Genomic DNA, 72089 nt, shown 5'->3' on the forward strand with positions numbered 1-72089 from the left:
AAGTTAATTAAATACCATTTGGAGGCATTTAATGTTCGAGCAAAAACGGCTGATTTTCGACAAAAGAGATAACACCCCCCCATTACGTCATGCTTCAGAAATGTGGAAAATGGTCCGTTTTCAAATGTTTTATTTTTGAACGTCAGTTCACATTTGTAGGTGGATCATCAGTGTTAGAGCTAAAATTAGCATGTTTAAAGTGATTTTCATGCTTCCAGGGGCCCAAAACACAAGATTTATGGAATGGTTAAAAGTGCATGAAAATGGCCAATTTACTCACTCTGAGTTCTCAAAAAGGGTTTCTTCACCCCGGGAAGTTAATTAAATACCATTTGGAGGCATTTAATGTTCGAGCAAAAACGGCTGATTTTCGACAAAAGAGATAACACCCCCCCATTACGTCATGCTTCAGAAATGTGGAAAATGGTCCGTTTTCAAATGTTTTATTTTTGAACGTCAGTTCACATTTGTAGGTGGATCATCAGTGTTACAGCTAAAATTAGCATGTTTAAAGTGATTTTCATGCTTCCAGGGGCCCAAAACACAAGATTTATGGAATGGTTAAAAGTGCATGAAAATGGCCAATTTACTCACTCTGAGTTCTCAAAAAGGGTTTCTTCACCCCGGGAAGTTAATTAAATACCATTTGGAGGCATTTAATGTTCGAGCAAAAACGGCTGATTTTTGACAAAAGAGATAACACCCCCTCATTACGTCATGCTTCAGAAATGTGGAAAATGGTCCGTTTTCAAATGTTTTATTTTTGAACGTCAGTTCACATTTGTAGGTGGATCATCAGTGTTAGAGCTAAAATTAGCATGTTTAAAGTGATTTTCATGCTTCCAGGGGCTCGGGAAGTGAAATAAATACCATTTGGAGGCATTTAATGTTCGAGCAAAAACGGCTGATTTTCGACAAAAGAGATAACACCCCCCCATTACGTCATGCTTCAGAAATGTGGAAAATGGTCCGTTTTCAAATGTTTTATTTTTGAACGTCAGTTCACATTTGTAGGTGGATCATCAGTGTTAGAGCTAAAATTAGCATGTTTAAAGTGATTTTCATGCTTCCAGGGGCTCGGGAAGTGAAATAAATACCATTTGGAGGCATTTAATGTTCAAGCAAAAACGGCTGATTTTTGACAAAAGAGATAACACCCCCCCATTACGTCATGCTTCAGAAATGTGGAAAATGGTCCGTTTTCAAATGTTTTATTTTTGAACGTCAGTTCACATTTGTAGGTGGATCATCAGTGTTAGAGCTAAAATTAGCATGTTTAAAGTGATTTTCATGCTTCCAGGGGCTCGGGAAGTTAATTAAATACCATTTGGAGGCATTTAATGTTCGAGCAAAAACGGCTGATTTTCGACAAAAGAGATAACACCCCCCCATTACGTCATGCTTCAGAAATGTGGAAAATGGTCCGTTTTCAAATGTTTTATTTTTGAACGTCAGTTCACATTTGTAGGTGGATCATCAGTGTTAGAGCTAAAATTAGCATGTTTAAAGTGATTTTCATGCTTCCAGGGGCTCGGGAAGTTAATTAAATACCATTTGGAGGCATTTAATGTTCGAGCAAAAACGGCTGATTTTCGACAAAAGAGATAACACCCCCCCATTACGTCATGCTTCAGAAATGTGGAAAATGGTCCGTTTTCAAATGTTTTATTTTTGAACGTCAGTTCACATTTGTAGGTGGATCATCAGTGTTAGAGCTAAAATTAGCATGTTTAAAGTGATTTTCATGCTTCCAGGGGCCCAAAACACAAGATTTATGGAATGGTTAAAAGTGCATGAAAATGGCCAATTTACTCACTCTGAGTTCTCAAAAAGGGTTTCTTCACCCCGGGAAGTTAATTAAATACCATTTGGAGGCATTTAATGTTCGAGCAAAAACGGCTGATTTTCGACAAAAGAGATAACACCCCCCCATTACGTCATGCTTCAGAAATGTGGAAAATGGTCCGTTTTCAAATGTTTTATTTTTGAACGTCAGTTCACATTTGTAGGTGGATCATCAGTGTTACAGCTAAAATTAGCATGTTTAAAGTGATTTTCATGCTTCCAGGGGCCCAAAACACAAGATTTATGGAATGGTTAAAAGTGCATGAAAATGGCCAATTTACTCACTCTGAGTTCTCAAAAAGGGTTTCTTCACCCCGGGAAGTTAATTAAATACCATTTGGAGGCATTTAATGTTCGAGCAAAAACGGCTGATTTTTGACAAAAGAGATAACACCCCCTCATTACGTCATGCTTCAGAAATGTGGAAAATGGTCCGTTTTCAAATGTTTTATTTTTGAACGTCAGTTCACATTTGTAGGTGGATCATCAGTGTTAGAGCTAAAATTAGCATGTTTAAAGTGATTTTCATGCTTCCAGGGGCTCGGGAAGTGAAATAAATACCATTTGGAGGCATTTAATGTTCGAGCAAAAACGGCTGATTTTCGACAAAAGAGATAACACCCCCCCATTACGTCATGCTTCAGAAATGTGGAAAATGGTCCGTTTTCAAATGTTTTATTTTTGAACGTCAGTTCACATTTGTAGGTGGATCATCAGTGTTAGAGCTAAAATTAGCATGTTTAAAGTGATTTTCATGCTTCCAGGGGCTCGGGAAGTGAAATAAATACCATTTGGAGGCATTTAATGTTCGAGCTAAAACGGCTGATTTTCGACAAAAGAGATAACACCCCCCCATTACGTCATGCTTCAGAAATGTGGAAAATGGTCCGTTTTCAAATGTTTTATTTTTGAACGTCAGTTCACATTTGTAGGTGGATCATCAGTGTTAGAGCTAAAATTAGCATGTTTAAAGTGATTTTCATGCTTCCAGGGGCCCAAAACACAGATTTATGGAATGGTTAAAAGTGCATGAAAATGGCCAATTTACTCACTCTGAGTTCTCAAAAAGGGTTTCTTCACCCCGGGAAGTTAATTAAATACCATTTGGAGGCATTTAATGTTCGAGCAAAAACGGCTGATTTTCGACAAAAGAGATAACACCCCCCCATTACGTCATGCTTCAGAAATGTGGAAAATGGTCCGTTTTCAAATGTTTCATTTTTGAACGTCAGTTCACATTTGTAGGTGGATCATCAGTGTTAGAGCTAAAATTAGCATGTTTAAAGTGATTTTCATGCTTCCAGGGGCCCAAAACACAAGATTTATGGAATGGTTAAAAGTGCATGAAAATGGCCAATTTACTCACTCATAGTTCTCAAAAAGGGTTTCTTCACCCCAGGAAGTGAATTAAATACCATTTGGAGGCATTTAATGTTCGAGCAAAAACGGCTGATTTTCGACAAAAGAGATAACACCCCCCCATTACGTCATGCTTCAGAAATGTGGAAAATGGTCCGTTTTCAAATGTTTTATTTTTGAACGTCAGTTCACATTTGTAGGTGGATCATCAGTGTTAGAGCTAAAATTAGCATGTTTAAAGTGATTTTCATGCTTCCAGGGGCTCGGGAAGTTAATTAAATACCATTTGGAGGCATTTAATGTTCGAGCAAAAACGGCTGATTTTCGACAAAAGAGATAACACCCCCCCATTACGTCATGCTTCAGAAATGTGGAAAATGGTCCGTTTTCAAATGTTTTATTTTTGAACGTCAGTTCACATTTGTAGGTGGATCATCAGTGTTAGAGCTAAAATTAGCATGTTTAAAGTGATTTTCATGCTTCCAGGTGCTCGGGAAGTTAATTAAATACCATTTGGAGGCATTTAATGTTCGAGCAAAAACGGCTGATTTTCGACAAAAGAGATAACACCCCCCCATTACGTCATGCTTCAGAAATGTGGAAAATGGTCCGTTTTCAAATGTTTTATTTTTGAACGTCAGTTCACATTTGTAGGTGGATCATCAGTGTTAGAGCTAAAATTAGCATGTTTAAAGTGATTTTCATGCTTCCAGGGGCTCGGGAAGTGAAATAAATACCATTTGGAGGCATTTAATGTTCGAGCAAAAACGGCTGATTTTCGACAAAAGAGATAACACCCCCCCATTACGTCATGCTTCAGAAATGTGGAAAATGGTCCGTTTTCAAATGTTTTATTTTTGAACGTCAGTTCACATTTGTAGGTGGATCATCAGTGTTAGAGCTAAAATTAGCATGTTTAAAGTGATTTTCATGCTTCCAGGGGCCCAAAACACAAGATTTATGGAATGGTTAAAAGTGCATGAAAATGGCCAATTTACTCACTCTGAGTTCTCAAAAAGGGTTTCTTCACCCCGGGAAGTTAATTAAATACCATTTGGAGGCATTTAATGTTAGAGCAAAAACGGCTGATTTTCGACAAAAGAGATAACACCCCCCCATTACGTCATGCTTCAGAAATGTGGAAAATGGTCCGTTTTCAAATGTTTTATTTTTGAACGTCAGTTCACATTTGTAGGTGGATCATCAGTGTTAGAGCTAAAATTAGCATGTTTAAAGTGATTTTCATGCTTCCAGGGGCTCGGGAAGTGAAATAAATACCATTTGGAGGCACTTAATGTTCGAGCAAAAACGGCTGATTTTCGACAAAAGAGATAACACCCCCCCATTACGTCATGCTTCAGAAATGTGGAAAATGGTCCGTTTTCAAATGTTTTATTTTTGAACGTCAGTTCACATTTGTAGGTGGATCATCAGTGTTAGAGCTAAAATTAGCATGTTTAAAGTGATTTTCATGCTTCCAGGGGCTCGGGAAGTAAAATAAATACCATTTGGAGGCATTTAATGTTCGAGCAAAAACGGCTGATTTTCGACAAAAGAGATAACACCCCCCATTACGTCATGCTTCAGAAATGTGGAAAATGGTCCGTTTTCAAATGTTTTATTTTTGAACGTCAGTTCACATTTGTAGGTGGATCATCAGTGTTAGAGCTAAAATTAGCATGTTTAAAGTGATTTTCATGCTTCCAGGGGCCCAAAACACAAGATTTATGGAATGGTTAAAAGTGCATGAAAATGGCCAATTTGCTCACTCTGAGTTCTCAAAAAGGGTTTCTTCACCCCGGGAAGTTAATTAAATACCATTTGGAGGCATTTAATGTTTGAGCAAAAACGGCTGATTTTCGACAAAAGAGATAACACCCCCCCATTACGTCATGCTTCAGAAATGTGGAAAATGGTCCGTTTTCAAATGTTTCATTTTTGAACGTCAGTTCACATTTGTAGGTGGATCATCAATGTTAGAGCTAAAATTAGCATGTTTAAAGTGATTTTCATGCTTCCAGGGGCCCAAAACACAAGATTTATGGAATGGTTAAAAGTGCATGAAAATGGCCAATTTACTCACTCTGAGTTCTCAAAAAGGGTTTCTTCACCCCGGGAAGTGAATTAAATACCATTTGGAGGCATTTAATGTTCGACCAAAAACGGCTGATTTTCGACAAAAGAGATAACACCCCCCCATTACGTCATGCTTCAGAAATGTGGAAAATGGTCCGTTTTCAAATGTTTTATTTTTGAACGTCAGTTCACATTTGTAGATGGATCATCAGTGTTAGAGCTAAAATGAGCATGTTTAAAGTGATTTTCATGCTTCCAGGGGCTCGGGAAGTGAAATAAATACCATTTGGAGGCATTTAATGTTCGAGCAAAAACGGCTGATTTTCGACAAAAGAGATAACACCCCCCCATTACGTCATGCTTCAGAAATGTGGAAAATGGTCCGTTTTCAAATGTTTTATTTTTGAACGTCAGTTCATATTTGTAGGTGGATCATCAGTGTTAGAGCTAAAATTAGCATGTTTAAAGTGATTTTCATGCTTCCAGGGGCTCGGGAAGTTAATTAAATACCATTTGGAGGCATTTAATGTTCGAGCAAAAACGGCTGATTTTCGACAAAAGAGATAACACCCCCCCATTACGTCATGCTTCAGAAATGTGGAAAATGGTCCGTTTTCAAATGTTTTATTTTTGAACGTCAGTTCACATTTGTAGGTGGATCATCAGTGTTAGAGCTAAAATTAGCATGTTTAAAGTGATTTTCATGCTTCCAGGGGCTCGGGAAGTTAATTAAATACCATTTGGAGGCATTTAATGTTCGAGCAAAAACGGCTGATTTTCGACAAAAGAGATAACACCCCCCCATTACGTCATGCTTCAGAAATGTGGAAAATGGTCCGTTTTCAAATGTTTTATTTTTGAACGTCAGTTCACATTTGTAGGTGGATCATCAGTGTTAGAGCTAAAATTAGCATGTTTAAAGTGATTTTCATGCTTCCAGGGGCCCAAAACACAAGATTTATGGAATGGTTAAAAGTGCATGAAAATGGCCAATTTACTCACTCTGAGTTCTCAAAAAGGGTTTCTTCACCCCGGGAAGTTAATTAAATACCATTTGGAGGCATTTAATGTTCGAGCAAAAACGGCTGATTTTCGACAAAAGAGATAACACCCCCCCATTACGTCATGCTTCAGAAATGTGGAAAATGGTCCGTTTTCAAATGTTTTATTTTTGAACGTCAGTTCACATTTGTAGGTGGATCATCAGTGTTACTGCTAAAATTAGCATGTTTAAAGTGATTTTCATGCTTCCAGGGGCCCAAAACACAAGATTTATAGAATGGTTAAAAGTGCATGAAAATGGCCAATTTACTCACTCTGAGTTCTCAAAAAGGGTTTCTTCACCCCGGGAAGTTAATTAAATACCATTTGGAGGCATTTAATGTTCGAGCAAAAACGGCTGATTTTCGACAAAAGAGATAACACCCCCTCATTACGTCATGCTTCAGAAATGTGGAAAATGGTCCGTTTTCAAATGTTTTATTTTTGAACGTCAGTTCACATTTGTAGGTGGATCATCAGTGTTAGAGCTAAAATTAGCATGTTTAAAGTGATTTTCATGCTTCCAGGGGCTCGGGAAGTGAAATAAATACCATTTGGAGGCATTTAATGTTCGAGCAAAAACGGCTGATTTTCGACAAAAGAGATAACACCCCCCCATTACGTCATGCTTCAGAAATGTGGAAAATGGTCCGTTTTCAAATGTTTTATTTTTGAACGTCAGTTCACATTTGTAGGTGGATCATCAGTGTTAGAGCTAAAATTAGCATGTTTAAAGTGATTTTCATGCTTCCAGGGGCCCAAAACACAGATTTATGGAATGGTTAAAAGTGCATGAAAATGGCCAATTTACTCACTCTGAGTTCTCAAAAAGGGTTTCTTCACCCCGGGAAGTTAATTAAATACCATTTGGAGGCATTTAATGTTCGAGCAAAAACGGCTGATTTTCGACAAAAGAGATAACACCCCCCCATTACGTCATGCTTCAGAAATGTGGAAAATGGTCCGTTTTCTAATGTTTCATTTTTGAACGTCAGTTCACATTTGTAGGTGGATCATCAGTGTTAGAGCTAAAATTAGCATGTTTAAAGTGATTTTCATGCTTCCAGGGGCCCAAAACACAAGATTTATGGAATGGTTAAAAGTGCATGAAAATGGCCAATTTACTCACTCTTAGTTCTCAAAAAGGGTTTCTTCACCCCAGGAAGTGAATTAAATACCATTTGGAGGCATTTAATGTTCGAGCAAAAACGGCTGATTTTCGACAAAAGAGATAACACCCCCCCATTACGTCATGCTTCAGAAATGTGGAAAATGGTCCGTTTTCAAATGTTTTATTTTTGAACGTCAGTTCACATTTGTAGGTGGATCATCAGTGTTAGAGCTAAAATTAGCATGTTTAAAGTGATTTTCATGCTTCCAGGGGCTCGGGAAGTTAATTAAATACCATTTGGAGGCATTTAATGTTCGAGCAAAAACGGCTGATTTTCGACAAAAGAGATAACACCCCCCATTACGTCATGCTTCAGAAATGTGGAAAATGGTCCGTTTTCAAATGTTTTATTTTTGAACGTCAGTTCACATTTGTAGGTGGATCATCAGTGTTAGAGCTAAAATTAGCATGTTTAAAGTGATTTTCATGCTTCCAGGGGCTCGGGAAGTTAATTAAATACCATTTGGAGGCATTTAATGTTCGAGCAAAAACGGCTGATTTTCGACAAAAGAGATAACACCCCCCCATTACGTCATGCTTCAGAAATGTGGAAAATGGTCCGTTTTCAAATGTTTTATTTTTGAACGTCAGTTCACATTTGTAGGTGGATCATCAGTGTTAGAGCTAAAATTAGCATGTTTAAAGTGATTTTCATGCTTCCAGGGGCTCGGGAAGTTAATTAAATACCATTTGGAGGCATTTAATGTTCGAGCAAAAACGGCTGATTTTCGACAAAAGAGATAACACCCCCCCATTACGTCATGCTTCAGAAATGTGGAAAATGGTCCGTTTTCAAATGTTTTATTTTTGAACGTCAGTTCACATTTGTAGGTGGATCATCAGTGTTAGAGCTAAAATTAGCATGTTTAAAGTGATTTTCATGCTTCCAGGGGCTCGGGAAGTGAAATAAATACCATTTGGAGGCATTTAATGTTCGAGCAAAAACGGCTGATTTTCGACAAAAGAGATAACACCCCCCCATTACGTCATGCTTCAGAAATGTGGAAAATGGTCCGTTTTCAAATGTTTTATTTTTGAACGTCAGTTCACATTTGTAGGTGGATCATCAGTGTTAGAGCTAAAATTAGCATGTTTAAAGTGATTTTCATGCTTCCAGGGGCCCAAAACACAAGATTTATGGAATGGTTAAAAGTGCATGAAAATGGCCAATTTACTCACTCTGAGTTCTCAAAAAGGGTTTCTTCACCCCGGGAAGTTAATTAAATACCATTTGGAGGCATTTAATGTTCGAGCAAAAACGGCTGATTTTCCACAAAAGAGATAACACCCCCTCATTACGTCATGCTTCAGAAATGTGGAAAATGGTCCGTTTTCAAATGTTTTATTTTTGAACGTCAGTTCACATTTGTAGGTGGATCATCAGTGTTAGAGCTAAAATTAGCATGTTTAAAGTGATTTTCATGCTTCCAGGGGCTCGGGAAGTGAAATAAATACCATTTGGAGGCATTTAATGTTCGAGCAAAAACGGCTGATTTTCGACAAAAGAGATAACACCCCCCCATTACGTCATGCTTCAGAAATGTGGAAAATGGTCCGTTTTCAAATGTTTTATTTTTGAACGTCAGTTCACATTTGTAGGTGGATCATCAGTGTTAGAGCTCAAATTAGCATGTTTAAAGTGATTTTCATGCTTCCAGGGGCTCGGGAAGTGAAATAAATACCATTTGGAGGCACTTAATGTTCGAGCAAAAACGGCTGATTTTCGACAAAAGAGATAACACCCCCCCATTACGTCATGCTTCAGAAATGTGGAAAATGGTCCGTTTTCAAATGTTTTATTTTTGAACGTCAGTTCACATTTGTAGGTGGATCATCAGTGTTAGAGCTAAAATTAGCATGTTTAAAGTGATTTTCATGCTTCCAGGGGCTCGGGAAGTAAAATAAATACCATTTGGAGGCATTTAATGTTCGAGCAAAAACGGCTGATTTTCGACAAAAGAGATAACACCCCCCATTACGTCATGCTTCAGAAATGTGGAAAATGGTCCGTTTTCAAATGTTTTATTTTTGAACGTCAGTTCACATTTGTAGGTGGATCATCAGTGTTAGAGCTAAAATTAGCATGTTTAAAGTGATTTTCATGCTTCCAGGGGCCCAAAACACAAGATTTATGGAATGGTTAAAAGTGCATGAAAATGGCCAATTTGCTCACTCTGAGTTCTCAAAAAGGGTTTCTTCACCCCGGGAAGTTAATTAAATACCATTTGGAGGCATTTAATGTTTGAGCAAAAACGGCTGATTTTCGACAAAAGAGATAACACCCCCCCATTACGTCATGCTTCAGAAATGTGGAAAATGGTCCGTTTTCAAATGTTTCATTTTTGAACGTCAGTTCACATTTGTAGGTGGATCATCAATGTTAGAGCTAAAATTAGCATGTTTAAAGTGATTTTCATGCTTCCAGGGGCCCAAAACACAAGATTTATGGAATGGTTAAAAGTGCATGAAAATGGCCAATTTACTCACTCTGAGTTCTCAAAAAGGGTTTCTTCACCCCGGGAAGTGAATTAAATACCATTTGGAGGCATTTAATGTTCGACCAAAAACGGCTGATTTTCGACAAAAGTGATAACACCCCCCCATTACGTCATGCTTCAGAAATGTGGAAAATGGTCCGTTTTCAAATGTTTTATTTTTGAACGTCAGTTCACATTTGTAGATGGATCATCAGTGTTAGAGCTAAAATGAGCATGTTTAAAGTGATTTTCATGCTTCCAGGGGCTCGGGAAGTGAAATAAATACCATTTGGAGGCATTTAATGTTCGAGCAAAAACGGCTGATTTTCGACAAAAGAGATAACACCCCCCCATTACGTCATGCTTCAGAAATGTGGAAAATGGTCCGTTTTCAAATGTTTTATTTTTGAACGTCAGTTCATATTTGTAGGTGGATCATCAGTGTTAGAGCTAAAATTAGCATGTTTAAAGTGATTTTCATGCTTCCAGGGGCTCGGGAAGTTAATTAAATACCATTTGGAGGCATTTAATGTTCGAGCAAAAACGGCTGATTTTCGACAAAAGAGATAACACCCCCCCATTACGTCATGCTTCAGAAATGTGGAAAATGGTCCGTTTTCAAATGTTTTATTTTTGAACGTCAGTTCACATTTGTAGGTGGATCATCAGTGTTAGAGCTAAAATTAGCATGTTTAAAGTGATTTTCATGCTTCCAGGGGCTCGGGAAGTTAATTAAATACCATTTGGAGGCATTTAATGTTCGAGCAAAAACGGCTGATTTTCGACAAAAGAGATAACACCCCCCCATTACGTCATGCTTCAGAAATGTGGAAAATGGTCCGTTTTCAAATGTTTTATTTTTGAACGTCAGTTCACATTTGTAGGTGGATCATCAGTGTTAGAGCTAAAATTAGCATGTTTAAAGTGATTTTCATGCTTCCAGGGGCCCAAAACACAAGATTTATGGAATGGTTAAAAGTGCATGAAAATGGCCAATTTACTCACTCTGAGTTCTCAAAAAGGGTTTCTTCACCCCGGGAAGTTAATTAAATACCATTTGGAGGCATTTAATGTTCGAGCAAAAACGGCTGATTTTCGACAAAAGAGATAACACCCCCCCATTACGTCATGCTTCAGAAATGTGGAAAATGGTCCGTTTTCAAATGTTTTATTTTTGAACGTCAGTTCACATTTGTAGGTGGATCATCAGTGTTACAGCTAAAATGAGCATGTTTAAAGTGATTTTCATGCTTCCAGGGGCCCAAAACACAAGATTTATGGAATGGTTAAAAGTGCATGAAAATGGCCAATTTACTCACTCTGAGTTCTCAAAAAGGGTTTCTTCACCCCGGGAAGTTAATTAAATACCATTTGGAGGCATTTAATGTTCGAGCAAAAACGGCTGATTTTCGACAAAAGAGATAACACCCCCTCATTACGTCATGCTTCAGAAATGTGGAAAATGGTCCGTTTTCAAATGTTTTATTTTTGAACGTCAGTTCACATTTGTAGGTGGATCATCAGTGTTAGAGCTAAAATTAGCATGTTTAAAGTGATTTTCATGCTTCCAGGGGCTCGGGAAGTGAAATAAATACCATTTGGAGGCATTTAATGTTCGAGCAAAAACGGCTGATTTTCGACAAAAGAGATAACACCCCCCCATTACGTCATGCTTCAGAAATGTGGAAAATGGTCCGTTTTCAAATGTTTTATTTTTGAACGTCAGTTCACATTTGTAGGTGGATCATCAGTGTTAGAGCTAAAATTAGCATGTTTAAAGTGATTTTCATGCTTCCAGGGGCCCAAAACACAGATTTATGGAATGGTTAAAAGTGCATGAAAATGGCCAATTTACTCACTCTGAGTTCTCAAAAAGGGTTTCTTCACCCCGGGAAGTTAATTAAATACCATTTGGAGGCATTTAATGTTCGAGCAAAAACGGCTGATTTTCGACAAAAGAGATAACACCCCCCCATTACGTCATGCTTCAGAAATGTGGAAAATGGTCCGTTTTCTAATGTTTCATTTTTGAACGTCAGTTCACATTTGTAGGTGGATCATCAGTGTTAGAGCTAAAATTAGCATGTTTAAAGTGATTTTCATGCTTCCAGGGGCCCAAAACACAAGATTTATGGAATGGTTAAAAGTGCATGAAAATGGCCAATTTACTCACTCTTAGTTCTCAAAAAGGGTTTCTTCACCCCAGGAAGTGAATTAAATACCATTTGGAGGCATTTAATGTTCGAGCAAAAACGGCTGATTTTCGACAAAAGAGATAACACCCCCCCATTACGTCATGCTTCAGAAATGTGGAAAATGGTCCGTTTTCAAATGTTTTATTTTTGAACGTCAGTTCACATTTGTAGGTGGATCATCAGTGTTAGAGCTAAAATTAGCATGTTTAAAGTGATTTTCATGCTTCCAGGGGCTCGGGAAGTTAATTAAATACCATTTGGAGGCATTTAATGTTCGAGCAAAAACGGCTGATTTTCGACAAAAGAGATAACACCCCCCATTACGTCATGCTTCAGAAATGTGGAAAATGGTCCGTTTTCAAATGTTTTATTTTTGAACGTCAGTTCACATTTGTAGGTGGATCATCAGTGTTAGAGCTAAAATTAGCATGTTTAAAGTGATTTTCATGCTTCCAGGGGCTCGGGAAGTTAATTAAATACCATTTGGAGGCATTTAATGTTCGAGCAAAAACGGCTGATTTTCGACAAAAGAGATAACACCCCCCCATTACGTCATGCTTCAGAAATGTGGAAAATGGTCCGTTTTCAAATGTTTTATTTTTGAACGTCAGTTCACATTTGTAGGTGGATCATCAGTGTTAGAGCTAAAATTAGCATGTTTAAAGTGATTTTCATGCTTCCAGGGGCTCGGGAAGTTAATTAAATACCATTTGGAGGCATTTAATGTTCGAGCAAAAACGGCTGATTTTCGACAAAAGAGATAACACCCCCCCATTACGTCATGCTTCAGAAATGTGGAAAATGGTCCGTTTTCAAATGTTTTATTTTTGAACGTCAGTTCACATTTGTAGGTGGATCATCAGTGTTAGAGCTAAAATTAGCATGTTTAAAGTGATTTTCATGCTTCCAGGGGCCCAAAACACAAGATTTATGGAATGGTTAAAAATGCATGAAAATGGCCAATTTACTCACTCTGAGTTCTCAAAAGGGGTTTCTTCACCCGGGAAGTTAATTAAATACCATTTGGAGGCATTTAATGTTCGAGCAAAAACGGCTGATTTTCGACAAAAGAGATAACACCCCCCCATTACGTCATGCTTCAGAAATGTGGAAAATGGTCCGTTTTCAAATGTTTTATTTTTGAACGTCAGTTCACATTTGTAGGTGGATCATCAGTGTTAGAGCTAAAATTAGCATGTTTAAAGTGATTTTCATGCTTCCAGGGGCCCAAAACACAAGATTTATGGAATGGTTAAAAGTGCATGAAAATGGCCAATTTACTCACTCTGAGTTCTCAAAAAGGGTTTCTTCACCCCGGGAAGTTAATTAAATACCATTTGGAGGCATTTAATGTTAGAGCAAAAACGGCAGATTTTCCACAAAAGAGATAACACCCCCCCATTACGTCATGCTTCAGAAATGTGGAAAATGGTCCGTTTTCAAATGTTTTATTTTTGAACGTCAGTTCACATTTGTAGGTGGATCATCAGTGTTAGAGCTAAAATTAGCATGTTTAAAGTGATTTTCATGCTTCCAGGGGCTCGGGAAGTGAAATAAATACCATTTGGAGGCATTTAATGTTCGAGCAAAAACGGCTGATTTTCGACAAAAGAGATAACACCCCCCCATTACGTCATGCTTCAGAAATGTGGAAAATGGTCCGTTTTCAAATGTTTTATTTTTGAACGTCAGTTCACATTTGTAGGTGGATCATCAGTGTTAGAGCTAAAATTAGCATGTTTAAAGTGATTTTCATGCTTCCAGGGGCCCAAAACACAAGATTTATGGAATGGTTAAAATTGCATGAAAATGGCCAATTTACTCACTCTGAGTTCTCAAAAAGGGTTTCTTCACCCCGGGAAGTTAATTAAATACCATTTGGAGGCATTTAATGTTAGAGCAAAAACGGCTGATTTTCGACAAAAGAGATAACACCCCCCCATTACGTCATGCTTCAGAAATGTGGAAAATGGTCCGTTTTCAAATGTTTTATTTTTGAACGTCAGTTCACATTTGTAGGTGGATCATCAGTGTTAGAGCTAAAATTAGCATGTTTAAAGTGATTTTCATGCTTCCAGGGGCCCAAAACACAAGATTTATGGAATGGTTAAAAGTGCATGAAAATGGCCAATTTACTCACTCTGAGTTCTCAAAAAGGGTTTCTTCACCCCGGGAAGTTAATTAAATACCATTTGGAGGCATTTAATGTTAGAGCAAAAACGGCTGATTTTCGACAAAAGAGATAACACCCCCCCATTACGTCATGCTTCAGAAATGTGGAAAATGGTCCGTTTTCAAATGTTTTATTTTTGAACGTCAGTTCACATTTGTAGGTGGATCATCAGTGTTAGAGCTAAAATTAGCATGTTTAAAGTGATTTTCATGCTTCCAGGGGCTCGGGAAGTTAATTAAATACCATTTGGAGGCATTTAATGTTCGAGCAAAAACGGCTGATTTTCGACAAAAGAGATAACACCCCCCCATTACGTCATGCTTCAGAAATGTGGAAAATGGTCCGTTTTCAAATGTTTTATTTTTGAACGTCAGTTCACATTTGTAGGTGGATCATCAGTGTTAGAGCTAAAATTAGCATGTTTAAAGTGATTTTCATGCTTCCAGGGGCTCGGGAAGTTAATTAAATACCATTTGGAGGCATTTAATGTTCGAGCAAAAACGGCTGATTTTCGACAAAAGAGATAACACCCCCCCATTACGTCATGCTTCAGAAATGTGGAAAATGGTCCGTTTTCAAATGTTTTATTTTTGAACGTCAGTTCACATTTGTAGGTGGATCATCAGTGTTAGAGCTAAAATTAGCATGTTTAAAGTGATTTTCATGCTTCCAGGGGCTCGGGAAGTGAAATAAATACCATTTGGAGGCATTTAATGTTCGAGCAAAAACGGCTGATTTTCGACAAAAGAGATAACACCCCCCCCATTACGTCTTGCTTCAGAAATGTGGAAAATGGTCCGTTTTCAAATGTTTTATTTTTGAACGTCAGTTCACATTTGTAGGTGGATCATCAGTGTTAGAGCTAAAATTAGCATGTTTAAAGTGATTTTCATGCTTCCAGGGGCCCAAAACACAAGATTTATGGAATGGTTAAAAGTGCATGAAAATGGCCAATTTACTCACTCTGAGTTCTCAAAAAGGGTTTCTTCACCTCGGGAAGTTAATTAAATACCATTTGGAGGCATTTAATGTTAGAGCAAAAACGGCTGATTTTCCACAAAAGAGATAACACCCCCCCATTACGTCATGCTTCAGAAATGTGGAAAATGGTCCTTTTTCAAATGTTTTATTTTTGAACGTCAGTTCACATTTGTAGGTGGATCATCAGTGTTAGAGCTAAAATTAGCATGTTTAAAGTGATTTTCATGCTTCCAGGGGCTCGGGAAGTGAAATAAATACCATTTGGAGGCATTTAATGTTCTAGCAAAAACGGCTGATTTTCGACAAAAGAGATAACACCCCCCCATTACGTCATGCTTCAGAAATGTGGAAAATGGTCCGCTTTCAAATGTTTACTTTTTGAACGTCAGTTCACATTTGTAGGTGGATCATCAGTGTTAGAGCTAAAATTAGCATGTTTAAAGTGATTTTCATGCTTCAAGGGGCTCGGGAAGTTAATTAAATACCATTTGGAGGCATTTAATGTTCGAGCAAAAACGGCTGATTTTCCACAAAAGAGATAACACCCCCCCATTACGTCATGCTTCAGAAATGTGGAAAATGGTCCGTTTTCAAATGTTTTATTTTTGAACGTCAGTTCACATTTGTAGGTGGATCATCAGTGTTAGAGCTAAAATTAGCATGTTTAAAGTGATTTTCATGCTTCCAGGGGCCCAAAACACAAGATTTATGGAATGGTTAAAAGTGCATGAAAATGGCCAATTTACTCACTCTGAGTTCTCAAAAAGGGGTTCTTCACCCCGGGAAGTTAATTAAATACCATTTGGAGGCATTTAATGTTAGAGCAAAAACGGCTGATTTTCGACAAAAGAGATAACACCCCCCCCATTACGTCATGCTTCAGAAATGTGGAAAATGGTCAGTTTTCAAATGTTTTATTTTTGAACGTCAGTTCACATTTGTAGGTGGATCATCAGTGTTAGAGCTAAAATTAGCATGTTTAAAGTGATTTTCATGCTTCCAGGGGCTCGGGAAGTTAACTAAATACCATTTGGAGGCATTTAATGTTCGAGCAAAAACAGCTGATTTTCGACAAAAGAGATAACACCCCCCATTACGTCATGCTTCAGAAATGTGGAAAATGGTCCGTTTTCAAATGTTTTATTTTTGAACGTCAGTTCACATTTGTAGGTGGATCATCAGTGTTAGAGCTAAAATTAGCATGTTTAAAGTGATTTTCATGCTTCCAGGGGCTCGGGAAGTTAATTAAATACCATTTGGAGGCATTTAATGTTCGAGCAAAAACGGCTGATTTTCGACAAAAGAGATAACACCCCCCCATTACGTCATGCTTCAGAAATGTGGAAAATGGTCCGTTTTCAAATGTTTTATTTTTGAACGTCAGTTCACATTTGTAGGTGGATCATCAGTGTTAGAGCTAAAATTAGCATGTTTAAAGTGATTTTCATGCTTCCAGGGGCTCGGGAAGTTAATTAAATACCATTTGGAGGCATTTAATGTTCGAGCAAAAACGGCTGATTTTCGACAAAAGAGATAACACCCCCCCATTACGTCATGCTTCAGAAATGTGGAAAATGGTCCGTTTTCAAATGTTTTATTTTTGAACGTCAGTTCACATTTGTAGGTGGATCATCAGTGTTAGAGCTAAAATTAGCATGTTTAAAGTGATTTTCATGCTTCCAGGGGCTCGGGAAGTTAATTAAATACCATTTGGAGGCATTTAATGTTCGAGCAAAAACGGCTGATTTTCGACAAAAGAGATAACACCCCCCCATTACGTCATGCTTCAGAAATGTGGAAAATGGTCCGTTTTCAAATGTTTTATTTTTGAACGTCAGTTCACATTTGTAGGTGGATCATCAGTGTTAGAGCTAAAATTAGCATGTTTAAAGTGATTTTCATGCTTCCAGGGGCTCGGGAAGTGAAATAAATACCATTTGGAGGCATTTAATGTTCGAGCAAAAACGGCTGATTTTCGACAAAAGAGATAACACCCCCCCCATTACGTCATGCTTCAGAAATGTGGAAAATGGTCCGTTTTCAAATGTTTTATTTTTGAACGTCAGTTCACATTTGTAGGTGGATCATCAGTGTTAGAGCTAAAATTAGCATGTTTAAAGTGATTTTCATGCTTCCAGGGGCCCAAAACACAAGATTTATGGAATGGTTAAAAGTGCATGAAAATGGCCAATTTACTCACTCTGAGTTCTCAAAAAGGGTTTCTTCACCTCGGGAAGTTAATTAAATACCATTTGGAGGCATTTAATGTTAGAGCAAAAACGGCTGATTTTCCACAAAAGAGATAACACCCCCCCATTACGTCATGCTTCAGAAATGTGGAAAATGGTCCGTTTTCAAATGTTTTATTTTTGAACGTCAGTTCACATTTGTAGGTGGATCATCAGTGTTAGAGCTAAAATTAGCATGTTTAAAGTGATTTTCATGCTTCCAGGGGCTCGGGAAGTGAAATAAATACCATTTGGAGGCATTTAATGTTCTAGCAAAAACGGCTGATTTTCGACAAAAGAGATAACACCCCCCCATTACGTCATGCTTCAGAAATGTGGAAAATGGTCCGCTTTCAAATGTTTTATTTTTGAACGTCAGTTCACATTTGTAGGTGGATCATCAGTGTTAGAGCTAAAATTAGCATGTTTAAAGTGATTTTCATGCTTCCAGGGGCCCAAAACACAAGATTTATGGAATGGTTAAAATTGCATGAAAATGGCCAATTTACTCACTCTGAGTTCTCAAAAAGGGTTTCTTCACCCCGGGAAGTTAATTAAATACCATTTGGAGGCATTTAATGTTAGAGCAAAAACGGCTGATTTTCGACAAAAGAGATAACACCCCCCCATTACGTCATGCTTCAGAAATGTGGAAAATGGTCCGTTTTCAAATGTTTTATTTTTGAACGTCAGTTCACATTTGTAGGTGGATCATCAGTGTTAGAGCTAAAATTAGCATGTTTAAAGTGATTTTCATGCTTCCAGGGGCCCAAAACACAAGATTTATGGAATGGTTAAAAGTGCATGAAAATGGCCAATTTACTCACTCTGAGTTCTCAAAAAGGGTTTCTTCACCCCGGGAAGTTAATTAAATACCATTTGGAGGCATTTAATGTTAGAGCAAAAACGGCAGATTTTCCACAAAAGAGATAACACCCCCCCATTACGTCATGCTTCAGAAATGTGGAAAATGGTCCGTTTTCAAATGTTTTATTTTTGAACGTCAGTTCACATTTGTAGGTGGATCATCAGTGTTAGAGCTAAAATTAGCATGTTTAAAGTGATTTTCATGCTTCCAGGGGCTCGGGAAGTGAAATAAATACCATTTGGAGGCATTTAATGTTCGAGCAAAAACGGCTGATTTTCGACAAAAGAGATAACACCCCCCCATTACGTCATGCTTCAGAAATGTGGAAAATGGTCCGTTTTCAAATGTTTTATTTTTGAACGTCAGTTCACATTTGTAGGTGGATCATCAGTGTTAGAGCTAAAATTAGCATGTTTAAAGTGATTTTCATGCTTCCAGGGGCCCAAAACACAAGATTTATGGAATGGTTAAAATTGCATGAAAATGGCCAATTTACTCACTCTGAGTTCTCAAAAAGGGTTTCTTCACCCCGGGAAGTTAATTAAATACCATTTGGAGGCATTTAATGTTAGAGCAAAAACGGCTGATTTTCGACAAAAGAGATAACACCCCCCCATTACGTCATGCTTCAGAAATGTGGAAAATGGTCCGTTTTCAAATGTTTTATTTTTGAACGTCAGTTCACATTTGTAGGTGGATCATCAGTGTTAGAGCTAAAATTAGCATGTTTAAAGTGATTTTCATGCTTCCAGGGGCCCAAAACACAAGATTTATGGAATGGTTAAAAGTGCATGAAAATGGCCAATTTACTCACTCTGAGTTCTCAAAAAGGGTTTCTTCACCCCGGGAAGTTAATTAAATACCATTTGGAGGCATTTAATGTTAGAGCAAAAACGGCTGATTTTCGACAAAAGAGATAACACCCCCCCATTACGTCATGCTTCAGAAATGTGGAAAATGGTCCGTTTTCAAATGTTTTATTTTTGAACGTCAGTTCACATTTGTAGGTGGATCATCAGTGTTAGAGCTAAAATTAGCATGTTTAAAGTGATTTTCATGCTTCCAGGGGCTCGGGAAGTTAATTAAATACCATTTGGAGGCATTTAATGTTCGAGCAAAAACGGCTGATTTTCGACAAAAGAGATAACACCCCCCCATTACGTCATGCTTCAGAAATGTGGAAAATGGTCCGTTTTCAAATGTTTTATTTTTGAACGTCAGTTCACATTTGTAGGTGGATCATCAGTGTTAGAGCTAAAATTAGCATGTTTAAAGTGATTTTCATGCTTCCAGGGGCTCGGGAAGTTAATTAAATACCATTTGGAGGCATTTAATGTTCGAGCAAAAACGGCTGATTTTCGACAAAAGAGATAACACCCCCCCATTACGTCATGCTTCAGAAATGTGGAAAATGGTCCGTTTTCAAATGTTTTATTTTTGAACGTCAGTTCACATTTGTAGGTGGATCATCAGTGTTAGAGCTAAAATTAGCATGTTTAAAGTGATTTTCATGCTTCCAGGGGCTCGGGAAGTGAAATAAATACCATTTGGAGGCATTTAATGTTCGAGCAAAAACGGCTGATTTTCGACAAAAGAGATAACACCCCCCCCATTACGTCATGCTTCAGAAATGTGGAAAATGGTCCGTTTTCAAATGTTTTATTTTTGAACGTCAGTTCACATTTGTAGGTGGATCATCAGTGTTAGAGCTAAAATTAGCATGTTTAAAGTGATTTTCATGCTTCCAGGGGCCCAAAACACAAGATTTATGGAATGGTTAAAAGTGCATGAAAATGGCCAATTTACTCACTCTGAGTTCTCAAAAAGGGTTTCTTCACCTCGGGAAGTTAATTAAATACCATTTGGAGGCATTTAATGTTAGAGCAAAAACGGCTGATTTTCCACAAAAGAGATAACACCCCCCCATTACGTCATGCTTCAGAAATGTGGAAAATGGTCCGTTTTCAAATGTTTTATTTTTGAACGTCAGTTCACATTTGTAGGTGGATCATCAGTGTTAGAGCTAAAATTAGCATGTTTAAAGTGATTTTCATGCTTCCAGGGGCTCGGGAAGTGAAATAAATACCATTTGGAGGCATTTAATGTTCTAGCAAAAACGGCTGATTTTCGACAAAAGAGATAACACCCCCCCATTACGTCATGCTTCAGAAATGTGGAAAATGGTCCGCTTTCAAATGTTTACTTTTTGAACGTCAGTTCACATTTGTAGGTGGATCATCAGTGTTAGAGCTAAAATTAGCATGTTTAAAGTGATTTTCATGCTTCAAGGGGCTCGGGAAGTTAATTAAATACCATTTGGAGGCATTTAATGTTCGAGCAAAAACGGCTGATTTTCCACAAAAGAGATAACACCCCCCCATTACGTCATGCTTCAGAAATGTGGAAAATGGTCCGTTTTCAAATGTTTTATTTTTGAACGTCAGTTCACATTTGTAGGTGGATCATCAGTGTTAGAGCTAAAATTAGCATGTTTAAAGTGATTTTCATGCTTCCAGGGGCCCAAAACACAAGATTTATGGAATGGTTAAAAGTGCATGAAAATGGCCAATTTACTCACTCTGAGTTCTCAAAAAGGGGTTCTTCACCCCGGGAAGTTAATTAAATACCATTTGGAGGCATTTAATGTTAGAGCAAAAACGGCTGATTTTCGACAAAAGAGATAACACCCCCCCCATTACGTCATGCTTCAGAAATGTGGAAAATGGTCAGTTTTCAAATGTTTTATTTTTGAACGTCAGTTCACATTTGTAGGTGGATCATCAGTGTTAGAGCTAAAATTAGCATGTTTAAAGTGATTTTCATGCTTCCAGGGGCTCGGGAAGTTAACTAAATACCATTTGGAGGCATTTAATGTTCGAGCAAAAACAGCTGATTTTCGACAAAAGAGATAACACCCCCCATTACGTCATGCTTCAGAAATGTGGAAAATGGTCCGTTTTCAAATGTTTTATTTTTGAACGTCAGTTCACATTTGTAGGTGGATCATCAGTGTTAGAGCTAAAATTAGCATGTTTAAAGTGATTTTCATGCTTCCAGGGGCTCGGGAAGTTAATTAAATACCATTTGGAGGCATTTAATGTTCGAGCAAAAACGGCTGATTTTCGACAAAAGAGATAACACCCCCCCATTACGTCATGCTTCAGAAATGTGGAAAATGGTCCGTTTTCAAATGTTTTATTTTTGAACGTCAGTTCACATTTGTAGGTGGATCATCAGTGTTAGAGCTAAAATTAGCATGTTTAAAGTGATTTTCATGCTTCCAGGGGCTCGGGAAGTTAATTAAATACCATTTGGAGGCATTTAATGTTCGAGCAAAAACGGCTGATTTTCGACAAAAGAGATAACACCCCCCCATTACGTCATGCTTCAGAAATGTGGAAAATGGTCCGTTTTCAAATGTTTTATTTTTGAACGTCAGTTCACATTTGTAGGTGGATCATCAGTGTTAGAGCTAAAATTAGCATGTTTAAAGTGATTTTCATGCTTCCAGGGGCTCGGGAAGTTAATTAAATACCATTTGGAGGCATTTAATGTTCGAGCAAAAACGGCTGATTTTCGACAAAAGAGATAACACCCCCCCATTACGTCATGCTTCAGAAATGTGGAAAATGGTCCGTTTTCAAATGTTTTATTTTTGAACGTCAGTTCACATTTGTAGGTGGATCATCAGTGTTAGAGCTAAAATTAGCATGTTTAAAGTGATTTTCATGCTTCCAGGGGCTCGGGAAGTGAAATAAATACCATTTGGAGGCATTTAATGTTCGAGCAAAAACGGCTGATTTTCGACAAAAGAGATAACACCCCCCCCATTACGTCATGCTTCAGAAATGTGGAAAATGGTCCGTTTTCAAATGTTTTATTTTTGAACGTCAGTTCACATTTGTAGGTGGATCATCAGTGTTAGAGCTAAAATTAGCATGTTTAAAGTGATTTTCATGCTTCCAGGGGCCCAAAACACAAGATTTATGGAATGGTTAAAAGTGCATGAAAATGGCCAATTTACTCACTCTGAGTTCTCAAAAAGGGTTTCTTCACCTCGGGAAGTTAATTAAATACCATTTGGAGGCATTTAATGTTAGAGCAAAAACGGCTGATTTTCCACAAAAGAGATAACACCCCCCCATTACGTCATGCTTCAGAAATGTGGAAAATGGTCCGTTTTCAAATGTTTTATTTTTGAACGTCAGTTCACATTTGTAGGTGGATCATCAGTGTTAGAGCTAAAATTAGCATGTTTAAAGTGATTTTCATGCTTCCAGGGGCTCGGGAAGTGAAATAAATACCATTTGGAGGCATTTAATGTTCTAGCAAAAACGGCTGATTTTCGACAAAAGAGATAACACCCCCCCATTACGTCATGCTTCAGAAATGTGGAAAATGGTCCGCTTTCAAATGTTTACTTTTTGAACGTCAGTTCACATTTGTAGGTGGATCATCAGTGTTAGAGCTAAAATTAGCATGTTTAAAGTGATTTTCATGCTTCAAGGGGCTCGGGAAGTTAATTAAATACCATTTGGAGGCATTTAATGTTCGAGCAAAAACGGCTGATTTTCCACAAAAGAGATAACACCCCCCCATTACGTCATGCTTCAGAAATGTGGAAAATGGTCCGTTTTCAAATGTTTTATTTTTGAACGTCAGTTCACATTTGTAGGTGGATCATCAGTGTTAGAGCTAAAATTAGCATGTTTAAAGTGATTTTCATGCTTCCAGGGGCCCAAAACACAAGATTTATGGAATGGTTAAAAGTGCATGAAAATGGCCAATTTACTCACTCTGAGTTCTCAAAAAGGGGTTCTTCACCCCGGGAAGTTAATTAAATACAATTTGGAGGCATTTAATGTTAGAGCAAAAACGGCTGATTTTCGACAAAAGAGATAACACCCCCCCCATTACGTCATGCTTCAGAAATGTGGAAAATGGTCAGTTTTCAAATGTTTTATTTTTGAACGTCAGTTCACATTTGTAGGTGGATCATCAGTGTTAGAGCTAAAATTAGCATGTTTAAAGTGATTTTCATGCTTCCAGGGGCTCGGGAAGTTAACTAAATACCATTTGGAGGCATTTAATGTTCGAGCAAAAACAGCTGATTTTCGACAAAAGAGATAACACCCCCCATTACGTCATGCTTCAGAAATGTGGAAAATGGTCCGTTTTCAAATGTTTTATTTTTGAACGTCAGTTCACATTTGTAGGTGGATCATCAGTGTTAGAGCTAAAATTAGCATGTTTAAAGTGATTTTCATGCTTCCAGGGGCTCGGGAAGTTAATTAAATACCATTTGGAGGCATTTAATGTTCGAGCAAAAACGGCTGATTTTCGACAAAAGAGATAATACCCCCCCATTACGTCATGCTTCAGAAATGTGGAAAATGGTCCGTTTTCAAATGTTTTATTTTTGAACGTCAGTTCACATTTGTAGGTGGATCATCAGTGTTAGAGCTAAAATTAGCATGTTTAAAGTGATTTTCATGCTTCCAGGGGCTCGGGAAGTTAATTAAATACCATTTGGAGGCATTTAATGTTCGAGCAAAAACGGCTGATTTTCGACAAAAGAGATAACACCCCCCCATTACGTCATGCTTCAGAAATGTGGAAAATGGTCCGTTTTCAAATGTTTTATTTTTGAACGTCAGTTCACATTTGTAGGTGGATCATCAGTGTTAGAGCTAAAATTAGCATGTTTAAAGTGATTTTCATGCTTCCAGGGGCTCGGGAAGTGAAATAAATACCATTTGGAGGCATTTAATGTTCGAGCAAAAACGGCTGATTTTCGACAAAAGAGATAACACCCCCCCCATTACGTCATGCTTCAGAAATGTGGAAAATGGTCCGTTTTCAAATGTTTTATTTTTGAACGTCAGTTCACATTTGTAGGTGGATCATCAGTGTTAGAGCTAAAATTAGCATGTTTAAAGTGAATTTCATGCTTCCAAGGGCCCAAAACACAAGATTTATGGAATGGTTAAAAGTGCATGAAAATGGCCAATTTACTCACTCTGAGTTCTCAAAAAGGGTTTCTTCACCCCGGGAAGTTAATTAAATACCATTTGGAGGCATTTAATGTTAGAGCAAAAACGGCTGATTTTCCACAAAAGAGATAACACCCCCCCATTACGTCATGCTTCAGAAATGTGGAAAATGGTCCGTTTTCAAATGTTTTATTTTTGAACGTCAGTTCACATTTGTAGGTGGATCATCAGTGTTAGAGCTAAAATTAGCATGTTTAAAGTGATTTTCATGCTTCCAGGGGCTCGGGAAGTGAAATAAATACCATTTGGAGGCATTTAATGTTCTAGCAAAAACGGCTGATTTTCGACAAAAGAGATAACACCCCCCCATTACGTCATGCTTCAGAAATGTGGAAAATGGTCCGTTTTCAAATGTTTACTTTTTGAACGTCAGTTCACATTTGTAGGTGGATCATCAGTGTTAGAGCTAAAATTAGCATGTTTAAAGTGATTTTCATGCTTCCAGGGGCTCGGGAAGTGAAATAAATACCATTTGGAGGCATTTAATGTTCGAGCAAAAACGGCTGATTTTCCACAAAAGAGATAACACCCCCCCATTACGTCATGCTTCAGAAATGTGGAAAATGGTCCGTTTTCAAATGTTTTATTTTTGAACGTCAGTTCACATTTGTAGGTGGATCATCAGTGTTAGAGCTAAAATTAGCATGTTTAAAGTGATTTTCATGCTTCCAGGGGCCCAAAACACAAGATTTATGGAATGGTTAAAAGTGCATGAAAATGGCCAATTTACTCACTCTGAGTTCTCAAAAAGGGTTTCTTCACCCCGGGAAGTTAATTAAATACCATTTGGAGGCATTTAATGTTAGAGCAAAAACGGCTGATTTTCGACAAAAGAGATAACACCCCCCCATTACGTCATGCTTCAGAAATGTGGAAAATGGTCAGTTTTCAAATGTTTTATTTTTGAACGTCAGTTCACATTTGTAGGTGGATCATCAGTGTTAGAGCTAAAATTAGCATGTTTAAAGTGATTTTCATGCTTCCAGGGGCTCGGGAAGTTAACTAAATACCATTTGGAGGCATTTAATGTTCGAGCAAAAACAGCTGATTTTCGACAAAAGAGATAACACCCCCCATTACGTCATGCTTCAGAAATGTGGAAAATGGTCCGTTTTCAAATGTTTTATTTTTGAACGTCAGTTCACATTTGTAGGTGGATCATCAGTGTTAGAGCTAAAATTAGCATGTTTAAAGTGATTTTCATGCTTCCAGGGGCTCGGGAAGTTAATTAAATACCATTTGGAGGCATTTAATGTTCGAGCAAAAACGGCTGATTTTCGACAAAAGAGATAACACCCCCCCATTACGTCATGCTTCAGAAATGTGGAAAATGGTCCGTTTTCAAATGTTTTATTTTTGAACGTCAGTTCACGTTTGTAGGTGGATCATCAGTGTTAGAGCTAAAATTAGCATGTTTAAAGTGATTTTCATGCTTCCAGGGGCCCAAAACACAAGATTTATGGAATGGTTAAAAGTGCATGAAAATGGCCAATTTACTCACTCTGAGTTCTCAAAAAGGGTTTCTTCACCCCGGGAAGTTAATTAAATACCATTTGGAGGCATTTAATGTTCGAGCAAAAACGGCTGATTTTCAACGAAAGAGCTAACACCCCCCCATTACGTCATGCTTTAGAAATGTGGAAAATGGTCCGTTTTCAAATGTTTTATTTTTGAACGTCAGTTCACATTTGTAGGTGGATCATCAGTGTTAGAGCTAAAATTAGCATGTTTAAAGTGATTTTCATGCTTCCAGGGGCCCAAAACACAAGATTTATGGAATGGTTAAAAGTGCATGAAAAGGGCCAATTTACTCACTCTGAGTTCTCAAAAAGGGTTTCTTCACCCCGGGAAGTTAATTAAATACCATTTGGAGGCATTTAATGTTCGAGCAAAAACGGCTGATTTTCGACAAAAGAGATAACACCCCCCCATTACGTCATGCTTCAGAAATGTGGAAAATGGTCCGTTTTCAAATGTTTTATTTTTGAACGTAAGTTCACATTTGTAGGTGGATCATCAGTGTTAGAGCTAAAATTAGCATGTTTAAAGTGATTTTCATGCTTCCAGGGGCTCGGGAAGTGAAATAAATACCATTTGGAGGCATTTAATGTTCGAGCAAAAACGGCTGATTTTCGTCAAAAGAGATAACACCCCCCATTACGTCATGCTTCAGAAATGTGGAAAATGGTCCGTTTTCAAATGTTTTATTTTTGAACGTCAGTTCACATTTGTAGGTGGATCATCAGTGTTAGAGCTAAAATTAGCATGTTTAAAGTGATTTTCATGCTTCCAGGGGCTCGGGAAGTTAATTAAATACCATTTGGAGGCATTTAATGTTCGAGCAAAAACGGCTGATTTTCGACAAAAGAGATAACACCCCCCCATTACGTCATGCTTCAGAAATGTGGAAAATGGTCCGTTTTCAAATGTTTTATTTTTGAACGTCAGTTCACATTTGTAGGTGGATCATCAGTGTTAGAGCTAAAATTAGCATGTTTAAAGTGATTTTCATGCTTCCAGGGGCCCAAAACACAAGATTTATGGAATGGTTAAAAGTGCATGAAAATGGCCAATTTACTCACTCTGAGTTCTCAAAAAGGGTTTCTTCACCCCGGGAAGTTAATTAAATACCATTTGGAGGCATTTAATGTTAGAGCAAAAACGGCTGATTTTCCACAAAAGAGATAACACCCCCCCATTACGTCATGCTTCAGAAATGTGGAAAATGGTCCGTTTTCAAATGTTTTATTTTTGAACGTCAGTTCACATTTGTAGGTGGATCATCAGTGTTAGAGCTAAAATTAGCATGTTTAAAGTGATTTTCATGCTTCCAGGGGCTCGGGAAGTGAAATAAATACAATTTGGAGGCATTTAATGTTCTAGCAAAAACGGCTGATTTTCGACAAAAGAGATAACACCCCCCCATTACGTCATGCTTCAGAAATGTGGAAAATGGTCCGTTTTCAAATGTTTACTTTTTGAACGTCAGTTCACATTTGTAGGTGGATCATCAGTGTTAGAGCTAAAATTAGCATGTTTAAAGTGATTTTCATGCTTCCAGGGGCTCGGGAAGTTAATTAAATACCATTTGGAGGCATTTAATGTTCGAGCAAAAACAGCTGATTTTCCACAAAAGAGATAACACCCCCCCATTACGTCATGCTTCAGAAATGTGGAAAATGGTCCGTTTTCAAATGTTTTATTTTTGAACGTCAGTTCACATTTGTAGGTGGATCATCAGTGTTAGAGCTAAAATTAGCATGTTTAAAGTGATTTTCATGCTTCCAGGGGCCCAAAACACAAGATTTATGGAATGGTTAAAAGTGCATGAAAATGGCCAATTTACTCACTCTGAGTTCTCAAAAAGGGTTTCTTCACCCCGGGAAGTTAATTAAATACCATTTGGAGGCATTTAATGTTAGAGCAAAAACGGCTGATTTTCGACAAAAGAGATAACACCCCCCCATTACGTCATGCTTCAGAAATGTGGAAAATGGTCAGTTTTCAAATGTTTTATTTTTGAACGTCAGTTCACATTTGTAGGTGGATCATCAGTGTTAGAGCTAAAATTAGCATGTTTAAAGTGATTTTCATGCTTCCAGGGGCTCGGGAAGTTAACTAAATACCATTTGGAGGCATTTAATGTTCGAGCAAAAACGGCTGATTTTCGACAAAAGAGATAACACCCCCCATTACGTCATGCTTCAGAAATGTGGAAAATGGTCCGTTTTCAAATGTTTTATTTTTGAACGTCAATTCACATTTGTAGGTGGATCATCAGTGTTAGAGCTAAAATTAGCATGTTTAAAGTGATTTTCATGATTCCAGGGGCTCGGGAAGTTAATTAAATACCATTTGGAGGCATTTAATGTTCGAGCAAAAACGGCTGATTTTCGACAAAAGAGATAACACCCCCCCATTACGTCATGCTTCAGAAATGTGGAAAATGGTCCGTTTTCAAATGTTTTATTTTTGAACGTCAGTTCACATTTGTAGGTAGATCATCAGTGTTAGAGCTAAAATTAGCATGTTTAAAGTGATTTTCATGCTTCCAGGGGCTCGGGAAGTGAAATAAATACCATTTGGAGGCATTTAATGTTCGAGCAAAAACGGCTGATTTTCGACAAAAGAGATAACACCCCCCCCATTACGTCATGGTTCAGAAATGTGGAAAATGGTCAGTTTTCAAATGTTTTATTTTTGAACGTCAGTTCACATTTGTAGGTGGATCATCAGTGTTAGAGCTAAAATTAGCATGTTTAAAGTGATTTTCATGCTTCCAGGGGCCCAAAACACAAGATTTATGGAATGGTTAAAAGTGCATGAAAATGGCCAATTTACTCACTCTGAGTTCTCAAAAAGGGTTTCTTCACCCCGGGAAGTTAATTAAATACCATTTGGAGGCATTTAATGTTCGAGCAAAAACGGCTGATTTTCGACAAAAGAGATAACACCCCCCCATTACGTCATGCTTCAGAAATGTGGAAAATGGTCCGTTTTCAAATGTTTTATTTTTGAACGTCAGTTCACATTTGTAGGTGGATCATCAGTGTTAGAGCTAAAATTAGCATGTTTAAAGTGATTTTCATGCTTCCAGGGGCCCAAAACACAAGATTTATGGAATGGTTAAAAGTGCATGAAAATGGCCAATTTACTCACTCTGAGTTCTCAAAAAGGGTTTCTTCACCCCGGGAAGTTAATTAAATACCATTTGGAGGCATTTAATGTTCGAGCAAAAACGGCTGATTTTCGACAAAAGAGATAACACCCCCCCATTACGTCATGCTTCAGAAATGTGGAAAATGGTCCGTTTTCAAATGTTTTATTTTTGAACGTCAGTTCACATTTGTAGGTGGATCATCAGTGTTAGAGCTAAAATTAGCATGTTTAAAGTGATTTTCATGCTTCCAGGGGCCCAAAACACAAGATTTATGGAATGGTTAAAAGTGCATGAAAATGGCCAATTTACTCACTCTGAGTTCTCAAAAAGGGTTTCTTCACCCCGGGAAGTTAATTAAATACCATTTGGAGGATTTTAATGTTCGAGCAAAAACGGCTGATTTTCGACGAAAGAGCTAACACCCCCCCATTACGTCATGCTTTAGAAATGTGGAAAATGGTCCGTTTTCAAATGTTTTATTTTTGAACGTCAGTTCACATTTGTAGGTGGATCATCAGTGTTAGAGCTAAAATTAGCATGTTTAAAGTGATTTTCATGCTTCCAGGGGCCCAAAACACAAGATTTATGGAATGGTTAAAAGTGCATGAAAAGGGCCAATTTACTCACTCTGAGTTCTCAAAAAGGGTTTCTTCACCCCGGGAAGTTAATTAAATACCATTTGGAGGCATTTAATGTTCGAGCAAAAACGGCTGATTTTCGACAAAAGAGATAACACCCCCCCATTACGTCATGCTTCAGAAATGTGGAAAATGGTCCGTTTTCAAATGTTTTATTTTTGAACGTAAGTTCACATTTGTAGGTGGATCATCAGTGTTAGAGCTAAAATTAGCATGTTTAAAGTGATTTTCATGCTTCCAGGGGCTCGGGAAGTGAAATAAATACCATTTGGAGGCATTTAATGTTCGAGCAAAAACGGCTGATTTTCGTCAAAAGAGATAACACCCCCCCATTACGTCATGCTTCAGAAATGTGGAAAATGGTCCGTTTTCAAATGTTTTATTTTTGAACGTCAGTTCACATTTGTAGGTGGATCATCAGTGTTAGAGCTAAAATTAGCATGTTTAAAGTGATTTTCATGCTTCCAGGGGCTCGGGAAGTTAATTAAATACCATTTGGAGGCATTTATTGTTCGAGCAAAAACGGCTGATTTTCGACAAAAGAGATAACACCCCCCCATTACGTCATGCTTCAGAAATGTGGAAAATGGTCCGTTTTCAAATGTTTTATTTTTGAACGTCAGTTCACATTTGTAGGTGGATCATCAGTGTTAGAGCTAAAATTAGCATGTTTAAAGTGATTTTCATGCTTCCAGGGGCTCGGGAAGTTAATTAAATACCATTTGGAGGCATTTAATGTTCGAGCAAAAACGGCTGATTTTCGACAAAAGAGATAACACCCCCCCATTACGTCATGCTTCAGAAATGTGGAAAATGGTCCGTTTTCAAATGTTTTATTTTTGAACGTCAGTTCACATTTGTAGGTGGATCATCAGTGTTAGAGCTAAAATTAGCATGTTTAAAGTGATTTTCATGCTTCCAGGGGCTCGGGAAGTGAAATAAATACCATTTGGAGGCATTTAATGTTCGAGCAAAAACGGCTGATTTTCGACAAAAGAGATAACACCCCCCCATTACGTCATGCTTCAGAAATGTGGAAAATGGTCCGTTTTCAAATGTTTTATTTTTGAACGTCAGTTCACATTTGTAGGTGGATCATCAGTGTTAGAGCTAAAATTAGCATGTTTAAAGTGATTTTCATGCTTCCAGGGGCCCAAAACACAAGATTTATGGAATGGTTAAAAGTGCATGAAAATGGCCAATTTACTCACTCTGAGTTCTCAAAAGGGGTTTCTTCACCCGGGAAGTTAATTAAATACCATTTGGAGGCATTTAATGTTCGAGCAAAAACGGCTGATTTTCGACAAAAGAGATAACACCCCCCCATTACGTCATGCTTCAGAAATGTGGAAAATGGTCCGTTTTCAAATGTTTTATTTTTGAACGTCAGTTCACATTTGTAGGTGGATCATCAGTGTTAGAGCTAAAATTAGCATGTTTAAAGTGATTTTCATGCTTCCAGGGGCCCAAAACACAAGATTTATGGAATGGTTAAAAGTGCATGAAAATGGCCAATTTACTCACTCTGAGTTCTCAAAAAGGGTTTCTTCACCCCGGGAAGTTAATTAAATACCATTTGGAGGCATTTAATGATCGAGCAAAAACGGCTGATTTTCCACAAAAGAGATAACACCCCCTCATTACGTCATGCTTCAGAAATGTGGAAAATGGTCCGTTTTCAAATGTTTTATTTTTGAACGTCAGTTCACATTTGTAGGTGGATCATCAGTGTTAGAGCTAAAATTAGCATGTTTAAAGTGATTTTCATGCTTCCAGGGGCTCGGGAAGTGAAATAAATACCATTTGGAGGCATTTAATGTTCGAGCAAAAACGGCTGATTTTCGACAAAAGAGATAACACCCCCCCATTACGTCATGCTTCAGAAATGTGGAAAATGGTCCGTTTTCAAATGTTTTATTTTTGAACGTCAGTTCACATTTGTAGGTGGATCATCAGTGTTAGAGCTAAAATTAGCATGTTTAAAGTGATTTTCATGCTTCCAGGGGCTCGGGAAGTGAAATAAATACCATTTGGAGGCATTTAATGTTCGAGCAAAAACGGCTGATTTTCGACAAAAGAGATAACACCCCCCCATTACGTCATGCTTCAGAAATGTGGAAAATGGTCCGTTTTCAAATGTTTTATTTTTGAACGTCAGTTCACATTTGTAGGTGGATCATCAGTGTTAGAGCTAAAATTAGCATGTTTAAAGTGATTTTCATGCTTCCAGGGGCCCAAAACACAGATTTATGGAATGGTTAAAAGTGCATGAAAATGGCCAATTTACTCACTCTTAGTTCTCAAAAAGGGTTTCTTCACCCCAGGAAGTGAATTAAATACCATTTGGAGGCATTTAATGTTCGAGCAAAAACGGCTGATTTTCGACAAAAGAGATAACACCCCCCCATTACGTCATGCTTCAGAAATGTGGAAAATGGTCCGTTTTCAAATGTTTTATTTTTGAACGTCAGTTCACATTTGTAGGTGGATCATCAGTGTTAGAGCTAAAATTAGCATGTTTAAAGTGATTTTCATGCTTCCAGGGGCTCGGGAAGTTAATTAAATACCATTTGGAGGCATTTAATGTTCGAGCAAAAACGGCTGATTTTCGACAAAAGAGATAACACCCCCCATTACGTCATGCTTCAGAAATGTGGAAAATGGTCCGTTTTCAAATGTTTTATTTTTGAACGTCAGTTCACATTTGTAGGTGGATCATCAGTGTTAGAGCTAAAATTAGCATGTTTAAAGTGATTTTCATGCTTCCAGGGGCTCGGGAAGTTAATTAAATACCATTTGGAGGCATTTATTGTTCGAGCAAAAACGGCTGATTTTCGACAAAAGAGATAACACCCCCCCATTACGTCATGCTTCAGAAATGTGGAAAATGGTCCGTTTTCAAATGTTTTATTTTTGAACGTCAGTTCACATTTGTAGGTGGATCATCAGTGTTAGAGCTAAAATTAGCATGTTTAAAGTGATTTTCATGCTTCCAGGGGCTCGGGAAGTTAATTAAATACCATTTGGAGGCATTTAATGTTCGAGCAAAAATGGCTGATTTTCGACAAAAGAGATAACACCCCCCCATTACGTCAAGCTTCAGAAATGTGGAAAATGGTCCGTTTTCAAATGTTTTATTTTTGAACGTCAGTTCACATTTGTAGGTGGATCATCAGTGTTAGAGCTAAAATTAGCATGTTTAAAGTGATTTTCATGCTTCCAGGGGCTCGGGAAGTGAAATAAATACCATTTGGAGGCATTTAATGTTCGAGCAAAAACGGCTGATTTTCGACAAAAGAGATAACACCCCCCCATTACGTCATGCTTCAGAAATGTGGAAAATGGTCCGTTTTCAAATGTTTTATTTTTGAACGTCAGTTCACATTTGTAGGTGGATCATCAGTGTTAGAGCTAAAATTAGCATGTTTAAAGTGATTTTCATGCTTCCAGGGGCCCAAAACACAAGATTTATGGAATGGTTAAAAGTGCATGAAAATGGCCAATTTACTCACTCTGAGTTCTCAAAAGGGGTTTCTTCACCCGGGAAGTTAATTAAATACCATTTGGAGGCATTTAATGTTCGAGCAAAAACGGCTGATTTTCGACAAAAGAGATAACACCCCCCCATTACGTCATGCTTCAGAAATGTGGAAAATGGTCCGTTTTCAAATGTTTTATTTTTGAACGTCAGTTCACATTTGTAGGTGGATCATCAGTGTTAGAGCTAAAATTAGCATGTTTAAAGTGATTTTCATGCTTCCAGGGGCCCAAAACACAAGATTTATGGAATGGTTAAAAGTGCATGAAAATGGCCAATTTACTCACTCTGAGTTCTCAAAAAGGGTTTCTTCACCCCGGGAAGTTAATTAAATACCATTTGGAGGCATTTAATGTTCGAGCAAAAACGGCTGATTTTCCACAAAAGAGATAACACCCCCTCATTACGTCATGCTTCAGAAATGTGGAAAATGGTCCGTTTTCAAATGTTTTATTTTTGAACGTCAGTTCACATTTGTAGGTGGATCATCAGTGTTAGAGCTAAAATTAGCATGTTTAAAGTGATTTTCATGCTTCCAGGGGCTCGGGAAGTGAAATAAATACCATTTGGAGGCATTTAATGTTCGAGCAAAAACGGCTGATTTTCGACAAAAGAGATAACACCCCCCCATTACGTCATGCTTCAGAAATGTGGAAAATGGTCCGTTTTCAAATGTTTTATTTTTGAACGTCAGTTCACATTTGTAGGTGGATCATCAGTGTTAGAGCTAAAATTAGCATGTTTAAAGTGATTTTCATGCTTCCAGGGGCTCGGGAAGTGAAATAAATACCATTTGGAGGCATTTAATGTTCGAGCAAAAACGGCTGATTTTCGACAAAAGAGATAACACCCCCCCATTACGTCATGCTTCAGAAATGTGGAAAATGGTCCGTTTTCAAATGTTTTATTTTTGAACGTCAGTTCACATTTGTAGGTGGATCATCAGTGTTAGAGCTAAAATTAGCATGTTTAAAGTGATTTTCATGCTTCCAGGGGCCCAAAACACAGATTTATGGAATGGTTAAAAGTGCATGAAAATGGCCAATTTACTCACTCTTAGTTCTCAAAAAGGGTTTCTTCACCCCAGGAAGTGAATTAAATACCATTTGGAGGCATTTAATGTTCGAGCAAAAACGGCTGATTTTCGACAAAAGAGATAACACCCCCCCATTACGTCATGCTTCAGAAATGTGGAAAATGGTCCGTTTTCAAATGTTTTATTTTTGAACGTCAGTTCACATTTGTAGGTGGATCATCAGTGTTAGAGCTAAAATTAGCATGTTTAAAGTGATTTTCATGCTTCCAGGGGCTCGGGAAGTTAATTAAATACCATTTGGAGGCATTTAATGTTCGAGCAAAAACGGCTGATTTTCGACAAAAGAGATAACACCCCCCCATTACGTCATGCTTCAGAAATGTGGAAAATGGTCCGTTTTCAAATGTTTTATTTTTGAACGTCAGTTCACATTTGTAGGTGGATCATCAGTGTTAGAGCTAAAATTAGCATGTTTAAAGTGATTTTCATGCTTCCAGGGGCTCGGGAAGTTAATTAAATACCATTTGGAGGCATTTAATGTTCGAGCAAAAACGGCTGATTTTCGACAAAAGAGATAACACCCCCCCATTACGTCATGCTTCAGAAATGTGGAAAATGGTCCGTTTTCAAATGTTTTATTTTTGAACGTCAGTTCACATTTGTAGGTGGATCATCAGTGTTAGAGCTAAAATTAGCATGTTTAAAGTGATTTTCATGCTTCCAGGGGCTCGGGAAGTTAATTAAATACCATTTGGAGGCATTTAATGTTCGAGCAAAAACGGCTGATTTTCGACAAAAGAGATAACACCCCCCATTACGTCATGCTTCAGAAATGTGGAAAATGGTCCGTTTTCAAATGTTTTATTTTTGAACGTCAGTTCACATTTGTAGGTGGATCATCAGTGTTAGAGCTAAAATTAGCATGTTTAAAGTGATTTTCATGCTTCCAGGGGCTCGGGAAGTTAATTAAATACCATTTGGAGGCATTTAATGTTCGAGCAAAAACGGCTGATTTTCGACAAAAGAGATAACACCCCCCCATTACGTCATGCTTCAGAAATGTGGAAAATGGTCCGTTTTCAAATGTTTTATTTTTGAACGTCAGTTCACATTTGTAGGTGGATCATCAGTGTTAGAGCTAAAATTAGCATGTTTAAAGTGATTTTCATGCTTCCAGGGGCTCGGGAAGTTAATTAAATACCATTTGGAGGCATTTAATGTTCGAGCAAAAACGGCTGATTTTCGACAAAAGAGATAACACCCCCCCATTACGTCATGCTTCAGAAATGTGGAAAATGGTCCGTTTTCAAATGTTTTATTTTTGAACGTCAGTTCACATTTGTAGGTGGATCATCAGTGTTAGAGCTAAAATTAGCATGTTTAAAGTGATTTTCATGCTTCCAGGGGCCCAAAACACAAGATTTATGGAATGGTTAAAAGTGCATGAAAATGGCCAATTTACTCACTCTGAGTTCTCAAAAAGGGTTTCTTCACCCCGGGAAGTTAATTAAATACCATTTGGAGGCATTTAATGTTAGAGCAAAAACGGCAGATTTTCCACAAAAGAGATAACACCCCCCCATTACGTCATGCTTCAGAAATGTGGAAAATGGTCCGCTTTCAAATGTTTACTTTTTGAACGTCAGTTCACATTTGTAGGTGGATCATCAGTGTTAGAGCTAAAATTAGCATGTTTAAAGTGATTTTCATGCTTCCAGGGGCTCGGGAAGTTAATTAAATACCATTTGGAGGCATTTAATGTTCGAGCAAAAACGGCTGATTTTCCACAAAAGAGATAACACCCCCCCATTACGTCATGCTTCAGAAATGTGGAAAATGGTCCGTTTTCAAATGTTTTATTTTTGAACGTCAGTTCACATTTGTAGGTGGATCATCAGTGTTAGAGCTAAAATTAGCATGTTTAAAGTGATTTTCATGCTTCCAGGGGCCCAAAACACAAGATTTATGGAATGGTTAAAAGTGCATGAAAATGGCCAATTTACTCACTCTGAGTTCTCAAAAAGGGGTTCTTCACCCCGGGAAGTTAATTAAATACCATTTGGAGGCATTTAATGTTAGAGCAAAAACGGCTGATTTTCGACAAAAGAGATAACACCCCCCCCATTACGTCATGCTTCAGAAATGTGGAAAATGGTCAGTTTTCAAATGTTTTATTTTTGAACGTCAGTTCACATTTGTAGGTGGATCATCAGTGTTAGAGCTAAAATTAGCATGTTTAAAGTGATTTTCATGCTTCCAGGGGCTCGGGAAGTTAACTAAATACCATTTGGAGGCATTTAATGTTCGAGCAAAAACAGCTGATTTTCGACAAAAGAGATAACACCCCCCATTACGTCATGCTTCAGAAATGTGGAAAATGGTCTGTTTTCAAATGTTTTATTTTTGAACTTCAGTTCACATTTGTAGGTGGATCATCAGTGTTAGAGCTAAAATTAGCATGTTTAAAGTGATTTTCATGCTTCCAGGGGCTCGGGAAGTTAATTAAATACCATTTGGAGGCATTTAATGTTCGAGCAAAAACGGCTGATTTTCGACAAAAGAGATAACACCCCCCCATTACGTCATGCTTCAGAAATGTGGAAAATGGTCCGTTTTCAAATGTTTTATTTTTGAACGTCAGTTCACATTTGTAGGTGGATCATCAGTGTTAGAGCTAAAATTAGCATGTTTAAAGTGATTTTCATGCTTCCAGGGGCTCGGGAAGTTAATTAAATACCATTTGGAGGCATTTAATGTTCGAGCAAAAACGGCTGATTTTCGACAAAAGAGATAACACCCCCCCATTACGTCATGCTTCAGAAATGTGGAAAATGGTCCGTTTTCAAATGTTTTATTTTTGAACGTCAGTTCACATTTGTAGGTGGATCATCAGTGTTAGAGCTAAAATTAGCATGTTTAAAGTGATTTTCATGCTTCCAGGGGCTCGGGAAGTGAAATAAATACCATTTGGAGGCATTTAATGTTCGAGCAAAAACGGCTGATTTTCGACAAAAGAGATAACACCCCCCCCATTACGTCATGCTTCAGAAATGTGGAAAATGGTCCGTTTTCAAATGTTTTATTTTTGAACGTCAGTTCACATTCGTAGGTGGATCATCAGTGTTAGAGCTAAAATTAGCATGTTTAAAGTGATTTTCATGCTTCCAGGGGCCCAAAACACAAGATTTATGGAATGGTTAAAAGTGCATGAAAAGGGCCAATTTACTCACTCTGAGTTCTCAAAAAGGGTTTCTTCACCCCGGGAAGTTAATTAAATACCATTTGGAGGCATTTAATGTTCGAGCAAAAACGGCTGATTTTCGACAAAAGAGATAACACCCCCCCATTACGTCATGCTTCAGAAATGTGGAAAATGGTCCGTTTTCAAATGTTTTATTTTTGAACGTAAGTTCACATTTGTAGGTGGATCATCAGTGTTAGAGCTAAAATTAGCATGTTTAAAGTAATTTTCATGCTTCCAGGGGCTCGGGAAGTGAAATAAATACCATTTGGAGGCATTTAATGTTCGAGCAAAAACGGCTGATTTTCGTCAAAAGAGATAACACCCCCCATTACGTCATGCTTCAGAAATGTGGAAAATGGTCCGTTTTCAAATGTTTTATTTTTGAACGTCAGTTCACATTTGTAGGTGGATCATCAGTGTTAGAGCTAAAATTAGCATGTTTAAAGTGATTTTCATGCTTCCAGGGGCTCGGGAAGTTAATTAAATACCATTTGGAGGCATTTAATGTTCGAGCAAAAACGGCTGATTTTCGACAAAAGAGATAACACCCCCCCATTACGTCATGCTTCAGAAATGTGGAAAATGGTCCGTTTTCAAATGTTTTATTTTTGAACGTCAGTTCACATTTGTAGGTGGATCATCAGTGTTAGAGCTAAAATTAGCATGTTTAAAGTGATTTTCATGCTTCCAGGGGCCCAAAACACAAGATTTATGGAATGGTTAAAAGTGCATGAAAATGGCCAATTTACTCACTCTGAGTTCTCAAAAAGGGTTTCTTCACCCCGGGAAGTTAATTAAATACCATTTGGAGGCATTTAATGTTAGAGCAAAAACGGCTGATTTTCCACAAAAGAGATAACACCCCCATTACGTCATGCTTCAGAAATGTGGAAAATGGTCCGTTTTCAAATGTTTTATTTTTGAACGTCAGTTCACATTTGTAGGTGGATCATCAGTGTTAGAGCTAAAATTAGCATGTTTAAAGTGATTTTCATGCTTCCAGGGGCTCGGGAAGTGAAATAAATACAATTTGGAGGCATTTAATGTTCTAGCAAAAACGGCTGATTTTCGACAAAAGAGATAACACCCCCCCATTACGTCATGCTTCAGAAATGTGGAAAATGGTCCGTTTTCAAATGTTTACTTTTTGAACGTCAGTTCACATTTGTAGGTGGATCATCAGTGTTAGAGCTAAAATTAGCATGTTTAAAGTGATTTTCATGCTTCCAGGGGCTCGGGAAGTTAATCAAATACCATTTGGAGGCATTTAATGTTCGAGCAAAAACGGCTGATTTTCCACAAAAGAGATAACACCCCCCCATTACGTCATGCTTCAGAAATGTGGAAAATGGTCCGTTTTCAAATGTTTTATTTTTGAACGTCAGTTCACATTTGTAGGTGGATCATCAGTGTTAGAGCTAAAATTAGCATGTTTAAAGTGATTTTCATGCTTCCAGGGGCCCAAAACACAAGATTTATGGAATGGTTAAAAGTGCATGAAAATGGCCAATTTACTCACTCTGGGTTCTCAAAAAGGGTTTCTTCACCCCGGGAAGTTAATTAAATACCATTTGGAGGCATTTAATGTTAGAGCAAAAACGGCTGATTTTCGACAAAAGAGATAACACCCCCCATTACGTCATGCTTCAGAAATGTGGAAAATGGTCCGTTTTCAAATGTTTTATTTTTGAACGTCAGTTCACATTTGTAGGTGGATCATCAGTGTTAGAGCTAAAATTAGCATGTTTAAAGTGATTTTCATGATTCCAGGGGCTCGGGAAGTTAATTAAATACCATTTGGAGGCATTTAATGTTCGAGCAAAAACGGCTGATTTTCGACAAAAGAGATAACACCCCCCCATTACGTCATGCTTCAGAAATGTGGAAAATGGTCCGTTTTCAAATGTTTTATTTTTGAACGTCAGTTCACATTTGTAGGTAGATCATCAGTGTTAGAGCTAAAATTAGCATGTTTAAAGTGATTTTCATGCTTCCAGGGGCTCGGGAAGTTAACTAAATACCATTTGGAGGCATTTAATGTTCGAGCAAAAACGGCTGATTTTCGACAAAAGAGATAACACCCCCCATTACGTCATGCTTCAGAAATGTGGAAAATGGTCCGTTTTCAAATGTTTTATTTTTGAACGTCAGTTCACATTTGTAGGTGGATCATCAGTGTTAGAGCTAAAATTAGCATGTTTAAAGTGATTTTCATGATTCCAGGGGCTCGGGAAGTTAATTAAATACCATTTGGAGGCATTTAATGTTCGAGCAAAAACGGCTGATTTTCGACAAAAGAGATAACACCCCCCCATTACGTCATGCTTCAGAAATGTGGAAAATGGTCCGTTTTCAAATGTTTTATTTTTGAACGTCAGTTCACATTTGTAGGTAGATCATCAGTGTTAGAGCTAAAATTAGCATGTTTAAAGTGATTTTCATGCTTCCAGGGGCTCGGGAAGTGAAATAAATACCATTTGGAGGCATTTAATGTTCGAGCAAAAACGGCTGATTTTCGACAAAAGAGATAACACCCCCCCATTACGTCATGCTTCAGAAATGTGGAAAATGGTCAGTTTTCAAATGTTTTATTTTTGAACGTCAGTTCACATTTGTAGGTGGATCATCAGTGTTAGAGCTAAAATTAGCATGTTTAAAGTGATTTTCATGCTTCCAGGGGCCCAAAACACAAGATTTATGGAATGGTTAAAAGTGCATGAAAATGGCCAATTTACTCACTCTGAGTTCTCAAAAAGGGTTTCTTCACCCCGGGAAGTTAATTAAATACCATTTGGAGGCATTTAATGTTCGAGCAAAAACGGCTGATTTTCGACAAAAGAGATAACACCCCCCCATTACGTCATGCTTCAGAAATGTGGAAAATGGTCCGTTTTCAAATGTTTTATTTTTGAACGTCAGTTCACATTTGTAGGTGGATCATCAGTGTTAGAGCTAAAATTAGCATGTTTAAAGTGATTTTCATGCTTCCAGGGGCCCAAAACACAAGATTTATGGAATGGTTAAAAGTGCATGAAAATGGCCAATTTACTCACTCTGAGTTCTCAAAAAGGGTTTCTTCACCCCGGGAAGTTAATTAAATACCATTTGGAGGCATTTAATGTTCGAGCAAAAACGGCTGATTTTCGACAAAAGAGATAACACCCCCCCATTACGTCATGCTTCAGAAATGTGGAAAATGGTCCGTTTTCAAATGTTTTATTTTTGAACGTCAGTTCACATTTGTAGGTGGATCATCAGTGTTAGAGCTAAAATTAGCATGTTTAAAGTGATTTTCATGCTTCCAGGGGCCCAAAACACAAGATTTATGGAATGGTTAAAAGTGCATGAAAATGGCCAATTTACTCACTCTGAGTTCTCAAAAAGGGTTTCTTCACCCCGGGAAGTTAATTAAATACCATTTGGAGGATTTTAATGTTCGAGCAAAAACGGCTGATTTTCGACGAAAGAGCTAACACCCCCCCATTACGTCATGCTTTAGAAATGTGGAAAATGGTCCGTTTTCAAATGTTTTATTTTTGAACGTCAGTTCACATTTGTAGGTGGATCATCAGTGTTAGAGCTAAAATTAGCATGTTTAAAGTGATTTTCATGCTTCCAGGGGCCCAAAACACAAGATTTATGGAATGGTTAAAAGTGCATGAAAAGGGCCAATTTACTCACTCTGAGTTCTCAAAAAGGGTTTCTTCACCCCGGGAAGTTAATTAAATACCATTTGGAGGCATTTAATGTTCGAGCAAAAACGGCTGATTTTCGACAAAAGAGATAACACCCCCCCATTACGTCATGCTTCAGAAATGTGGAAAATGGTCCGTTTTCAAATGTTTTATTTTTGAACGTAAGTTCACATTTGTAGGTGGATCATCAGTGTTAGAGCTAAAATTAGCATGTTTAAAGTGATTTTCATGCTTCCAGGGGCTCGGGAAGTGAAATAAATACCATTTGGAGGCATTTAATGTTCGAGCAAAAACGGCTGATTTTCGTCAAAAGAGATAACACCCCCCCATTACGTCATGCTTCAGAAATGTGGAAAATGATCCGTTTTCAAATGTTTTATTTTTGAACGTCAGTTCACATTTGTAGGTGGATCATCAGTGTTAGAGCTAAAATTAGCATGTTTAAAGTGATTTTCATGCTTCCAGGGGCTCGGGAAGTTAATTAAATACCATTTGGAGGCATTTAATGTTCGAGCAAAAACGGCTGATTTTCGACAAAAGAGATAACACCCCCCCATTACGTCATGCTTCAGAAATGTGGAAAATGGTCCGTTTTCAAATGTTTTATTTTTGAACGTCAGTTCACATTTGTAGGTGGATCATCAGTGTTAGAGCTAAAATTAGCATGTTTAAAGTGATTTTCATGCTTCCAGGGGCCCAAAACACAAGATTTATGGAATGGTTAAAAGTGCATGAAAATGGCCAATTTACTCACTCTGAGTTCTCAAAAAGGGTTTCTTCACCCCGGGAAGTTATTTAAATACCATTTGGAGGCATTTAATGTTCGAGCAAAAACGGCTGATTTTCGACAAAAGAGATAACACCCCCCCATTACGTCATGCTTCAGAAATGTGGAAAATGGTCAGTTTTCAAATGTTTTATTTTTGAACGTCAGTTCACATTTGTAGGTGGATCATCAGTGTTAGAGCTAAAATTAGCATGTTTAAAGTGATTTTCATGCTTCCAGGGGCCCAAAACACAAGATTTATGGAATGGTTAAAAGTGCATGAAAATGGCCAATTTACTCACTCTGAGTTCTCAAAAAGGGTTTCTTCACCCCGGGAAGTTAATTAAATACCATTTGGAGGCATTTAATGTTAGAGCAAAAACGGCTGATTTTCGACAAAAGAGATAACACCCCCCCATTACGTCATGCTTCAGAAATGTGGAAAATGGTCCGTTTTCAAATGTTTTATTTTTGAACGTCAGTTCACATTTGTAGGTGGATCATCAGTGTTAGAGCTAAAATTAGCATGTTTAAAGTGATTTTCATGCTTCCAGGGGCTCGGGAAGTTAATTAAATACCATTTGGAGGCATTTAATGTTCGAGCAAAAACGGCTGATTTTCGACAAAAGAGATAACACCCCCCCATTACGTCATGCTTCAGAAATGTGGAAAATGGTCCGTTTTCAAATGTTTTATTTTTGAACGTCAGTTCACATTTGTAGGTGGATCATCAGTGTTAGAGCTAAAATTAGCATGTTTAAAGTGATTTTCATGCTTCCAGGGGCTCGGGAAGTTAATTAAATACCATTTGGAGGCATTTAATGTTCGAGCAAAAACGGCTGATTTTCGACAAAAGAGATAACACCCCCCCATTACGTCATGCTTCAGAAATGTGGAAAATGGTCCGTTTTCAAATGTTTTATTTTTGAACGTCAGTTCACATTTGTAGGTAGATCATCAGTGTTAGAGCTAAAATTAGCATGTTTAAAGTGATTTTCATGCTTCCAGGGGCTCGGGAAGTGAAATAAATACCATTTGGAGGCATTTAATGTTCGAGCAAAAACGGCTGATTTTCGACAAAAGAGATAACACCCCCCCATTACGTCATGCTTCAGAAATGTGGAAAATGGTCCGTTTTCAAATGTTTTATTTTTGAACGTCAGTTCACATTTGTAGGTGGATCATCAGTGTTAGAGCTAAAATTAGCATGTTTAAAGTGATTTTCATGCTTCCAGGGGCTCGGGAAGTGAAATAAATACCATTTGGAGGCATTTAATGTTCGAGCAAAAACGGCTGATTTTCGACAAAAGAGATAACACCCCCCCATTACGTCATGCTTCAGAAATGTGGAAAATGGTCCGTTTTCAAATGTTTTATTTTTGAACGTCAGTTCACATTTGTAGGTGGATCATCAGTGTTAGAGCTAAAATTAGCATGTTTAAAGTGATTTTCATGCTTCCAGGGGCCCAAAACACAAGATTTATGGAATGGTTAAAAGTGCATGAAAATGGCCAATTTACTCACTCTGAGTTCTCAAAAAGGGTTTCTTCACCCCGGGAAGTTAATTAAATACCATTTGGAGGCATTTAATGTTCGAGCAAAAACGGCTGATTTTCGACAAAAGAGATAACACCCCCCCATTACGTCATGCTTCAGAAATGTGGAAAATGGTCAGTTTTCAAATGTTTTATTTTTGAACGTCAGTTCACATTTGTAGGTGGATCATCAGTGTTAGAGCTAAAATTAGCATGTTTAAAGTGATTTTCATGCTTCCAGGGGCCCAAAACACAAGATTTATGGAATGGTTAAAAGTGCATGAAAATGGCCAATTTACTCACTCTGAGTTCTCAAAAAGGGTTTCTTCACCCCGGGAAGTTGATTAAATACCATTTGGAGGATTTTAATGTTCGAGCAAAAACGGCTGATTTTCAACGAAAGAGCTAACACCCCCCCATTACGTCATGCTTTAGAAATGTGGAAAATGGTCCGTTTTCAAATGTTTTATTTTTGAACGTCAGTTCACATTTGTAGGTGGATCATCAGTGTTAGAGCTAAAATTAGCATGTTTAAAGTGATTTTCATGCTTCCAGGGGCCCAAAACACAAGATTTATGGAATGGTTAAAAGTGCATGAAAAGGGCCAATTTACTCACTCTGAGTTCTCAAAAAGGGTTTCTTCACCCCGGGAAGTTAATTAAATACCATTTGGAGGCATTTAATGTTCGAGCAAAAACGGCTGATTTTCGACAAAAGAGATAACACCCCCCCATTACGTCATGCTTCAGAAATGTGGAAAATGGTCCGTTTTCAAATGTTTTATTTTTGAACGTAAGTTCACATTTGTAGGTGGATCATCAGTGTTAGAGCTAAAATTAGCATGTTTAAAGTGATTTTCATGCTTCCAGGGGCTCGGGAAGTGAAATAAATACCATTTGGAGGCATTTAATGTTCGAGCAAAAACGGCTGATTTTCGTCAAAAGAGATAACACCCCCCATTACGTCATGCTTCAGAAATGTGGAAAATGGTCCGTTTTCAAATGTTTTATTTTTGAACGTCAGTTCACATTTGTAGGTGGATCATCAGTGTTAGAGCTAAAATTAGCATGTTTAAAGTGATTTTCATTCTTCCAGGGGCTCGGGAAGTTAATTAAATACCATTTGGAGGCATTTAATGTTCGAGCAAAAACGGCTGATTTTCGACAAAAGAGATAACACCCCCCCATTACGTCATGCTTCAGAAATGTGGAAAATGGTCCGTTTTCAAATGTTTTATTTTTGAACGTCAGTTCACATTTGTAGGTGGATCATCAGTGTTAGAGCTAAAATTAGCATGTTTAAAGTGATTTTCATGCTTCCAGGGGCCCAAAACACAAGATTTATGGAATGGTTAAAAGTGCATGAAAATGGCCAATTTACTCACTCTGAGTTCTCAAAAAGGGTTTCTTCACCCCGGGAAGTTAATTAAATACCATTTGGAGGCATTTAATGTTAGAGCAAAAACGGCTGATTTTCCACAAAAGAGATAACACCCCCCCATTACGTCATGCTTCAGAAATGTGGAAAATGGTCCGTTTTCAAATGTTTTATTTTTGAACGTCAGTTCACATTTGTAGGTGGATCATCAGTGTTAGAGCTAAAATTAGCGTGTTTAAAGTGATTTTCATGCTTCCAGGGGCTCGGGAAGTGAAATAAATACAATTTGGAGGCATTTAATGTTCTAGCAAAAACGGCTGATTTTCGACAAAAGAGATAACACCCCCCCATTACGTCATGCTTCAGAAATGTGGAAAATGGTCCGTTTTCAAATGTTTACTTTTTGAACGTCAGTTCACATTTGTAGGTGGATCATCAGTGTTAGAGCTAAAATTAGCATGTTTAAAGTGATTTTCATGCTTCCAGGGGCTCGGGAAGTTAATTAAATACCATTTGGAGGCATTTAATGTTCGAGCAAAAACGGCTGATTTTCCACAAAAGAGATAACACCCCCCCATTACGTCATGCTTCAGAAATGTGGAAAATGGTCCGTTTTCAAATGTTTTATTTTTGAACGTCAGTTCACATTTGTAGGTGGATCATCAGTGTTAGAGCTAAAATTAGCATGTTTAAAGTGATTTTCATGCTTCCAGGGGCCCAAAACACAAGATTTATGGAATGGTTAAAAGTGCATGAAAATGGCCAATTTACTCACTCTGAGTTCTCAAAAAGGGTTTCTTCACCCCGGGAAGTTAATTAAATACCATTTGGAGGCATTTAATGTTAGAGCAAAAACGGCTGATTTTCGACAAAAGAGATAACACCCCCCCATTACGTCATGCTTCAGAAATGTGGAAAATGGTCAGTTTTCAAATGTTTTATTTTTGAACGTCAGTTCACATTTGTAGGTGGATCATCAGTGTTAGAGCTAAAATTAGCATGTTTAAAGTGATTTTCATGCTTCCAGGGGCTCGGGAAGTTAACTAAATACCATTTGGAGGCATTTAATGTTCGAGCAAAAACGGCTGATTTTCGACAAAAGAGATAACACCCCCCATTACGTCATGCTTCAGAAATGTGGAAAATGGTCCGTTTTCAAATGTTTTATTTTTGAACGTCAGTTCACATTTGTAGGTGGATCATCAGTGTTAGAGCTAAAATTAGCATGTTTAAAGTGATTTTCATGATTCCAGGGGCTCGGGAAGTTAATTAAATACCATTTGGAGGCATTTAATGTTCGAGCAAAAACGGCTGATTTTCGACAAAAGAGATAACACCCCCCCATTACGTCATGCTTCAGAAATGTGGAAAATGGTCCGTTTTCAAATGTTTTATTTTTGAACGTCAGTTCACATTTGTAGGTAGATCATCAGTGTTAGAGCTAAAATTAGCATGTTTAAAGTGATTTTCATGCTTCCAGGGGCTCGGGAAGTGAAATAAATACCATTTGGAGGCATTTAATGTTCGAGCAAAAACGGCTGATTTTCGACAAAAGAGATAACACCCCCCCATTACGTCATGCTTCAGAAATGTGGAAAATGGTCAGTTTTCAAATGTTTTATTTTTGAACGTCAGTTCACATTTGTAGGTGGATCATCAGTGTTAGAGCTAAAATTAGCATGTTTAAAGTGATTTTCATGCTTCCAGGGGCCCAAAACACAAGATTTATGGAATGGTTAAAAGTGCATGAAAATGGCCAATTTACTCACTCTGAGTTCTCAAAAAGGGTTTCTTCACCCCGGGAAGTTAATTAAATACCATTTGGAGGCATGTAATGTTCGAGCAAAAACGGCTGATTTTCGACAAAAGAGATAACACCCCCCCATTACGTCATGCTTCAGAAATGTGGAAAATGGTCCGTTTTCAAATGTTTTATTTTTGAACGTCAGTTCACATTTGTAGGTGGATCATCAGTGTTAGAGCTAAAATTAGCATGTTTAAAGTGATTTTCATGCTTCCAGGGGCCCAAAACACAAGATTTATGGAATGGTTAAAAGTGCATGAAAATGGCCAATTTACTCACTCTGAGTTCTCAAAAAGGGTTTCTTCACCCCGGGAAGTTAATTAAATACCATTTGGAGGCATTTAATGTTCGAGCAAAAACGGCTGATTTTCGACAAAAGAGATAACACCCCCCCATTACGTCATGCTTCAGAAATGTGGAAAATGGTCCGTTTTCAAATGTTTTATTTTTGAACGTCAGTTCACATTTGTAGGTGGATCATCAGTGTTAGAGCTAAAATTAGCATGTTTAAAGTGATTTTCATGCTTCCAGGGGCCCAAAACACAAGATTTATGGAATGGTTAAAAGTGCATGAAAATGGCCAATTTACTCACTCTGAGTTCTCAAAAAGGGTTTCTTCACCCCGGGAAGTTAATTAAATACCATTTGGAGGATTTTAATGTTCGAGCAAAAACGGCTGATTTTCGACGAAAGAGCTAACACCCCCCCATTACGTCATGCTTTAGAAATGTGGAAAATGGTCCGTTTTCAAATGTTTTATTTTTGAACGTCAGTTCACATTTGTAGGTGGATCATCAGTGTTAGAGCTAAAATTAGCATGTTTAAAGTGATTTTCATGCTTCCAGGGGCCCAAAACACAAGATTTATGGAATGGTTAAAAGTGCATGAAAAGGGCCAATTTACTCACTCTGAGTTCTCAAAAAGGGTTTCTTCACCCCGGGAAGTTAATTAAATACCATTTGGAGGCATTTAATGTTCGAGCAAAAACGGCTGATTTTCGACAAAAGAGATAACACCCCCCCATTACGTCATGCTTCAGAAATGTGGAAAATGGTCCGTTTTCAAATGTTTTATTTTTGAACGTAAGTTCACATTTGTAGGTGGATCATCAGTGTTAGAGCTAAAATTAGCATGTTTAAAGTGATTTTCATGCTTCCAGGGGCTCGGGAAGTGAAATAAATACCATTTGGAGGCATTTAATGTTCGAGCAAAAACGGCTGATTTTCGTCAAAAGAGATAACACCCCCCCATTACGTCATGCTTCAGAAATGTGGAAAATGGTCCGTTTTCAAATGTTTTATTTTTGAACGTCAGTTCACATTTGTAGGTGGATCATCAGTGTTAGAGCTAAAATTAGCATGTTTAAAGTGATTTTCATGCTTCCAGGGGCTCGGGAAGTTAATTAAATACCATTTGGAGGCATTTAATGTTCGAGCAAAAACGGCTGATTTTCGACAAAAGAGATAACACCCCCCCATTACGTCATGCTTCAGAAATGTGGAAAATGGTCCGTTTTCAAATGTTTTATTTTTGAACGTCAGTTCACATTTGTAGGTGGATCATCAGTGTTAGAGCTAAAATTAGCATGTTTAAAGTGATTTTCATGCTTCCAGGGGCCCAAAACACAAGATTTATGGAATGGTTAAAAGTGCATGAAAATGGCCAATTTACTCACTCTGAGTTCTCAAAAAGGGTTTCTTCACCCCGGGAAGTTAATTAAATACCATTTGGAGGCATTTAATGTTCGAGCAAAAACGGCTGATTTTCGACAAAAGAGATAACACCCCCCCATTACGTCATGCTTCAGAAATGTGGAAAATGGTCAGTTTTCAAATGTTTTATTTTTGAACGTCAGTTCACATTTGTAGGTGGATCATCAGTGTTAGAGCTAAAATTAGCATGTTTAAAGTGATTTTCATGCTTCCAGGGGCCCAAAACACAAGATTTATGGAATGGTTAAAAGTGCATGAAAATGGCCAATTTACTCACTCTGAGTTCTCAAAAAGGGTTTCTTCACCCCGGGAAGTTAATTAAATACCATTTGGAGGCATTTAATGTTAGAGCAAAAACGGCTGATTTTCGACAAAAGAGATAACACCCCCCCATTACGTCATGCTTCAGAAATGTGGAAAATGGTCCGTTTTCAAATGTTTTATTTTTGAACGTCAGTTCACATTTGTAGGTGGATCATCAGTGTTAGAGCTAAAATTAGCATGTTTAAAGTGATTTTCATGCTTCCAGGGGCTCGGGAAGTTAATTAAATACCATTTGGAGGCATTTAATGTTCGAGCAAAAACGGCTGATTTTCGACAAAAGAGATAACACCCCCCCATTACATCATGCTTCAGAAATGTGGAAAATGGTCCGTTTTCAAATGTTTTATTTTTGAACGTCAGTTCACATTTGTAGGTGGATCATCAGTGTTAGAGCTAAAATTAGCATGTTTAAAGTGATTTTCATGCTTCCAGGGGCTCGGGAAGTTAATTAAATACCATTTGGAGGCATTTAATGTTCGAGCAAAAACGGCTGATTTTCGACAAAAGAGATAACACCCCCCCATTACGTCATGCTTCAGAAATGTGGAAAATGGTCCGTTTTCAAATGTTTTATTTTTGAACGTCAGTTCACATTTGTAGGTAGATCATCAGTGTTAGAGCTAAAATTAGCATGTTTAAAGTGATTTTCATGCTTCCAGGGGCTCGGGAAGTGAAATAAATACCATTTGGAGGCATTTAATGTTCGAGCAAAAACGGCTGATTTTCGACAAAAGAGATAACACCCCCCCATTACGTCATGCTTCAGAAATGTGGAAAATGGTCCGTTTTCAAATGTTTTATTTTTGAACGTCAGTTCACATTTGTAGGTGGATCATCAGTGTTAGAGCTAAAATTAGCATGTTTAAAGTGATTTTCATGCTTCCAGGGGCTCGGGAAGTGAAATAAATACCATTTGGAGGCATTTAATGTTCGAGCAAAAACGGCTGATTTTCGACAAAAGAGATAACACCCCCCATTACGTCATGCTTCAGAAATGTGGAAAATGGTCCGTTTTCAAATGTTTTATTTTTGAACGTCAGTTCACATTTGTAGGTGGATCATCAGTGTTAGAGCTAAAATTAGCATGTTTAAAGTGATTTTCATGCTTCCAGGGGCCCAAAACACAAGATTTATGGAATGGTTAAAAGTGCATGAAAATGGCCAATTTACTCACTCTGAGTTCTCAAAAAGGGTTTCTTCACCCCGGGAAGTTAATTAAATACCATTTGGAGGCATTTAATGTTCGAGCAAAAACGGCTGATTTTCGACAAAAGAGATAACACCCCCCCATTACGTCATGCTTCAGAAATGTGGAAAATGGTCAGTTTTCAAATGTTTTATTTTTGAACGTCAGTTCACATTTGTAGGTGGATCATCAGTGTTAGAGCTAAAATTAGCATGTTTAAAGTGATTTTCATGCTTCCAGGGGCCCAAAACACAAGATTTATGGAATGGTTAAAAGTGCATGAAAATGGCCAATTTACTCACTCTGAGTTCTCAAAAAGGGTTTCTTCACCCCGGGAAGTTAATTAAATACCATTTGGAGGATTTTAATGTTCGAGCAAAAACGGCTGATTTTCGACGAAAGAGCTAACACCCCCCCATTACGTCATGCTTCAGAAATGTGGAAAATGGTCCGTTTTCAAATGTTTTATTTTTGAACGTCAGTTCACATTTGTAGGTGGATCATCAGTGTTAGAGCTAAAATTAGCATGTTTAAAGTGATTTTCATGCTTCCAGGGGCCCAAAACACAAGATTTATGGAATGGTTAAAAGTGCATGAAAAGGGCCAATTTACTCACTCTGAGTTCTCAAAAAGGGTTTCTTCACCCCGGGAAGTTAATTAAATACCCTTTGGAGGCATTTAATGTTCGAGCAAAAACGGCTGATTTTCGACAAAAGAGATAACACCCCCCCATTACGTCATGCTTCAGAAATGTGGAAAATGGTCCGTTTTCAAATGTTTTATTTTTGAACGTAAGTTCACATTTGTAGGTGGATCATCAGTGTTAGAGCTAAAATTAGCATGTTTAAAGTGATTTTCATGCTTCCAGGGGCTCGGGAAGTGAAATAAATACCATTTGGAGGCATTTAATGTTTGAGCAAAAACGGCTGATTTTCGTCAAAAGAGATAACACCCCCCATTACGTCATGCTTCAGAAATGTGGAAAATGGTCCGTTTTCAAATGTTTTATTTTTGAACGTCAGTTCACATTTGTAGGTGGATCATCAGTGTTAGAGCTAAAATTAGCATGTTTAAAGTGATTTTCATGCTTCCAGGGGCTCGGGAAGTTAATTAAATACCATTTGGAGGCATTTAATGTTCGAGCAAAAACGGCTGATTTTCGACAAAAGAGATAACACCCCCCCATTACGTCATGCTTCAGAAATGTGGAAAATGGTCCGTTTTCAAATGTTTTATTTTTGAACGTCAGTTCACATTTGTAGGTGGATCATCAGTGTTAGAGCTAAAATTAGCATGTTTAAAGTGATTTTCATGCTTCCAGGGGCTCGGGAAGTTAATTAAATACCTTTTGGAGGCATTTAATGTTCAAGCAAAAACGGCTGATTTTCGACAAAAGAGATAACACCCCCCAATTACGTCATGCTTCAGAAATGTGGAAAATGGTCCGTTTTCAAATGTTTTATTTTTGAACGTCAGTTCACATTTGTAGGTGGATCATCAGTGTTAGAGCTAAAATTAGCATGTTTAAAGTGATTTTCATGCTTCCAGGGGCTCGGGAAGTGAAATAAATACCATTTGGAGGCATTTAATGTTCGAGCAAAAACGGCTGATTTTCGACAAAAGAGATAACACCCCCCCATTACGTCATGCTTCAGAAATGTGGAAAATGGTCCGTTTTCAAATGTTTTATTTTTGAACGTCAGTTCACATTTGTAGGTGGATCATCAGTGTTAGAGCTAAAATTAGCATGTTTAAAGTGATTTTCATGCTTCCAGGGGCCCAAAACACAAGATTTATGGAATGGTTAAAAGTGCATGAAAATGGCCAATTTACTCACTCTGAGTTCTCAAAAAGGGTTTCTTCACCCCGGGAAGTTAATTAAATACCATTTGGAGGCATTTAATGTTCGAGCAAAAACGGCTGATTTTCGACAAAAGAGATAACACCCCCCCATTACGTCATGCTTCAGAAATGTGGAAAATGGTCCGTTTTCAAATGTTTTATTTTTGAACGTCAGTTCACATTTGTAGGTGGATCATCAGTGTTAGAGCTAAAATTAGCATGTTTAAAGTGATTTTCATGCTTCCAGGGGCTCGGGAAGTGAAATAAATACCATTTGGAGGCATTTAATGTTCGAGCAAAAACGGCTGATTTTCGACAAAAGAGATAACACCCCCCATTACGTCATGCTTCAGAAATGTGGAAAATGGTCCGTTTTCAAATGTTTTATTTTTGAACGTCAGTTCACATTTGTAGGTGGATCATCAGTGTTAGAGCTAAAATTAGCATGTTTAAAGTGATTTTCATGCTTCCAGGGGCCCAAAACACAAGATTTATGGAATGGTTAAAAGTGCATGAAAATGGCCAATTTACTCACTCTGAGTTCTCAAAAAGGGTTTCTTCACCCCGGGAAGTTAATTAAATACCATTTGGAGGCATTTAATGTTAGAGCAAAAACGGCTGATTTTCGACAAAAGAGATAACACCCCCCCATTACGTCATGCTTCAGAAATGTGGAAAATGGTCCGTTTTCAAATGTTTTATTTTTGAACGTAAGTTCACATTTGTAGGTGGATCATCAGTGTTAGAGCTAAAATTAGCATGTTTAAAGTGATTTTCATGCTTCCAGGGGCTCGGGAAGTGAAATAAATACCATTTGGAGGCATTTAATGTTCGAGCAAAAACGGCTGATTTTCGTCAAAAGAGATAACACCCCCCATTACGTCATGCTTCAGAAATGTGGAAAATGGTCCGTTTTCAAATGTTTTATTTTTGAACGTCAGTTCACATTTGTAGGTGGATCATCAGTGTTAGAGCTAAAATTAGCATGTTTAAAGTGATTTTCATTCTTCCAGGGGCTCGGGAAGTTAATTAAATACCATTTGGAGGCATTTAATGTTCGAGCAAAAACGGCTGATTTTCGACAAAAGAGATAACACCCCCCCATTACGTCATGCTTCAGAAATGTGGAAAATGGTCCGTTTTCAAATGTTTTATTTTTGAACGTCAGTTCACATTTGTAGGTGGATCATCAGTGTTAGAGCTAAAATTAGCATGTTTAAAGTGATTTTCATGCTTCCAGGGGCCCAAAACACAAGATTTATGGAATGGTTAAAAGTGCATGAAAATGGCCAATTTACTCACTCTGAGTTCTCAAAAAGGGTTTCTTCACCCCGGGAAGTTAATTAAATACCATTTGGAGGCATTTAATGTTAGAGCAAAAACGGCTGATTTTCCACAAAAGAGATAACACCCCCCCATTACGTCATGCTTCAGAAATGTGGAAAATGGTCCGTTTTCAAATGTTTTATTTTTGAACGTCAGTTCACATTTGTAGGTGGATCATCAGTGTTAGAGCTAAAATTAGCGTGTTTAAAGTGATTTTCATGCTTCCAGGGGCTCGGGAAGTGAAATAAATACAATTTGGAGGCATTTAATGTTCTAGCAAAAACGGCTGATTTTCGACAAAAGAGATAACACCCCCCCATTACGTCATGCTTCAGAAATGTGGAAAATGGTCCGTTTTCAAATGTTTACTTTTTGAACGTCAGTTCACATTTGTAGGTGGATCATCAGTGTTAGAGCTAAAATTAGCATGTTTAAAGTGATTTTCATGCTTCCAGGGGCTCGGGAAGTTAATTAAATACCATTTGGAGGCATTTAATGTTCGAGCAAAAACGGCTGATTTTCCACAAAAGAGATAACACCCCCCCATTACGTCATGCTTCAGAAATGTGGAAAATGGTCCGTTTTCAAATGTTTTATTTTTGAACGTCAGTTCACATTTGTAGGTGGATCATCAGTGTTAGAGCTAAAATTAGCATGTTTAAAGTGATTTTCATGCTTCCAGGGGCCCAAAACACAAGATTTATGGAATGGTTAAAAGTGCATGAAAATGGCCAATTTACTCACTCTGAGTTCTCAAAAAGGGTTTCTTCACCCCGGGAAGTTAATTAAATACCATTTGGAGGCATTTAATGTTAGAGCAAAAACGGCTGATTTTCGACAAAAGAGATAACACCCCCCCATTACGTCATGCTTCAGAAATGTGGAAAATGGTCAGTTTTCAAATGTTTTATTTTTGAACGTCAGTTCACATTTGTAGGTGGATCATCAGTGTTAGAGCTAAAATTAGCATGTTTAAAGTGATTTTCATGCTTCCAGGGGCTCGGGAAGTTAACTAAATACCATTTGGAGGCATTTAATGTTCGAGCAAAAACGGCTGATTTTCGACAAAAGAGATAACACCCCCCATTACGTCATGCTTCAGAAATGTGGAAAATGGTCCGTTTTCAAATGTTTTATTTTTGAACGTCAGTTCACATTTGTAGGTGGATCATCAGTGTTAGAGCTAAAATTAGCATGTTTAAAGTGATTTTCATGATTCCAGGGGCTCGGGAAGTTAATTAAATACCATTTGGAGGCATTTAATGTTCGAGCAAAAACGGCTGATTTTCGACAAAAGAGATAACACCCCCCCATTACGTCATGCTTCAGAAATGTGGAAAATGGTCCGTTTTCAAATGTTTTATTTTTGAACGTCAGTTCACATTTGTAGGTAGATCATCAGTGTTAGAGCTAAAATTAGCATGTTTAAAGTGATTTTCATGCTTCCAGGGGCTCGGGAAGTGAAATAAATACCATTTGGAGGCATTTAATGTTCGAGCAAAAACGGCTGATTTTCGACAAAAGAGATAACACCCCCCCATTACGTCATGCTTCAGAAATGTGGAAAATGGTCAGTTTTCAAATGTTTTATTTTTGAACGTCAGTTCACATTTGTAGGTGGATCATCAGTGTTAGAGCTAAAATTAGCATGTTTAAAGTGATTTTCATGCTTCCAGGGGCCCAAAACACAAGATTTATGGAATGGTTAAAAGTGCATGAAAATGGCCAATTTACTCACTCTGAGTTCTCAAAAAGGGTTTCTTCACCCCGGGAAGTTAATTAAATACCATTTGGAGGCATTTAATGTTCGAGCAAAAACGGCTGATTTTCGACAAAAGAGATAACACCCCCCCATTACGTCATGCTTCAGAAATGTGGAAAATGGTCCGTTTTCAAATGTTTTATTTTTGAACGTCAGTTCACATTTGTAGGTGGATCATCAGTGTTAGAGCTAAAATTAGCATGTTTAAAGTGATTTTCATGCTTCCAGGGGCCCAAAACACAAGATTTATGGAATGGTTAAAAGTGCATGAAAATGGCCAATTTACTCACTCTGAGTTCTCAAAAAGGGTTTCTTCACCCCGGGAAGTTAATTAAATACCATTTGGAGGCATTTAATGTTCGAGCAAAAACGGCTGATTTTCGACAAAAGAGATAACACCCCCCCATTACGTCATGCTTCAGAAATGTGGAAAATGGTCCGTTTTCAAATGTTTTATTTTTGAACGTCAGTTCACATTTGTAGGTGGATCATCAGTGTTAGAGCTAAAATTAGCATGTTTAAAGTGATTTTCATGCTTCCAGGGGCCCAAAACACAAGATTTATGGAATGGTTAAAAGTGCATGAAAATGGCCAATTTACTCACTCTGAGTTCTCAAAAAGGGTTTCTTCACCCCGGGAAGTTAATTAAATACCATTTGGAGGATTTTAATGTTCGAGCAAAAACGGCTGATTTTCGACGAAAGAGCTAACACCCCCCCATTACGTCATGCTTTAGAAATGTGGAAAATGGTCCGTTTTCAAATGTTTTATTTTTGAACGTCAGTTCACATTTGTAGGTGGATCATCAGTGTTAGAGCTAAAATTAGCATGTTTAAAGTGATTTTCATGCTTCCAGGGGCCCAAAACACAAGATTTATGGAATGGTTAAAAGTGCATGAAAAGGGCCAATTTACTCACTCTGAGTTCTCAAAAAGGGTTTCTTCACCCCGGGAAGTTAATTAAATACCATTTGGAGGCATTTAATGTTCGAGCAAAAACGGCTGATTTTCGACAAAAGAGATAACACCCCCCCATTACGTCATGCTTCAGAAATGTGGAAAATGGTCCGTTTTCAAATGTTTTATTTTTGAACGTAAGTTCACATTTGTAGGTGGATCATCAGTGTTAGAGCTAAAATTAGCATGTTTAAAGTGATTTTCATGCTTCCAGGGGCTCGGGAAGTGAAATAAATACCATTTGGAGGCATTTAATGTTCGAGCAAAAACGGCTGATTTTCGTCAAAAGAGATAACACCCCCCCATTACGTCATGCTTCAGAAATGTGGAAAATGGTCCGTTTTCAAATGTTTTATTTTTGAACGTCAGTTCACATTTGTAGGTGGATCATCAGTGTTAGAGCTAAAATTAGCATGTTTAAAGTGATTTTCATGCTTCCAGGGGCTCGGGAAGTTAATTAAATACCATTTGGAGGCATTTAATGTTCGAGCAAAAACGGCTGATTTTCGACAAAAGAGATAACACCCCCCCATTACGTCATGCTTCAGAAATGTGGAAAATGGTCCGTTTTCAAATGTTTTATTTTTGAACGTCAGTTCACATTTGTAGGTGGATCATCAGTGTTAGAGCTAAAATTAGCATGTTTAAAGTGATTTTCATGCTTCCAGGGGCCCAAAACACAAGATTTATGGAATGGTTAAAAGTGCATGAAAATGGCCAATTTACTCACTCTGAGTTCTCAAAAAGGGTTTCTTCACCCCGGGAAGTTAATTAAATACCATTTGGAGGCATTTAATGTTCGAGCAAAAACGGCTGATTTTCGACAAAAGAGATAACACCCCCCCATTACGTCATGCTTCAGAAATGTGGAAAATGGTCAGTTTTCAAATGTTTTATTTTTGAACGTCAGTTCACATTTGTAGGTGGATCATCAGTGTTAGAGCTAAAATTAGCATGTTTAAAGTGATTTTCATGCTTCCAGGGGCCCAAAACACAAGATTTATGGAATGGTTAAAAGTGCATGAAAATGGCCAATTTACTCACTCTGAGTTCTCAAAAAGGGTTTCTTCACCCCGGGAAGTTAATTAAATACCATTTGGAGGCATTTAATGTTAGAGCAAAAACGGCTGATTTTCGACAAAAGAGATAACACCCCCCCATTACGTCATGCTTCAGAAATGTGGAAAATGGTCCGTTTTCAAATGTTTTATTTTTGAACGTCAGTTCACATTTGTAGGTGGATCATCAGTGTTAGAGCTAAAATTAGCATGTTTAAAGTGATTTTCATGCTTCCAGGGGCTCGGGAAGTTAATTAAATACCATTTGGAGGCATTTAATGTTCGAGCAAAAACGGCTGATTTTCGACAAAAGAGATAACACCCCCCCATTACGTCATGCTTCAGAAATGTGGAAAATGGTCCGTTTTCAAATGTTTTATTTTTGAACGTCAGTTCACATTTGTAGGTAGATCATCAGTGTTAGAGCTAAAATTAGCATGTTTAAAGTGATTTTCATGCTTCCAGGGGCTCGGGAAGTGAAATAAATACCATTTGGAGGCATTTAATGTTCGAGCAAAAACGGCTGATTTTCGACAAAAGAGATAACACCCCCCCATTACGTCATGCTTCAGAAATGTGGAAAATGGTCCGTTTTCAAATGTTTTATTTTTGAACGTCAGTTCACATTTGTAGGTGGATCATCAGTGTTAGAGCTAAAATTAGCATGTTTAAAGTGATTTTCATGCTTCCAGGGGCTCGGGAAGTGAAATAAATACCATTTGGAGGCATTTAATGTTCGAGCAAAAACGGCTGATTTTCGACAAAAGAGATAACACCCCCCATTACGTCATGCTTCAGAAATGTGGAAAATGGTCCGTTTTCAAATGTTTTATTTTTGAACGTCAGTTCACATTTGTAGGTGGATCATCAGTGTTAGAGCTAAAATTAGCATGTTTAAAGTGATTTTCATGCTTCCAGGGGCCCAAAACACAAGATTTATGGAATGGTTAAAAGTGCATGAAAATGGCCAATTTACTCACTCTGAGTTCTCAAAAAGGGTTTCTTCACCCCGGGAAGTTAATTAAATACCATTTGGAGGCATTTAATGTTCGAGCAAAAACGGCTGATTTTCGACAAAAGAGATAACACCCCCCCATTACGTCATGCTTCAGAAATGTGGAAAATGGTCAGTTTTCAAATGTTTTATTTTTGAACGTCAGTTCACATTTGTAGGTGGATCATCAGTGTTAGAGCTAAAATTAGCATGTTTAAAGTGATTTTCATGCTTCCAGGGGCCCAAAACACAAGATTTATGGAATGGTTAAAAGTGCATGAAAATGGCCAATTTACTCACTCTGAGTTCTCAAAAAGGGTTTCTTCACCCCGGGAAGTTAATTAAATACCATTTGGAGGATTTTAATGTTCGAGCAAAAACGGCTGATTTTCGACGAAAGAGCTAACACCCCCCCATTACGTCATGCTTCAGAAATGTGGAAAATGGTCCGTTTTCAAATGTTTTATTTTTGAACGTCAGTTCACATTTGTAGGTGGATCATCAGTGTTAGAGCTAAAATTAGCATGTTTAAAGTGATTTTCATGCTTCCAGGGGCCCAAAACACAAGATTTATGGAATGGTTAAAAGTGCATGAAAAGGGCCAATTTACTCACTCTGAGTTCTCAAAAAGGGTTTCTTCACCCCGGGAAGTTAATTAAATACCATTTGGAGGCATTTAATGTTCGAGCAAAAACGGCTGATTTTCGACAAAAGAGATAACACCCCCCCATTACGTCATGCTTCAGAAATGTGGAAAATGGTCCGTTTTCAAATGTTTTATTTTTGAACGTAAGTTCACATTTGTAGGTGGATCATCAGTGTTAGAGCTAAAATTAGCATGTTTAAAGTGATTTTCATGCTTCCAGGGGCTCGGGAAGTGAAATAAATACCATTTGGAGGCATTTAATGTTTGAGCAAAAACGGCTGATTTTCGTCAAAAGAGATAACACCCCCCCATTACGTCATGCTTCAGAAATGTGGAAAATGGTCCGTTTTCAAATGTTTTATTTTTGAACGTCAGTTCACATTTGTAGGTGGATCATCAGTGTTAGAGCTAAAATTAGCATGTTTAAAGTGATTTTCATGCTTCCAGGGGCTCGGGAAGTTAATTAAATACCATTTGGAGGCATTTAATGTTCGAGCAAAAACGGCTGATTTTCGACAAAAGAGATAACACCCCCCCATTACGTCATGCTTCAGAAATGTGGAAAATGGTCCGTTTTCAAATGTTTTATTTTTGAACGTCAGTTCACATTTGTAGGTGGATCATCAGTGTTAGAGCTAAAATTAGCATGTTTAAAGTGATTTTCATGCTTCCAGGGGCTCGGGAAGTTAATTAAATACCTTTTGGAGGCATTTAATGTTCAAGCAAAAACGGCTGATTTTCGACAAAAGAGATAACACCCCCAATTACGTCATGCTTCAGAAATGTGGAAAATGGTCCGTTTTCAAATGTTTTATTTTTGAACGTCAGTTCACATTTGTAGGTGGATCATCAGTGTTAGAGCTAAAATTAGCATGTTTAAAGTGATTTTCATGCTTCCAGGGGCTCGGGAAGTGAAATAAATACCATTTGGAGGCATTTAATGTTCGAGCAAAAACGGCTGATTTTCGACAAAAGAGATAACACCCCCCCATTACGTCATGCTTCAGAAATGTGGAAAATGGTCCGTTTTCAAATGTTTTATTTTTGAACGTCAGTTCACATTTGTAGGTGGATCATCAGTGTTAGAGCTAAAATTAGCATGTTTAAAGTGATTTTCATGCTTCCAGGGGCCCAAAACACAAGATTTATGGAATGGTTAAAAGTGCATGAAAATGGCCAATTTACTCACTCTGAGTTCTCAAAAAGGGTTTCTTCACCCCGGGAAGTTAATTAAATACCATTTGGAGGCATTTAATGTTCGAGCAAAAACGGCTGATTTTCGACAAAAGAGATAACACCCCCCCATTACGTCATGCTTCAGAAATGTGGAAAATGGTCCGTTTTCAAATGTTTTATTTTTGAACGTCAGTTCACATTTGTAGGTGGATCATCAGTGTTAGAGCTAAAATTAGCATGTTTAAAGTGATTTTCATGCTTCCAGGGGCCCAAAACACAAGATTTATGGAATGGTTAAAAGTGCATGAAAATGGCCAATTTACTCACTCTGAGTTCTCAAAAAGGGTTTCTTCACCCCGGGAAGTTAATTAAATACCATTTGGAGGCATTTAATGTTCGAGCAAAAACGGCTGATTTTCCACAAAAGAGATAACACCCCCCCATTACGTCATGCTTCAGAAATGTGGAAAATGGTTTGTTTTCAAATGTTTTATTTTTGAACGTCAGTTCACATTTGTAGGTGGATCATCAGTGTTAGAGCTAAAATTAGCATGTTTAAAGTGATTTTCAGGCTTCCAGGGGCTCGGGAAGTGAAATAAATACCATTTGGAGGCATTTAATGTTCGAGCAAAAACGGCTGATTTTCGACAAAAGAGATAACACCCCCCATTACGTCATGCTTCAGAAATGTGGAAAATGGTCCGTTTTCAAATGTTTTATTTTTGAACGTCAGTTCACATTTGTAGGTGGATCATCAGTGTTAGAGCTAAAATTAGCATGTTTAAAGTGATTTTCATGCTTCCAGGGGCTCGGGAAGTTAATTAAATACCATTTGGAGGCATTTAATGTTCGAGCAAAAACGGCTGATTTTCGACAAAAGAGATAACACCCCCCCATTACGTCATGCTTCAGAAATGTGGAAAATGGTCCGTTTTCAAATGTTTTATTTTTGAACGTCAGTTCACATTTGTAGGTGGATCATCAGTGTTAGAGCTAAAATTAGCATGTTTAAAGTGATTTTCATGCTTCCAGGGGCTCGGGAAGTTAATTAAATACCATTTGGAGGCATTTAATGTTCGAGCAAAAACGGCTGATTTTCGACAAAAGAGATAACACCCCCCCATTACGTCATGCTTCAGAAATGTGGAAAATGGTCCGTTTTCAAATGTTTTATTTTTGAACGTCAGTTCACATTTGTAGGTAGATCATCAGTGTTAGAGCTAAAATTAGCATGTTTAAAGTGATTTTCATGCTTCCAGGGGCTCGGGAAGTGAAATAAATACCATTTGGAGGCATTTAATGTTCGAGCAAAAACGGCTGATTTTCGACAAAAGAGATAACACCCCCCCATTACGTCATGCTTCAGAAATGTGGAAAATGGTCCGTTTTCAAATGTTTTATTTTTGAACGTCAGTTCACATTTGTAGGTGGATCATCAGTGTTAGAGCTAAAATTAGCATGTTTAAAGTGATTTTCATGCTTCCAGGGGCTCGGGAAGTGAAATAAATACCATTTGGAGGCATTTAATGTTCGAGCAAAAACGGCTGATTTTCGACAAAAGAGATAACCCCCCCCATTACGTCATGCTTCAGAAATGTGGAAAATGGTCCGTTTTCAAATGTTTTATTTTTGAACGTCAGTTCACATTTGTAGGTGGATCATCAGTGTTAGAGCTAAAATTAGCATGTTTAAAGTGATTTTCATGCTTCCAGGGGCCCAAAACACAAGATTTATGGAATGGTTAAAAGTGCATGAAAATGGCCAATTTACTCACTCTGAGTTCTCAAAAAGGGTTTCTTCACCCCGGGAAGTTAATTAAATACCATTTGGAGGCATTTAATGTTCGAGCAAAAACGGCTGATTTTCGACAAAAGAGATAACACCCCCCCATTACGTCATGCTTCAGAAATGTGGAAAATGGTCAGTTTTCAAATGTTTTATTTTTGAACGTCAGTTCACATTTGTAGGTGGATCATCAGTGTTAGAGCTAAAATTAGCATGTTTAAAGTGATTTTCATGCTTCCAGGGGCCCAAAACACAAGATTTATGGAATGGTTAAAAGTGCATGAAAATGGCCAATTTACTCACTCTGAGTTCTCAAAAAGGGTTTCTTCACCCCGGGAAGTTAATTAAATACCATTTGGAGGCATTTAATGTTCGAGCAAAAACGGCTGATTTTCGACAAAAGAGAAAACACCCCCCCATTACGTCATGCTTCAGAAATGTGGAAAATGGTCCGTTTTCAAATGTTTTATTTTTGAACGTCAGTTCACATTTGTAGGTGGATCATCAGTGTTAGAGCTAAAATTAGCATGTTTAAAGTGATTTTCATGCTTCCAGGGGCCCAAAACACAAGATTTATGGAATGGTTAAAAGTGCATGAAAATGGCCAATTTACTCACTCTGAGTTCTCAAAAAGGGTTTCTTCACCCCGGGAAGTTAATTAAATACCATTTGGAGGCATTTAATGTTCGAGCAAAAACGGCTGATTTTCGACAAAAGAGATAACACCCCCCCATTACGTCATGCTTCAGAAATGTGGAAAATGGTCCGTTTTCAAATGTTTTATTTTTGAACGTCAGTTCACATTTGTAGGTGGATCATCAGTGTTAGAGCTAAAATTAGCATGTTTAAAGTGATTTTCATGCTTCCAGGGGCCCAAAACACAAGATTTATGGAATGGTTAAAAGTGCATGAAAATGGCCAATTTACTCACTCTGAGTTCTCAAAAAGGGTTTCTTCACCCCGGGAAGTTAATTAAATACCATTTGGAGGATTTTAATGTTCGAGCAAAAACGGCTGATTTTCGACGAAAGAGCTAACACCCCCCCATTACGTCATGCTTTAGAAATGTGGAAAATGGTCCGTTTTCAAATGTTTTATTTTTGAACGTCAGTTCACATTTGTAGGTGGATCATCAGTGTTAGAGCTAAAATTAGCATGTTTAAAGTGATTTTCATGCTTCCAGGGGCCCAAAACACAAGATTTATGGAATGGTTAAAAGTGCATGAAAAGGGCCAATTTACTCACTCTGAGTTCTCAAAAAGGGTTTCTTCACCCCGGGAAGTTAATTAAATACCATTTGGAGGCATTTAATGTTCGAGCAAAAACGGCTGATTTTCGACAAAAGAGATAACACCCCCCCATTACGTCATGCTTCAGAAATGTGGAAAATGGTCCGTTTTCAAATGTTTTATTTTTGAACGTAAGTTCACATTTGTAGGTGGATCATCAGTGTTAGAGCTAAAATTAGCATGTTTAAAGTGATTTTCATGCTTCCAGGGGCTCGGGAAGTGAAATAAATACCATTTGGAGGCATTTAATGTTCGAGCAAAAACGGCTGATTTTCGTCAAAAGAGATAACACCCCCCCATTACGTCATGCTTCAGAAATGTGGAAAATGGTCCGTTTTCAAATGTTTTATTTTTGAACGTCAGTTCACATTTGTAGGTGGATCATCAGTGTTAGAGCTAAAATTAGCATGTTTAAAGTGATTTTCATGCTTCCAGGGGCTCGGGAAGTTAATTAAATACCATTTGGAGGCATTTAATGTTCGAGCAAAAACGGCTGATTTTCGACAAAAGAGATAACACCCCCCCATTACGTCATGCTTCAGAAATGTGGAAAATGGTCCGTTTTCAAATGTTTTATTTTTGAACGTCAGTTCACATTTGTAGGTGGATCATCAGTGTTAGAGCTAAAATTAGCATGTTTAAAGTGATTTTCATGCTTCCAGGGGCTCGGGAAGTTAATTAAATACCATTTGGAGGCATTTAATGTTCAAGCAAAAACGGCTGATTTTCGACAAAAGAGATAACACCCCCCCATTACGTCATGCTTCAGAAATGTGGAAAATGGTCCGTTTTCAAATGTTTTATTTTTGAACGTCAGTTCACATTTGTAGGTAGATCATCAGTGTTAGAGCTAAAATTAGCATGTTTAAAGTGATTTTCATGCTTCCAGGGGCTCGGGAAGTGAAATAAATACCATTTGGAGGCATTTAATGTTCGAGCAAAAACGGCTGATTTTCGACAAAAGAGATAACACCCCCCCATTACGTCATGCTTCAGAAATGTGGAAAATGGTCAGTTTTCAAATGTTTTATTTTTGAACGTCAGTTCACATTTGTAGGTGGATCATCAGTGTTAGAGCTAAAATTAGCATGTTTAAAGTGATTTTCATGCTTCCAGGGGCCCAAAACACAAGATTTATGGAATGGTTAAAAGTGCATGAAAATGGCCAATTTACTCACTCTGAGTTCTCAAAAAGGGTTTCTTCACCCCGGGAAGTTAATTAAATACCATTTGGAGGCATTTAATGTTCGAGCAAAAACGGCTGATTTTCGACAAAAGAGATAACACCCCCCCATTACGTCATGCTTCAGAAATGTGGAAAATGGTCCGTTTTCAAATGTTTTATTTTTGAACGTCAGTTCACATTTGTAGGTGGATCATCAGTGTTAGAGCTAAAATTAGCATGTTTAAAGTGATTTTCATGCTTCCAGGGGCCCAAAACACAAGATTTATGGAATGGTTAAAAGTGCATGAAAATGGCCAATTTACTCACTCTGAGTTCTCAAAAAGGGTTTCTTCACCCCGGGAAGTTAATTAAATACCATTTGGAGGCATTTAATGTTCGAGCAAAAACGGCTGATTTTCGACAAAAGAGATAACACCCCCCATTACGTCATGCTTCAGAAATGTGGAAAATGGTCCGTTTTCAAATGTTTTATTTTTGAACGTCAGTTCACATTTGTAGGTGGATCATCAGTGTTAGAGCTAAAATTAGCATGTTTAAAGTGATTTTCATGCTTCCAGGGGCCCAAAACACAAGATTTATGGAATGGTTAAAAGTGCATGAAAATGGCCAATTTACTCACTCTGAGTTCTCAAAAAGGGTTTCTTCACCCCGGGAAGTTAATTAAATACCATTTGGAGGATTTTAATGTTCGAGCAAAAACGGCTGATTTTCGACGAAAGAGCTAACACCCCCCCATTACGTCATGCTTTAGAAATGTGGAAAATGGTCCGTTTTCAAATGTTTTATTTTTGAACGTCAGTTCACATTTGTAGGTGGATCATCAGTGTTAGAGCTAAAATTAGCATGTTTAAAGTGATTTTCATGCTTCCAGGGGCCCAAAACACAAGATTTATGGAATGGTTAAAAGTGCATGAAAAGGGCCAATTTACTCACTCTGAGTTCTCAAAAAGGGTTTCTTCACCCCGGGAAGTTAATTAAATACCATTTGGAGGCATTTAATGTTCGAGCAAAAACGGCTGATTTTCGACAAAAGAGATAACACCCCCCCATTACGTCATGCTTCAGAAATGTGGAAAATGGTCCGTTTTCAAATGTTTTATTTTTGAACGTCAGTTCACATTTGTAGGTGGATCATCAGTGTTAGAGCTAAAATTAGCATGTTTAAAGTGATTTTCATGCTTCCAGGGGCTCGGGAAGTTAAATAAATACCTTTTGGAGGCATTTAATGTTCAAGCAAAAACGGCTGATTTTCGACAAAAGAGATAACACCCCCCCATTACGTCATGCTTCAGAAATGTGGAAAATGGTCCGTTTTCAAATGTTTTATTTTTGAACGTCAGTTCACATTTGTAGGTGGATCATCAGTGTTAGAGCTAAAATTAGCATGTTTAAAGTGATTTTCATGCTTCCAGGGGCTCGGGAAGTTAATTAAATACCATTTGGAGGCATTTAATGTTCGAGCAAAAACGGCTGATTTTCGACAAAAGAGATAACACCCCCCCATTACGTCATGCTTCAGAAATGTGGAAAATGGTCCGTTTTCAAATGTTTTATTTTTGAACGTCAGTTCACATTTGTAGGTAGATCATCAGTGTTAGAGCTAAAATTAGCATGTTTAAAGTGATTTTCATGCTTCCAGGGGCTCGGGAAGTGAAATAAATACCATTTGGAGGCATTTAATGTTCGAGCAAAAACGGCTGATTTTCGACAAAAGAGATAACACCCCCCCATTACGTCATGCTTCAGAAATGTGGAAAATGGTCCGTTTTCAAATGTTTTATTTTTGAACGTCAGTTCACATTTGTAGGTGGATCATCAGTGTTAGAGCTAAAATTAGCATGTTTAAAGTGATTTTCATGCTTCCAGGGGCTCGGGAAGTGAAATAAATACCATTTGGAGGCATTTAATGTTCGAGCAAAAACGGCTGATTTTCGACAAAAGAGATAACCCCCCCCATTACGTCATGCTTCAGAAATGTGGAAAATGGTCCGTTTTCAAATGTTTTATTTTTGAACGTCAGTTCACATTTGTAGGTGGATCATCAGTGTTAGAGCTAAAATTAGCATGTTTAAAGTGATTTTCATGCTTCCAGGGGCCCAAAACACAAGATTTATGGAATGGTTAAAAGTGCATGAAAATGGCCAATTTACTCACTCTGAGTTCTCAAAAAGGGTTTCTTCACCCCGGGAAGTTAATTAAATACCATTTGGAGGCATTTAATGTTCGAGCAAAAACGGCTGATTTTCGACAAAAGAGATAACACCCCCCCATTACGTCATGCTTCAGAAATGTGGAAAATGGTCAGTTTTCAAATGTTTTATTTTTGAACGTCAGTTCACATTTGTAGGTGGATCATCAGTGTTAGAGCTAAAATTAGCATGTTTAAAGTGATTTTCATGCTTCCAGGGGCCCAAAACACAAGATTTATGGAATGGTTAAAAGTGCATGAAAATGGCCAATTTACTCACTCTGAGTTCTCAAAAAGGGTTTCTTCACCCCGGGAAGTTAATTAAATACCATTTGGAGGCATTTAATGTTCGAGCAAAAACGGCTGATTTTCGACAAAAGAGAAAACACCCCCCCATTACGTCATGCTTCAGAAATGTGGAAAATGGTCCGTTTTCAAATGTTTTATTTTTGAACGTCAGTTCACATTTGTAGGTGGATCATCAGTGTTAGAGCTAAAATTAGCATGTTTAAAGTGATTTTCATGCTTCCAGGGGCCCAAAACACAAGATTTATGGAATGGTTAAAAGTGCATGAAAATGGCCAATTTACTCACTCTGAGTTCTCAAAAAGGGTTTCTTCACCCCGGGAAGTTAATTAAATACCATTTGGAGGCATTTAATGTTCGAGCAAAAACGGCTGATTTTCGACAAAAGAGATAACACCCCCCCATTACGTCATGCTTCAGAAATGTGGAAAATGGTCCGTTTTCAAATGTTTTATTTTTGAACGTCAGTTCACATTTGTAGGTGGATCATCAGTGTTAGAGCTAAAATTAGCATGTTTAAAGTGATTTTCATGCTTCCAGGGGCCCAAAACACAAGATTTATGGAATGGTTAAAAGTGCATGAAAATGGCCAATTTACTCACTCTGAGTTCTCAAAAAGGGTTTCTTCACCCCGGGAAGTTAATTAAATACCATTTGGAGGATTTTAATGTTCGAGCAAAAACGGCTGATTTTCGACGAAAGAGCTAACACCCCCCCATTACGTCATGCTTTAGAAATGTGGAAAATGGTCCGTTTTCAAATGTTTTATTTTTGAACGTCAGTTCACATTTGTAGGTGGATCATCAGTGTTAGAGCTAAAATTAGCATGTTTAAAGTGATTTTCATGCTTCCAGGGGCCCAAAACACAAGATTTATGGAATGGTTAAAAGTGCATGAAAAGGGCCAATTTACTCACTCTGAGTTCTCAAAAAGGGTTTCTTCACCCCGGGAAGTTAATTAAATACCATTTGGAGGCATTTAATGTTCGAGCAAAAACGGCTGATTTTCGACAAAAGAGATAACACCCCCCCATTACGTCATGCTTCAGAAATGTGGAAAATGGTCCGTTTTCAAATGTTTTATTTTTGAACGTAAGTTCACATTTGTAGGTGGATCATCAGTGTTAGAGCTAAAATTAGCATGTTTAAAGTGATTTTCATGCTTCCAGGGGCTCGGGAAGTGAAATAAATACCATTTGGAGGCATTTAATGTTCGAGCAAAAACGGCTGATTTTCGTCAAAAGAGATAACACCCCCCCATTACGTCATGCTTCAGAAATGTGGAAAATGGTCCGTTTTCAAATGTTTTATTTTTGAACGTCAGTTCACATTTGTAGGTGGATCATCAGTGTTAGAGCTAAAATTAGCATGTTTAAAGTGATTTTCATGCTTCCAGGGGCTCGGGAAGTTAATTAAATACCATTTGGAGGCATTTAATGTTCGAGCAAAAACGGCTGATTTTCGACAAAAGAGATAACACCCCCCCATTACGTCATGCTTCAGAAATGTGGAAAATGGTCCGTTTTCAAATGTTTTATTTTTGAACGTCAGTTCACATTTGTAGGTGGATCATCAGTGTTAGAGCTAAAATTAGCATGTTTAAAGTGATTTTCATGCTTCCAGGGGCTCGGGAAGTTAATTAAATACCATTTGGAGGCATTTAATGTTCAAGCAAAAACGGCTGATTTTCGACAAAAGAGATAACACCCCCCCATTACGTCATGCTTCAGAAATGTGGAAAATGGTCCGTTTTCAAATGTTTTATTTTTGAACGTCAGTTCACATTTGTAGGTAGATCATCAGTGTTAGAGCTAAAATTAGCATGTTTAAAGTGATTTTCATGCTTCCAGGGGCTCGGGAAGTGAAATAAATACCATTTGGAGGCATTTAATGTTCGAGCAAAAACGGCTGATTTTCGACAAAAGAGATAACACCCCCCCATTACGTCATGCTTCAGAAATGTGGAAAATGGTCAGTTTTCAAATGTTTTATTTTTGAACGTCAGTTCACATTTGTAGGTGGATCATCAGTGTTAGAGCTAAAATTAGCATGTTTAAAGTGATTTTCATGCTTCCAGGGGCCCAAAACACAAGATTTATGGAATGGTTAAAAGTGCATGAAAATGGCCAATTTACTCACTCTGAGTTCTCAAAAAGGGTTTCTTCACCCCGGGAAGTTAATTAAATACCATTTGGAGGCATTTAATGTTCGAGCAAAAACGGCTGATTTTCGACAAAAGAGATAACACCCCCCCATTACGTCATGCTTCAGAAATGTGGAAAATGGTCCGTTTTCAAATGTTTTATTTTTGAACGTCAGTTCACATTTGTAGGTGGATCATCAGTGTTAGAGCTAAAATTAGCATGTTTAAAGTGATTTTCATGCTTCCAGGGGCCCAAAACACAAGATTTATGGAATGGTTAAAAGTGCATGAAAATGGCCAATTTACTCACTCTGAGTTCTCAAAAAGGGTTTCTTCACCCCGGGAAGTTAATTAAATACCATTTGGAGGCATTTAATGTTCGAGCAAAAACGGCTGATTTTCGACAAAAGAGATAACACCCCCCATTACGTCATGCTTCAGAAATGTGGAAAATGGTCCGTTTTCAAATGTTTTATTTTTGAACGTCAGTTCACATTTGTAGGTGGATCATCAGTGTTAGAGCTAAAATTAGCATGTTTAAAGTGATTTTCATGCTTCCAGGGGCCCAAAACACAAGATTTATGGAATGGTTAAAAGTGCATGAAAATGGCCAATTTACTCACTCTGAGTTCTCAAAAAGGGTTTCTTCACCCCGGGAAGTTAATTAAATACCATTTGGAGGATTTTAATGTTCGAGCAAAAACGGCTGATTTTCGACGAAAGAGCTAACACCCCCCCATTACGTCATGCTTTAGAAATGTGGAAAATGGTCCGTTTTCAAATGTTTTATTTTTGAACGTCAGTTCACATTTGTAGGTGGATCATCAGTGTTAGAGCTAAAATTAGCATGTTTAAAGTGATTTTCATGCTTCCAGGGGCCCAAAACACAAGATTTATGGAATGGTTAAAAGTGCATGAAAAGGGCCAATTTACTCACTCTGAGTTCTCAAAAAGGGTTTCTTCACCCCGGGAAGTTAATTAAATACCATTTGGAGGCATTTAATGTTCGAGCAAAAACGGCTGATTTTCGACAAAAGAGATAACACCCCCCCATTACGTCATGCTTCAGAAATGTGGAAAATGGTCCGTTTTCAAATGTTTTATTTTTGAACGTCAGTTCACATTTGTAGGTGGATCATCAGTGTTAGAGCTAAAATTAGCATGTTTAAAGTGATTTTCATGCTTCCAGGGGCTCGGGAAGTTAAATAAATACCTTTTGGAGGCATTTAATGTTCAAGCAAAAACGGCTGATTTTCGACAAAAGAGATAACACCCCCCCATTACGTCATGCTTCAGAAATGTGGAAAATGGTCCGTTTTCAAATGTTTTATTTTTGAACGTCAGTTCACATTTGTAGGTGGATCATCAGTGTTAGAGCTAAAATTAGCATGTTTAAAGTGATTTTCATGCTTCCAGGGGCTCGGGAAGTGAAATAAATACCATTTGGAGGCATTTAATGTTCGAGCAAAAACGGCTGATTTTCGACAAAAGAGATAACACCCCCCCATTACGTCATGCTTCAGAAATGTGGAAAATGGTCCGTTTTCAAATGTTTTATTTTTGAACGTCAGTTCACATTTGTAGGTGGATCATCAGTGTTAGAGCTAAAATTAGCATGTTTAAAGTGATTTTCATGCTTCCAGGGGCCCAAAACACAAGATTTATGGAATGGTTAAAAGTGCATGAAAATGGCCAATTTACTCACTCTGAGTTCTCAAAAAGGGTTTCTTCACCCCGGGAAGTTAATTAAATACCATTTGGAGGCATTTAATGTTCGAGCAAAAACGGCTGATTTTCGACAAAAGAGATAACACCCCCCCATTACGTCATGCTTCAGAAATGTGGAAAATGGTCCGTTTTCAAATGTTTTATTTTTGAACGTCAGTTCACATTTGTAGGTGGATCATCAGTGTTAGAGCTAAAATTAGCATGTTTAAAGTGATTTTCATGCTTCCAGGGGCCCAAAACACAAGATTTATGGAATGGTTAAAAGTGCATGAAAATGGCCAATTTACTCACTCTGAGTTCTCAAAAAGGGTTTCTTCACCCCGGGAAGTTAATTAAATACCATTTGGAGGCATTTAATGTTCGAGCAAAAACGGCTGATTTTCCACAAAAGAGATAACACCCCCCCATTACGTCATGCTTCAGAAATGTGGAAAATGGTTTGTTTTCAAATGTTTTATTTTTGAACGTCAGTTCACATTTGTAGGTGGATCATCAGTGTTAGAGCTAAAATTAGCATGTTTAAAGTGATTTTCATGCTTCCAGGGGCTCGGGAAGTGAAATAAATACCATTTGGAGGCATTTAATGTTCGAGCAAAAACGGCTGATTTTCGACAAAAGAGATAACACCCCCCCATTACGTCATGCTTCAGAAATGTGGAAAATGGTCCGTTTTCAAATGTTTTATTTTTGAACGTCAGTTCACATTTGTAGGTGGATCATCAGTGTTAGAGCTAAAATTAGCATGTTTAAAGTGATTTTCATGCTTCCAGGGGCCCAAAACACAAGATTTATGGAATGGTTAAAAGTGCATGAAAATGGCCAATTTACTCACTCTGAGTTCTCAAAAAGGGTTTCTTCACCCCGGGAAGTTAATTAAATACCATTTGGAGGCATTTAATGTTAGAGCAAAAACGGCTGATTTTCGACAAAAGAGATAACACCCCCCCATTACGTCATGCTTCAGAAATGTGGAAAATGGTCCGTTTTCAAATGTTTTATTTTTGAACGTCAGTTCACATTTGTAGGTGGATCATCAGTGTTAGAGCTAAAATTAGCATGTTTAAAGTGATTTTCATGCTTCCAGGGGCCCAAAGCACAAGATTTATGGAATGGTTAAAAGTGCATGAAAATGGCCAATTTACTCACTCTGAGTTCTCAAAAAGGGTTTCTTCACCCCGGGAAGTTAATTAAATACCATTTGGAGGCATTTAATGTTAGAGCAAAAACGGCTGATTTTCCACAAAAGAGATAACACCCCTCCATTACGTCATGCTTCAGAAATGTGGAAAATGGTCCGTTTTCAAATGTTTTATTTTTGAACGTCAGTTCACATTTGTAGGTGGATCATCAGTGTTAGAGCTAAAATTAGCATGTTTAAAGTGATTTTCATGCTTCCAGGGGCTCGGGAAGTGAAATAAATACCATTTGGAGGCATTTAATGTTCGAGCAAAAACGGCTGATTTTCGACAAAAGAGATAACACCGCCCCCATTACGTCATGCTTCAGAAATGTGGAAAATGGTCCGTTTTCAAATGTTTTATTTTTGAACGTCAGTTCACATTTGTAGGTGGATCATCAGTGTTAGAGCTAAAATTAGCATGTTTAAAGTGATTTTCATGCTTCCAGGGGCCCAAAACACAAGATTTATGGAATGGTTAAAAGTGCATGAAAATGGCCAATTTACTCACTCTGAGTTCTCAAAAAGGGTTTCTTCACCCCGGGA

The sequence above is a fragment of the Lissotriton vulgaris genome, unplaced genomic scaffold, assembly GCF_964263255.1.
Source record: "Lissotriton vulgaris unplaced genomic scaffold, aLisVul1.2 SCAFFOLD_250, whole genome shotgun sequence".
Lineage (NCBI taxonomy): Eukaryota > Metazoa > Chordata > Amphibia > Caudata > Salamandridae > Lissotriton > Lissotriton vulgaris.